Source organism: Paramacrobiotus metropolitanus, unplaced genomic scaffold (assembly GCF_019649055.1).
Source record: "Paramacrobiotus metropolitanus isolate TYO unplaced genomic scaffold, Prichtersi_v1.0 Parri_scaffold0000053, whole genome shotgun sequence".
Lineage (NCBI taxonomy): Eukaryota > Metazoa > Tardigrada > Eutardigrada > Parachela > Macrobiotidae > Paramacrobiotus > Paramacrobiotus metropolitanus.
Genome location: NW_026570273.1, coordinates 895 through 72983, shown reverse-complemented (window position 1 = coordinate 72983; position 72089 = coordinate 895). Strand labels below are relative to the sequence as shown.

Below are 72089 nucleotides of genomic sequence, written 5' to 3'. Positions count from 1 at the left end.
GTTCGATTTGGCAAGGAATCCCTTTACTTGCTGTCGTCACGCACCTGGAGTGTGTTGTTACGGCAATACATACGGTTAAATTAGGCGCGGTAAATAAGCACCATGTTCATCCACAACGTAAACCCAGCAGAAAATATGAAAATAGAGATAAGCTTTGAACATTTCTAACTTCGGGATAACCAAAAAAATTATCAAAGAAATTTATATGAAGAACATCTATACTACATGATCACAAACGAAGAACTTACATTTTTAATGATTTTCGTTTACTTGCAATCCGAGAAATTCGTTTACACGATATTGAGCGGCATTTTATGCAATTACTTCGCGGCATTATCCGCCAGCCATGCACGATATTTGACAAAGTGCCGTAACTGGTCTTGTGTCATCGCAAAAGACAGAGTCACCAACGCACAAGTTTACCGGAAAGAAGACAAAACCTTTGCCGCGCTACTATAGAATTCTAAACTCAACCCATGTTAATGTGAAAACAACAAGTGTCTGCAGTTGCACGATAACAAACATAAAACTGCAAACATCGTACCCACCGATAACTCGTAACTTATAAACTGGTATACGCAGTTTGTTTTTTTTTGTTAACCTTACAGAACTGGAGTTGGCCATGGTGAAAAAGCACGGAGTTGCCCCAGCATAGCAAAAAAATATTAGCTATCGTTTCTTGTTGATAACATACTGCAAGAAGGGCAGTTTGTGTGGAAAGAGACTTGTTTATAAAATACGCGCCATAGGCGGGAATCAGACCCTCGACAGCTGCGTCTGTAGCCGAACGATTAACCACTGCACTCCTGAGGCAGTGCGGCAAGCATCCTTTAGGATACAAATCTCCTCACACTGTAGTGTAAGCGCCTTTCAATACGAGTACACTTGAAATGTTTATGGCTGCACTACATTGCTGCCCTAGAGATCCGAAACCGAAAATGTGGTTACGTAAGCGCAACTGTTTATTTTGTACAGAAAATCCTTATTCAGTCATGACTCATGTGTGGCCATAAAGTGGGTAGTTCTAATAAGTGAACATGGCCGAGTACGGATTGTTTATGTAAAGAATTACGAATCACGGATATTTTTATACTTGATGCGTCTAGTGCTTGTAATAAGAAAATTGAGCAAACCGCAAGCTCAATAGATAGTACCACTAGTTTTAAAACGATATTGTTTTTAGCACAGTAATAAAAAAGTACTCAGTTATTTCAACGCGCTACGAGCTTTAAAATACCGAAACGGGTCGGAAGTGTTCAGAAATTTACAAATGTTATTGTGCAGACACACGTGTCCGCACACGTCCAGTGTCCAGGCAGGTGCCAGGCCGTCCAGTGTCTGTCCTGGCCTGCCGTCCGTCCACCCCGTCCGTCCATGTCCACTTATTAGAACTACCCCATAAAGTTTCATCACGACGTTATTGAGATCCGTGATAAAAGTGTCTAAGTGTGGCTAGCGAGCAGACATCGCTGTCTGCTAGACCGATTCAAACGATCAGAGCTGTTTCATCTTAGGAAGAATGGCAGATGAATGGGTCTGTCCCACTTTTCCCCAACACAAATAAACTGACTATAAAGGCGCATCCCATTTAAGTATATGACATCCTGCTACGGTCATTGCGGCACACTAGAATGGTCAAAACTGTCGCGACGTATTTTCGTGTTCTATTAATCAAATTAAACCATGGTGTTCTTAAACGAAAATTGGTTCACAAGACAGCAAATTACAATAATGGAAATGTTTAACATGCGGACAAGCATCACTAGCATGAAACTCTTTCAATCGGTGTTCAACGTATATCCCGGGCGCGCATTTTTCTTAGCTTCGTGCCATTATGATTAGGTTTTATCTGTAATTCCCCCGACAGTTCGAAACGATTTCAACTTACAAAGTATTATTTTGCACTCAGTAAATACTAAACAGCGCTAACAGCACACGAACAACACTTTCACCTTGCCGGTGCACTGTTCACCATGCGTTTATTCCAGATACCATTTCCAGATACACTGACTAAATGGAATGCGGTGGACGTACAGGATCTGGCCGAAGATGGTCAAATGCAGCTTGCTCACGTTGTCAACATCACGGATAAGGGTTACATTTTGGATTTCGATTGTCCCGGGAAACGAGCACTGTTTATACACCATCATTCCAAATACAATATCTATCATTGTTGCAATCCTGTTAATAGTTGGTCACCTTACTATGAGACAATCAAGATAATGGAACGGTCATCGCCAGCAAGACTGTACGAACAACTCCAGGTCCTAACACGGACGTCGGCAGATCTACCCTGGACTTGGTACCCCGCCAAATTCCTTGCTCCCGGCATGTTCGGCGGAGAGTGGGTTTGTATGGAAGTGCAGTGCGGCTCTGGGATCGTCCAGGACTGGTTTCGCCGTCCGATGGTCCGGATTGTGCCGTCCAAGAAGACTTTAAAGCAGCGCGCCGTTCGACTTTCTTATTTTGTGGTTAAATCATAAACGTTATCGCGGTCGTACACAGATGATGAACCGCTGCCGGATCCGCTATGGAATATCTGGAAATGCCAGTTGGATGCTCTCGAAATTCTTCCAGTTTGCCTCGTCGGCAAGACAGTAAAGTGTTTAGAACTGCGGAGAGGTATCATACTGAGCGGTGATCGTGTGGTGAGTACTCAATGATATGTAAGATTTTCCCTCACGCAGGCGCTGCAGATTACGAAATCAGTAGATAAACACAGGCGCTAGCTTGTGCACATTCCCTTTCTCTTCAGAGTTTTGCCTGCAGTTTTGTCTATAATCTGCAACCACTCGAACATAAACAAACCTGTAAAACTCAAATAGGACAAAATTTTTTACGTAGCCCAGGGCCCCAGACAGAGCTGAAGCATGCACTCACTTATACATAAATCGCAATTCTTTTTCTATCGTTTGGTATGCGTGCAACAAGGTTTCTTATTCCTAAAAAGTGACACATACCATTGTACAGAGAAAACTCAGCGCTTCGTTGTAGTATTTTTACAATGGGGTAATTGTAACCACTTTTTTATGATAACCATGCAAACTGGGTACTGCAAAACGTCCCGTGACGGCGTGATGTGTGCTCCCGTAAATCAGAGATGCCGCCCGTCGACGCATCGGAGAAACTTGAAAGCTATCGCGCCTTCACCGTAGTTACGTCAGCGATTAAAAAAAAATTTAAGTATTTATACTGGTTTTGGATTTACATGGAGTGCTGACGAATTTCTATGATTGTTACGTGTAATTTGAATTGAAAAATTATCAAAGAGTTATTTTGCCGGTTCCTAGAACCAAAAACGAAAACTATGCTGGGAAAAGATACTCGTTGATCAGGAAATACAACTGAAGTTCTAAACATACACCTGCTCGTACTGAATCCGGATATTATGTGCCAAGCTGATAAGCATGCGATGCGGCATGTCCACGATCAGCGTTGGCGAAGGTCGGTTTCTCTGACTCGCGATGGGCGGCCTCCTCGATGTGCGGTCGGACACGTCACGGAACGTTTTGCAATACCAAGTTTGTATCGCTGTTATAAAAAAAATGGTTGCAGTTACCCTAATCTAAAAATACTGCCACGTAGAACTGGTTTTTTTCTATCAATGCCAAAGGTATGTGCCGCGTATTTGTAGAAATATCCTGACGAGGTGTCACTGCTTGTGAGCTTTAAACAGTCCCCAGTCATGCAATGTACTGTACAAACATTTGCTCATTAGAGAAAGTCTTTATTCAAAAATCACGAGAATTGTGTTATGAAATTTTTCTCGTAATATACCCATTCTTTTAACACGCTAAACGGCAAAAGCCAGTGTCTGTTTCCTTGTTTTCCCTGCTCCTTGTCCATAAAAACACCAGAAAGCGGTCTGTATGGTACTGTACTTCTCACATTTATTTTACGCAGTTCCAGTTCGACAAAAGGGTTCTTGTTAGAAAATATTATGTACCGTAAAAGGTGCTGTTAAAATAACTTGATTGTACGAGGTACACAACAGAAACTAAACCCTTGAGCCGAAGCCAACGCACGCGATTGCTGTGACATCGTTCTTCGCTCATTTTTATTTTTGTTCGGGATTGATAGTAATTTGCAGACTGTATGTGTTTAAACTACGTGATGTAAAATATTATTGCACAGGTGACTTTCCAAATATTTTTTTGTATTTCACAATAGGAAAGCCTACTAAAAAAAATCCTGGGGCGCTATGGTGAAGCTCATGGAAGCAGGTTGGACATTTTCCGGATCTCGGTGGGTTTTACCGGCGGAAACACCGAATTCTGAAGTAAAGGTGCAGGAGTCGAGCGATCCATTTGTATGTGTGTTAACACTACCAGTGGAAATAATGAGCGAAGTGTTCCACTTTCTGGACAGCGTTAATATTGCAAACTGTCGCCGCGTCAGCATGCTGTGGAATTGTGTGCTCACTCAGGACCAGTACTCCAAAGAAATTCGAGTGACATTCCCCACAACGCGTGTTCCTATCGTGGTTGCCAGCAGTATATGGAAACGTCTCACCATCACCACCGAACGCATCATAATAAGGAACGCTTTTCAGAAAGATCGTTTCACAGACTTTGTACACTGCCTGCGATTCATCCACGCTGTTAGGAAAGTGCAGGCGCCGGGACGGAGACTGACGGTGATATTTGTCCAATGTGTTTGGACGATGGCCAAATGCTTTAATCAGGAAATACGCATGATCGCCGATACCGGTGCTGATGTTACATCGACAGTTGCTACCGTGATTTGGAAGAACTGTATGGTTTCTCCTATCAGTGGGCATTTTGGGTACACCAGGGCAGAGCGACTTTCTTACGGCTTATGGAATTTGGATTCGTCCGATTTGTGCTCTGATTTGTGGCGGACGCTGGAGGCAGCCTTTCCGACACTGTGTACCGATCCGGCCAGTCTTACTGCATGGATACAGGAAACGGTATTGCAAGAGAATGTACGAGACCGTAACCGTATCCAGAAGGTGAGTTGAAATTTATTCCCCCAGACGGAGATGTCCCTGGGGTCTACGAACTGCTAAGAGTAACAGAAATGCTTTTATGTCATATGTTATTATGACATATGGTCACATGGTCCCGTTGCGCAGGTCCTGCGCGACTTCCAAAATGGCGATGGGCGAGAAGGTATTCGCTACCGCGGAACCAGCTGGACTGCCGATGAATTGCGCTGTCTGGATGTGTCCACGTTGACCAAGCTGACGCAGAACGCGCTGCAGCGCCTTATGTACGAGCGGCATTCCGGGGGTCAAGATTAGAAAGGCTGCCTTTGACGGCATTTAGGGACATGAATCATCAATTCGACTTTTTAAAAAAGGGTGTGGCTATTCCCACCACCCCGCACCATGTTTTGGCTATTCTCACGACCTTTCACCACCTTTTGGCTATTCGCACCGCCTTTTCAGAATGATTTCTGACACCACCTTTTGGCTATTGCCACCACCTTCGCTCCACTTTTGGCAGTTCGCACCTATTTACTGCATTGAGTTTTTTTCACATAAAAGATTTGGTGACACATTTGTACCCTTCTGGCACTCCTTGAAGCTGTCTAATCGGGATTGTTCCATGGATTTTTTTTGCTAGTGTGCTAGGGTAGTACTTATTAATATCGGCAAATGTTACCGGCTTTATCTTCGCCGGCTTCTAAAGTTCCGTCAACAGGAAGCACTAATAGGTTTTCATTATTCTCCACAATTTGAAAAGCGTTTCGTAATGTGTCTGAACGGTTGAGATCAACCTTGAATGGACACTTTCAAACAGACAATCAAGCATGTAACACTCTCTGAGTCTCGTAGTGTTGCCGCTGCATGATGTCATTTTTCATAATAATATTATTCTGCTTGTACAAAAACATGGGTGCGAAATTATGCTTTTTCATGGGGATTCTAAACTGCGATTTGTTTTACTGAACATCATGTATTTACAAACATCAGGGCTTTTTCTACAAGTTTTGTACAGTTTCTGACGAAAATACCATCGTTTTTTTAAAACAACACTTGTTCCTTGCTGTACCGTATTTTTTCCACAAAATTTTCGTTGAATTCCCTAAAAATCAATCATTTTTTCTTTTAATCAGCTTTGAGCAGTACAAATTCTACACCGTGGATGGCATACAGGAAACGAGGTCCCTCTGACCGCCACAACCTTTACAAGTTACAACAGCCAGCTACAAAGGCATAATCAAGCAGCTTGTCTGGAGGCAAGTCCATGGTTCCCCGTGGTACTCTGTATCATACAGGTTCACCCCATTCACGCCAAACGGGGCCGTTCATTTAAAAAAATTCCCGTGAAGGGTTTATTGCTCCTACAGGTACAAGGAATTGCTCCTAATCAAGACCTATAGACAATTCAAGTAAAAACACCAACAATAACGCTGAAAACAATATTAACCGGTACGCAAAAGTACAAGTAAAACATTGTGCATATCAAGCTACGACAAAATCTGTATTAAGTCACGAAAAAAACTCTTTTGAAAAATTATCTCTGATCCATTGAACGTCTTTCCACTGAACTTCGTCGAGGGCTTTCTGAAAGGTCAGCGCAGAGCGATAAGCTGATGCATCCAAGTCCAGTTCGTTCCACAGTTTGGCAGTCCAACTTGCGAACGATTCTTCGCTTGCAGCAACAGTTGCAACAGCAACAGAAGTACTAGTCAATAAATTTAACATATGATTACTCATCTATACGACACTATTTGCAATTGAGGATTCCAAGATTTCAGCAGTCATATTATATTACAAGGAGTTTAAAATTAGAGTAGACCAAAATGCGCTGCAGTCGAGCTGTCGCGGTTTCGTCCCTCCCATTTAAAATTTGTTTTTAATTCCCGTTTACACCAATGGCGCACTTCGAACACGACATTTTTTTACGGCCATCCTTAGACGATGTAGTGCACCTATCCGTTGTAGCCTATGTATTCGCAAATGCTGTTTAACCAATGGCAAAATTTTTCCGCCATGCCCGTAGTTACCTGCATTTTCATTATTTTGTGCGGTTGCCTGTAGTAACTCGTAGTCTCGGTAGTTTGCGTAGTTTTCAGTACTTCGCTTACTGCCTTATATGGGCTCCCCTTATATTACTCTCCCTTATCTGGGCTCCCGGCCAATATGAGCAACCCTCTATATCGGCGGTTACGTTATTACTCACAGTTTTGCAGCTGTTATCAGTGTTATGACTGAATGAAAATTTAGATTTATTTAAAATACTTATTTCGCCAGTACTTTTGTAGCATCGAGTGTATTTTAATTTAATTAAGATATAATTAAAATTATTATATATAGATAATAAGATATAATTAAAATATATATAGATAATTATATAAATATAATTCAGATGTGAAATTTCGGAATTCTTTGGTGTGCCCACTTGTAAACTGGTTGAAAGAAGTAGAAAAGGGTTCTGCTATAAATCCTGATAAATAATTTGATGGGTATTGCTCACTAGCCGGGAGCCCAGATAAGGGAGAGTAGTGCAAGGGGAGCCCATATAAGGCAGTAAGCGAAGTAGTCTCGGTAGTTTGCGTAGTTCTTTCCTGTAGTCTCGGTAGTTTGCGTAGTTTTCTGTAGTTTCCTGTAGTCTCGGTAGTTTGCGTAGTTTTCTGTAGTTTCCTGTAGTTTCGGTAGTTTGCGTAGTTCTTTCCTGTAGTCTCGGTAGTTTGCGTAGTTCTTTCCTGTAGTCTCGGTAGTTTGCGTAGTTCTTCCCTGTAGTCTCGGCAGTTTGCGTAGTTTTCTGTAGTTACCTGCAGTCTCCGTAGTTTGCGTAGTCTTCGGTAGTCCCGGTAGTTTGCGTATTTTGCTGTAGTCTCGGTAGTTTGCGTAGTTTTCTGTAGTTTCCTGTAGTCTCGGTAGTATGCGTAGTTTTCTGTAGTTTCCTGTAGTCTAGGTAGTTTGCGTAGTCTGCTGTAGTCTCGGTAGTTTTGCGCCTACGTATGCTTCAAAGACTATTGACACTACTGGGAGCCACAGAAACTACAAAACTAGAGGCGACTACGCAGGCTGCACGAACTAGGGTTATTACAGGAAACTGCACACGCTTCCCGAGAGTACTGGTGACTATCGAAAACTACACAAACTACCGAGGCTACCGAAAACTACCGAGACTCCAAAAAACTACAGGTTACTACCCCGACTAAGAGTGAGTACTAAGATTTTCGGAAGTCGACAAACAGAATATGAAGTGTACAGGTTACTACGGTGGCTATTGGACTACGACCTGGAAGTGCGGTCATAAAAAATTGTTGTGTTCGAAGTGTGCCATATCTAAGACAACAAGACCAGTTATAACGAGCGCTAGCACTGGAAATGGGACAAGAGCATTGAGATGCTGGCGCGATCATCTATCAGCAAAAGCAGCGATCAGGAAGTTAACATACAACGTGATCAGGACGTCATCTAAAAGGCGCTATGTATACCACTACTTCCAAACAATCAGGAATTTCACTGCTACTCACAAATGATAATCATGATATAGCCAATTGCATATGAATGGATGGTCTCGCACAAATAATCAGGGAGAATAGCCCATAATACTTGCAGTATCTCAGTAACCGGATGTTTCTCGCATAAACGGTTTGCCGGCCAGTACATTCAAATCTGTGGGTATAGGGTCAACAGTGTTGAGTTACTCAGCAAACAGCAGGATAGAGAACAGTACTTATTCAACAGTAAGCAAACGCTAATACAACAGTAATGTTTTGTGGCCTATTAACTGCGTACGATGCCCGGGACAGTGACGACAAAATCGAGAACGTTTCCGTTATCATTACGTATCCATGGAATTAAGGTTTCATAGAGTAAACGCATCATGAACAATCATGATCATTATGAAGAAACGCATCAGGAAGAATCCTTCGGCCTCTGGGAAATTCAGCAAATTGATCGAGTAGGTATTTGTGGAAAAAAATATCCTGAAAGCAGTTGTGGCTTGACTACAGTCAGTGCAGTTCAGCATTTGTACTATGCATAATGGTAATGCGCGTCTAGAATGAAAGTTGAGTGGGAATTCCTTATTTGAACTGAGTTGAATTTTTCAGTTTTGTTTCGTATCCTGAAACCGTTTCAAACGTTTCGTATCGTTTCAGACCAGATGCTGTTGATGGCGAACTAGTTGGGCTACGTTGCCAACATCTTCTATAAATGCTTATTTTTATCACTGCTGAAGTTCAGTATTGGTTAAAGCTATTAAATTTGGAGGGTGCTTAAAATTTATACAATTTATCCGTCAGTACTGCATGTTGTAAATCTATGAGTGAAAAGAGATAAGAAGCAAGAACGCAAAAATTTATTTGAAACAATGTTTTCCAGAAGGACCAGAGATCCGCCCGGGATTTTTCGCACTCAGATTTTCTGTAATCCACACAATCAACCGATTATTCTATGTCGTTTTTGTTACTCATGTTTTGTTACCTGGGTGACATTAATGGCGCTGCTGCCAGCTTCTGTGCTAGTAGCGGCGCGAGCCAATTCCGCGAAAACCAACAAAGTGCTTACTAAAGCGGCGCGAACCTGTAAAAATCAAAGTCGGGATCAGCGGACGTTGTCCCGCTTAAGCGGGGACTTGAGTAACACCAGCCGGTACATGGATTATTTTGCCGTAATACTGTCAGCTGCTAAAATTTATCTTGGTTTTCCCAGTCATATATCGTAGTAAAATGCAGATTGTTGATATACACGAGAGAAACTTCAGTAGTCTTTTCAATTTGCATGTAGGAATAAACTAAATTCGATGACATTTGAACATTGTGACAGTATATGGGAGACCAGTTTGCACCTGCATGACGCTTTCTCGGGTGATTGTCACTCCCGCGACCGTAAAATAACCCCGATCGCATCGTTCGCCCCTGTGGTACATGTAACTCCATTCATCAGTCTGCAACTTCTTTTCTCCAATGCGCAGACAAACCTTGGCTACTTTTGACAGTTTCTGACCCTGTCATAATCATGCTGTTAATGTCGTTAAAATCGGTACTAATGCGAAAAAAAAGTGGCATTGAAATATGTCGTCTTCTTGCGCTTAGCTGCAGCAGTTTGCGGTCCCTACGATCACGTATTCGATATACGGTATATACTATAATAAGCATTCCGACATTTGCTGTTATTCAACTGCCAACGTTGGTGATTATTAAATGCTGCTTCGTAGCTTGCTTGTGGTGCAGTATTTCAATGGCTAGAAATTTTAAAAGGTAGATTACAGAAAAAACAAAATTGTTTAAAAAAGTCACCTGTTCGCATGAATACGCACAGACAATGATCACGGTACAAAACGTGGCAATGCCATTGATCACAGCATTCTGGCTGCACTCGAAGGTGAAGAGAATGGTCATGGCTAAAGCTCCGTAACATTGGAGGCCGACGATCAGCGACAAGCGTTCATCCAAATTGTGGATAACCGACATAATCTGTACAAGCTGGGAATACTCAGCAACAACGACCTCTCTCTTTTTCTCCAATCGAGCATCCAGACTGAACGCTGTGGTACGCACACCATGACTGGTCAGCAAGATGATGGTTATCAGAAAACCCAGCAGAAAATCGCGCCCCACGTAAAATATTCGGTCAAAAACGTAGTATATCCGGTACATCCATTCAACCATGTGATGCGATTGCATGAACGTATAGTGCATCTGAAAATCTTTGATATGCCGCGATAATGAAAGATCAGTCTGTATTGCGTACAGCCAGAAGGAGTGTTTCATCACAACGATCAGTACGAGCAACGCCATAACGGGATAAACGACATTTAACCGGTGTTTTACTGCTAAAACGCAAAAAATTCCATCAAGTACTCTTATTTGCTGCATGATCTGTTGTCCAGACCAGCAAGCTAGAATCATCGACAGTATTTGGTCAAAACTCTCCGTCACGTCCAGCATTTGCATGACTTGAAAAGTGAACCAGTTCGATAAGGCATAGTAACCCGATCGAAGAGCACCAACCATGGATAGCGCCTTAACGGCAATTATTAACGCAAAGTAGATGTTCATTATGTAGCGTAAAAACGTCTTCCAACTCCAAAGTTTCTTCGAGGGAGCAAAAGCGTAGCCGCAAATACGCAGAAGCATCACCCAGATCATGCTCGTTTTCCAGATTATACCATGGGTGTGATACGGTTTCTCATGCGCCACTGAATGTTTAATTGCCGGATGATGCCCCGGATCCATAATGTCCTTGTCTACCACGATTTTGCTTTGTACAGGATAATGCTACGATGATTTTCTCGTGCTATCGAAAGCTGCTTTTATTTTGCTGCGTATGACTGAGATGATTGAAACTTTCCGGACTGCTGCAACGTTTCGAATCGAATGCAGGCTGAGAAAGACTGGATGACAGCCTTGTGCATGTACTTAATGTAGCAATGGAATGGTGAAATGCATCGGAACGGTTTTCAAATTACGGATTATTTAGTCAGTGCCAGCTGCTGCACCACCTCAGTTACCGGTTGGTACGGTTTGACACAAGTGAAACGCCTTCCGTCCGATTGGGCGCTATTGAAAGGGATTATGATGATCGTCGTTAGGAATTGTGGGATAATGCTTGAATGTTTTCCGTTTGCTGGGGTTGGCCGGTGATCTGAATATATACCCCAAGTTGGCGGTGTGCCATTTTAATTTTCTGCCGAATCGTGCAGCGCATGTTTTGCCAATCTTTTAATGCTTATAGTGTAACTTTCTTTTGCGCAATTATTGAGCAAAAACGTAATGGATTTTCGGTTGCGGTGCCGCGAGAAACACCTTCCGAAGAGAAGGCACCGATGGAACAAGTCAGGGCAGTGCAAAAACATTATTCAATTCAGCCAGAAATGCAGGAACGACTTTAAGCGCTTGGAATAGAGGTCAGTTTCAGAACCCTTAAGAGAGTGCTTCGTAAACATCAACTAAAAGTCAGCGGCTAGACCAAACCTGCAAAACGCCTAGGGGAGCAAAATTGTTTTTACGCCAAAGTCAAAGCTCTCGTTGAAAAAAAGGATGGTGTCCACCGAACAGTGTTCCAATGGACGGTCGCGCTACTTTGCTCAGGATGGTAGGGAAAAAGTTAGCGCCCAACTCCTCCCGAATCGTATTTTGTGGTGCACATTCAAGGAGGACTTCCCATGCCTGCATGCTGACCTCACGAAGGAAATCGTCCTACAGTTCGGCCACGCCTATCGGTAATACCAGTGCCATGCCCCAGGAAGTTAATGGTGTGAAGTGCACCCAAAGGTTTTATGGCCAAGTCAACAGATTTAGCGTCCTTGGACTCTACGGCATAAACGGGCACCTATGGCACACTTCCGCCGGTAATGTTGCCGGAAGTGCTCCAATCTAAAATGAATTTCGAGTATTCGAAATTCAAATACACTACCGTTTGAATTCCGAGTAATCGGAATTGCAATTGCAGGCATTCCAATTCCGAGTAATTGCAATTTAAATGGACGCTGTTGTAATTTCGATTATTCGAAATCTAATTTCCGACATTAGAATTCCGAGTATTCGGAATTGCAATGCATATCATATGAATTTTAAATAATTGGTTTTTAAAAAAGTTTTATTTAAAATTTGGATTTTAATTACAATGTACCATCAAACTACAAACTACGGAACTGGTAGTTGTACTGCGATAATTACTTTAAGGAAGTAGGAGCAAAAGGAAATTTCTTAGAGAATTAAGAAAGAGCCTTTGCCTATTTGGCACCCTCCTGGTGTGTTGACTGTTAAACGATGATATACATTTATCAGTTCGGCGCACAATAAACTCTCCATAGCGAAAATTACAACAAAATAGTTTTCCGTTTGAAGCTACCCTGTTCTGGCTTTCACCGTCGCAAATGTAAAGACCAGCGATGTTGACTCAAACCTCAAAGTTAGCGCAGTCAACGGCTGCGTGCGGCAACTACAACGACGACGCATAAAAATTTGGTCAGCTTTTCTTTGGGATTGGGTGAAGACACCAGCACCGGAACACAGGTCATCGGCGCAACCGGCCCCGGCGTCCTTGCTAAAATAACCTGCTCTTCACAAAGAGGGTGATTGGGAGGGAAGGACGACTTGTTACATGTAGTTCACCTTTACCTGATACAGCAGCAACTGAAATGCATTAAATACAAATGCACCACTTCAAGTATCGTTGTTCTACATCCGCATTGCTCCTCCTGTTTGTACATCAGGATGTAAATCCTGTGTATTTTACTTTTACACTAAAAAAGTGTAAAAATAAAAGCAAAACCGGGTTGGAAATACTTGTAATTTATTTTAAAACTGCACCAACTTGACCGCCCAGGGCTGTATATACCCAGACTTCATCAGCAGTGCCGGCCGGTGGTACCAACCGGAAACGAATGGTGGATGATTATAAAGCTTTACATAACTCTAGATGTGGCTATAGACGCCACTTGGTTTTTTGTGCATAATGCGCAGGAGATAACGACTGGTAACGTGTGTCATCACGATCCGAACTTTACGCCCGAATGGTCAAAACAACCATACCGCACGTATTCAAGATACCGCGCTGCACAGCTCCGTTTTTAACATACCCGTTCTTATCTCTATGAATCATAACTTACGCACCATAGTTCGCTGCACTGGCCGTATACCAGCCAACAGAGAAAGATGCCTGACTTTTCGTATTGTTGTTTCCCAAAAAATTCCGGATTTTTTATTTGGTTTTATGAGTGTTTTGGTTAAAATTGTGGGCTGCATGACACGTTGTAACGATAAAAGCCGGTTAACTTTAAATGTAGCTCACATACCGCTCTTTCAGAAACAAAATGATCCAGATCAGCTTTTAATGCGCTAGTCAGAAATATGGCCTCATTTACTATGCTTGCGGAATGCACGAGAATTACTCGTGCGGAGTTTCAGTTATTCCGTGCACTGGCCAAATACGGTTGCTAGAATATGGATGTTCCTTACTGTTAAAAAAGGAGAAACTCTATCCGAAACGGTAACGTTTTTTTCCACCTATGTTCTTAATTTCGCATCACCGCTTTCAGAAGGTTGGCCATTTTTTGTGCTTAACATTGGCTATTATGCTTCATGGTCGTAAGTTCATAACAACTGTGCAATTGATAATAATTATAACAATGACGATGCAGTGCTATGGTTACATAACGCAATATCACAGTATTTTTAAAATGGGTACCTGTAAGTAATAAAGATGGTGTAAAAAGGGGTGCTTATGTAGCTAAAATAATTAACAAACCTGGGCGGGAGGGGTGCATATAACCGTTGCTGTTTCACATCGCCCTCACTCTCAGTATTACATAGTATGTTTATGGTTACGCGCGCGAGCCTCCCGCGCTATGAGTTTCGGCTACGCGCGAGAGCATCTCGCGCTATGAGTATTGACTACGCGCGGGAGTTTTTCCCCGCACAAAAAACTACTAACAAAAGTTTGAATTGTGTATCCAATACGACAGGGCAACTAACAATTACGGCAAGGTCACCTTTAGTGATGTAAAACCAAAATCTGACCTTACCGGCGTTTCACATTTTTTGATAATTTGACTTTTCACAACTCTCAGCCGTTATGGCGTCAGAACTTAAAGTGGGAAACAGTGGAGCAAAGGAGCCAGCGAACACATCAAGTGCATCAAGTCGTTATAAATCCTGGCGGCAATGCCAAAGCATCAACGACGCATCCGCTTCATGACACGTTCCCGGGGAAGGCTTTCTTGTGGATAGTAGTCATACTACCATCCTTACGTTCCCCTACAGCTCAGTGAAGCCGGTGTGAAAGAAAGCAGGCGCTTACCGCCCACACCGGCGGAATTCAATTCCCACAAAGAAAAGCATTACGATAACCCTGAAAAGTTACTGCCAGGCGATGGTGCGTCTTAAGCTTGTGGATGGCGTGATGGATGTCACCAGGGCAGCCGAACATTCCCGAAGCCGCAGCAGAAGCCGATTTGCCAGAGCCAGAGCATCCTACTGTAAGCAACGTTTTCGCCCCTGATTTTACGACGTTCAGAGTCAGACCTCGTGGAACCATTAAGCCCCGCTGTCGGCCGTCGAAAGAAAGGCGCCATGAACGGTTCAATCAGACAGCCCAAACGTCATCGCAACCAGTCCAAGCCATGCCCCAGCCTGCCGACACACCGGTTCCCGCTTACTCAAACAGTCCCTCCGCAGAAAGGAACGATATGAGCATGGCGAAAACAAGCGGCTCGGATTTGCAGCTAAGACTCCTTAACGCATGGATCTATCTGCTGCTCAATCTAATTTCCTCAGAAAGGCGGCCTAGAACTTCCTGCAGAGTTGGATCTGTACCAAAATAACGACCTGTGCTTCCCAAGGCCACGTTTCCACATGCGGATGCATGGAGAAAACCTTGTGCAGTCCACGTTTAACGGTTTAACGGATTGTTTAACGCACCACTATGTTTGCGCGTTGTACAGCTGTGACATCCCCGGTCTTGTCCGGATCTACTATTCAACGGGTCAAATGCCCAGACTTGCTGAAACTACAGTGGCATTTCCTGTTTGCCCATCTGGCATCTGGAGAGCAAGGGTCAGATCAGCATCGAGTACGACCCAGTTTACGGGCAATCACCTGGAGGAAATAAGTGCCTAATATGACTGTATGCTCGTTTTGCCTATGACCTGTTATTGGGAAAGCAGATTCAAAACGCCAACTACGCCCGGGAGGACGAACTGCGCCAATGGTTTTAACCATGATCGAAACCGGCACATTGGCGCCTCCTCCCAGATCGCGGGTCGTAATCCGTGAATGTAAACCACGCTGAGAGGTCATAACTGCACAGCAAAAGCAGCACATACGGTGGAAGTACGCCGGCGGTTGCATCTGCCCAGCGGATACAGATCAGTTTCGCTGTGAATATTGCTCTGTAACTAAACGATACAATAACTGTCGGTTCTGTTTCTTAAATTCACCATCTCAAGAAATGATGAATTCGACGTACGTAGACGTATGTTCGAGACATGAACTGAAAAACCGTACAATTTCCAGTTTTGCCATAACTAGTGGTCGAAAGTATTCTGCAAGATATTCTCGCGCAGTCTACTGTAAGATAATCATGACTCCAGTCTATTCTGTTAGTATTAATTAAATTTCAAAGAAATCGAAATCCAGAAAAGTCACGTTTAAATTCCGAATATTCGGATTTTATTTTACCGCAGTTTAAATTTCGAATACTGAATTATATTGCCCCATTTTGAATTTCGAGTAATCGGAATTCAAATTGCGGCCTTTTAAATTTCAAATATTGTATTTGAAAATCTAAAAAAATATTTTTAGATTACTTGGAATTGCAAATACTTGAATTTGAATTCCGAGTACTCGGAATTGGTATCGGAATTCTTTCGCATGCAATTTCGAGCACTTGCGGCAACAAGTGTCACTTCGAACACGACATTTTTTTACGGCCATCCTTAGACGATGTAGTGCACCTTTCCGTTGTAGCCTATGTATTCGCAAAGGCTGTTTATACAATAATGACAAAATTTTTCCGTCATGCCCGTAGTTATCAGCATTTTCATTATTTTGTGCGGTGGCCTGTAGTAACTCGTAGTCCCGGTAGTTTGTGTCGTTTTCGGTAGTCTCGGTAGTTTGGGTAGATTTCAGTAGTCTCGGTAGTTTGCGTAGTTTTCTGTGGTTTTCTGTAGTCTCAGTAGTTTGCGTAGTTTTCTGTAGTTTTCTGTAGTCTCGGTAGTTTGCGTAGTCTTCGGTAGTCCCAGTAGTTTGTGTAGTTTCCTGTAGTCTCGGTAGTTTGTGCAGTCTGCGGAAGTCTCGGTAGTTTGCGTAGTTTTCGGTAGTCACCAGTAGTCTCGGAAGCCTGTGCAGTTTCCTGTAATAGCCCTAGTTCGTGTAGCCTGCGTAGTCGCCTGTAGTTTTGTAGTTTTTGTGGCTCCCAGTAGTGTCGGTAGTCTTTGTAGTATACGTAGGCGCAAAACTACTGAGACTACAGCAAACTCCAGAAAAACTACGCAAACAACCTAGACAACAGGAAACTACAGCAAACTATGTAAACTACCTGGACTACAGGAAGCTACAGCAAACTACCGAGACTACAGGAAACTACAGAAAACTACGCAAACTACCGAGACTACAATAAACTACAGAAAACTACGCAAACTACCGAGACTACAGGAAACTACAGCAAACTACGTAAACTACCGGGACTACAGGAAACATTTACCGGGACTACAGGAAACTACAGAAAGCTACACAAACTACCAAGACTATTGAGACTACAGAAAACTACGCAAACTACCGAGACTACAAAAAACTACAGGTTACTACCCAGACTAAGAGTGACTACTAAGATTTTCGGAAGTCGACACACAGAATATGAAGTGTACAGGTTACTACGGTGGCTACTGGACTACGACGTGGAAGTGCGGTCATAAAAAATTGTTGTGTTCGAAGTGTGCCATATCTAAAGGAATATGATCGTAACAATGCTGATTTTAAAGTATGCCGCACTTACTTGTTCTCACTTACCTCACTTAATATTGGCATCTCTACCTTATATAGTCTTCGTTATCCCAAATTTGAAGTCTCATTTAAAGAACAGTTTTGAAAACAATACTTCAAGCAACTGCATCGATTATTTGGCTTGAAAATAACGTGAAATACTTGCTCAAAATGTATTAAGAGTTATCAAATTTGAGATTGCTCAGATTTGTTTCACCTGTTAATTCTTCTCCTAGTGCAGTTTCAACGTTTTCGGGTGGGGAGAGTTACTTCGCTGACTGCTGCTGAACTTTTGAAACCACCCTGACAAGACTCAATTTTAAATCTGACGTTGTATAACATTGCTTTGAATACAACCGCTTCTCAAAGCAACGGAAAAAGATTCAGTTTGTAGTCCGAGCAGCGGTTTTTCTTTATGGGCCTGACAAGTGGCAAATACCACACCAGCAACGCACTGCAGTTCTGAACGAAACGCTTCATGTGACTTTGTTTTCGGTCAGGTACTGTTCTACGAATACAGTGTGAACTAATAATATTGCAACTATAAGCTGAAAATCGCAACATTATTAATTTATTATTTAAGGTTTACTTGCACAATCAAGAAAGGGGTACGTTGCTAGTCTATTTTTATTTCTTGTGAAACATTTCTTACACATCCGCAACTACTTGTATGTAGAAGTATGGTTATAGGCTGATTTAGAACTACTAGTTTTTAGCCTTTTCCCATAATTATGGAAACGGGAAATCTGTGGGCATTCAAAATATACATGTGAGGTATAAGCGTCACTATTAAATAAAGGATAAAGGAAATTTTCTTTTATGATCGTATTGATTACGGATTTATAATCGTATTGATTACGGAAGCTGGACGTATGATTATAGGGGTTGTTGTTAAAAATTTGTTGTAATGCAGCTGTTAGCCTGCAGATGTCCCGGGCATTTGCAGGCTAACAACTGTATACCAACTGTATACGATTATTGCCGTACCAACGAGCAACAGAAATAGTCGATTACAGATACTTGTTACCCAATGCTCTATAGCGTAGGAACAAATCCGGTTTACACGAAAAACCGTAATTGCGGATGTAAAAACATGGATTTGAACTGGTGAATTGCGGGCATAACGCTTCTCTTTAGATCAACACCGACCACAGACGTACATTAACGGCACTCGATCGAAGCGCGGACCTTGAAATTTATATAGTATTTTCTGACTGGGAAAACCACAACCCAAACAACATTTTCGGTTTGCGTTAGTCAAGATTATTCTGCAAAGCTTCCGGAGTGGACAGCTGGAATGCGGTGGATGTGCTAGCTGACAATGGTCAGCTGCAGCATGCACACGTCGTAAATATCGCGGATAATGGCTACATTCTGGATTTCGATGTTCCCGGACAACATGAACAGTTCATGGGTCACCCAGTGTACGAACAGCCGGCAGAGGTCTTCCATTGTGTCCTGTCTACTAACGCACATACCAGTACCGGAATTCATGCGCTGGAAAGGGTGTTGCGTGATGGTTCCGGCGAGCCAATCCAGGTCCTAGCGTGAACATCACCGGATCAACCGTGGACATGGTACCCCGCCAGGTTCCTCGTTCCCGAAATGTTTGGCAAAGCATGCGTGCTCGTCGAGGTGCATTGCGGCTCTGTTGTTCTCCAGGACTGCGTTCCAGTCCAGGCAGTCCGCGTTGTGCCGTCCAAGAATGCCTTGAAGCGGCGTGCCGTTCATCCGTCGCATTTTATAATGACATCGTATGCCATTGATGGATCGATGTCGGCTGCGCTGTGGAGTGTTTGGACGGAGAAATTGGCAGAATGCAAAGTTCACCCAGTGACATTGTCCCATGGCAGAAACGTAGTGGTGTGTGTGCAGATAAAAAAGGGTAGCTGGATGTATAGCCCCGATCATGGTGTAAGTTGTGAGCCTATTGAGCCGAATACCTACCTGCATGTGATTCAAATGAAACGGAATCAATCAACGGTTGTCTGCCTTAAATTTAATTATAGTTAACGATAAGAAGTACATATTTTAAACTCAGAGCACGCCGCAGCACTGCCCAGCAGTTCGATGGTTATCCATTTAGTCTGGCTGTTATTTGTATTCGAAACAGGCAGAAATAATTTTGCTGTTCGGGTGGCGTTGAGAATGTTCTAGTGCCCGCTTATTCCAACAGGAAATCCTGTTGCGACTACAAGATGCCCGACGCGATTTGGGTAAGCGCGAGAAAGCCGGGTGGACATTTTTCGATTCTGATTGGATTCCACCCAAGAATGAGCGTAAGGAGGAGCCGATTAATCCAGCCGCGTGTCTATCAACGCTGCCGGTGGAAATGCTCGACGAAGTGCTCCGGTTTCTGGATAGTGTCGACCAAGCGCGATGTCGTCACGTATGCATGCTGTGGAATTGCGTGCTTACTCGGGAGCACTACTCCAAACAAATTGGGGTGTCATTCCAGCGTATATCTACAGCATCGAACCAGTACACCACGCGCGGGTCGCTCATGGTGGCCAGAAGTTTGTGGAAAGGTATCACCGCGACGAATGATAGGATCATCATCACACACGCTATCCAGAGAGCCGACAATACCGACATAGCGGACTGCCTGCGATTCATCCATGCTCTCCAGATTATACTGCAGCCGACAGCAGGGCGGAAGCTGCTGTTGATATTCGACCGGTGTGTCTGGAGAATGGTTGGTCCTTTCAAAAAGGAAATACGTCGTGTGGCCGACGCTTGCGCCGCCGCTGCTTCGACGGTGGGCGCTGTATTGTGGAAGAACTGCAAGTTCTCTACAGGAGGTTGTGTGTGGTATCCGTAGGAGGAGACTATTTCTTATGGCCTGCACACTGTCACGCTTCGATTTTTGCATGATCGTGGCGTGCTTACCGACATTGTGTACGATCCAGCGAATGTAACAGCCTTAACTGTACAATTCCAAGAAAAATTGTGGGCGGTATTCGCTTCTGGCTGACGAAACCTCTTATAATCTTGTGTACTGGTAAAAAGTTTCTTCATTATTCTTACTGAGCTCGGTATTCACTGCATCTTCGCGTCGTTAAATTTGTACTAGTTTACCTGTAGGTGAGCAGTGTCCGCACTTTCTATGGCAGTTTATTATGAATTTATGACTAATAAATTGTTATTCTTCAATTTTTTCTTTAGGACATTTCCAATGTGTGGTTGTACTCGTATAAAAAGAAAAGCCTGCGACACACATTAGGTTAAACTTTATGGTACCGTACCTTGCGCTGCCCAGCTTTAACTTTACGTATCTAACAATCCCAAATTTTCTACAAGAGTAAGACATCTATCTTCTGCTTTATTAAAGCATGATTCTCCGTTAGTGACCCGACCGACTCTAAACTGCTCTGACTGGGCAGAACGGCCCTCCGTCGCTTATTTTTTGTTGTACTGTATCTGCTTCCAGAACTTGGTGATAAAGCGAGAGGTTGCTCGTCCGAATCTGTAAACAGTGTTGAGCTGTAGTTTTTGACAGGGCAGCTTCCATGAATAGTAATCCTGTTTTACGGTTCAGGATTGTACGAAACACTGAAAAATGAAATCACAATTGGGAAGATGGTATTTCTGTTCGAGCTCAGCTTCAGGAAATTAAACTACTTTAGCAACGAACAACCGCCGAAAATGTAATCACTTGACAGACACTTGAGTATGCAAAGCCAGCAAAGGACAGTCTAGAGGTACTAAGTTGATTCCGTTGACAACAAAAACAATTCTGAATGGAAGCTGGCCACTGATGGTCACGGTGCAGAGGCAACAACGCTTTGACTTTCGATTGCTCTCCAGATGAAAAATTAAGTTATCATGAAAATTGCTTGACAACAGAAATCTGGTATCAAAGCTGGCGCACCAGGAATATAGCTAGATTTCAGATATATCTGTACAAAGTACATGCAACATCCTCGGCTTTTGCCAACGGATGCTGAACGCATGTTTTCCACGGCAGTTGTTGGCCTGCAAAGAGTGGCGTATGATCGGCAATTTTCAATGCTCTGTCCATCATACGTGTGGTGAGTAGAGAAGCGGCTCACGTAAAGCGACAAGATCTTTCAAAGGATTTTAACGTATTGCGCCGTGGTTCAGTGGTACTGCCTACGCGAATCGAACGACGTAGCCAGGGTTCGATTCCCCCATCGGCGCCTTTGTCAGCCGTTTCTCGGTTTCCTTCGGATTCCCTTGTCAATAAACATGCGGTGAGTTACGCTGTTGCATTTGACCGCAAGGGACGAACTAGCGATTTCAGTCGAAGCCAAATGAATAAATGTGTTAAGCCTGTCAAGCTTATCCACGCCCGTACCGTTGCCGGTATGTGGTGGAAAAAAACTTCGTACTAAGTTTTCTAAGTATCTATACATACCTAGAGGCTAGAGCGTAAAATGATCAGAACGCTCGTTCGCCACCTTTATAAAATTGACCTATCATAGCAGCAGAACTTGCACTAAGGATGACCTGCAGTCTTTACGTCGCATTGATACGGCGATACTACCGCGGTCTCTACTACTGACAGCATCATTCCGGACTTCACCTATCGCTTTTCTTTTATAACGTTCTGGTCGAACGTTTTCTGGTCAGTTGTACGTGAATTACTTTGTGGGTGTGTCATCGTCAAATTGGATTTGCAGAACAGTGAACAGTGTTCTGCTACAAAGTTTCGGATTCAAGATCTCGTACATGAACGCGAACTTCATCCCGCTGGCCATCAACTTCAAAACCCAGTCTGGTACACACAATGTTCATGGCACCGGCTGTTAAAGGTTTCAGTTCCTTTTTGCTTTTCATCAGTTTTTACGAATATGGAGAAATTAGAAATTAACAGTTTTGTATTGGCGATTAGAAACCAAAGCTGCATGACCTTCAGTCCTTTAATATGGTATGTACAGTGACCAACAGCACGGACACCTGCATCAAGGAAATCGTGAACCGCAACGCCACCAGCATCCTCTTCGACTTTATCCTGTAGGACGGCAGCCAGCTGGACCTCGACAGCTTCGAGGTGAAGTACGCGCTGGCAAGATCAGCCCATCGAGCACGCCGCCACCTGCTTCCTGAACCGCTACGCGCCCTACATCATCGCCGGTCTGCAGCCCAGCCAACGCTACCGTTTCCGCGTTAACACCCGCGTCACCGGCCGCAGCGGTTCCGGGCAGACCTGTGCCACGAGTTCATCACCGAAATAACTAACATGGTGGGCCGCTGCCGCCCAAGGCCGCGCTATCCAGTCCGGTGTCCTTCCAGCTTGAGTGGCAGCCGCCATAGGAAGCGGAGGCTGTCAATCATTAAAGCCTTCAGTACTGATGGTAACCGGCATTGGCCAGCGCATTTGAAGGTCAACAGCGGCTGGTAGTAGGTTGTCCAATAATAAGAACATTTTATAAGCTCGCTGTATATTTAACGGAATCTGTATAAAACCTTCGTTCATATTACATTTTATTTTTATCAGTTTTACAACTAATGTTTCGACAGTCAGTTATTAGCAGTTGCCCGAATACAGAATGCCATCTAATAACAACTGACAGCTATAATTATTAATTTATTTTTTAAAATTATATTTCTTTTTCGAGTACTAAATGTAGTTTACTTATGAATAATGCGCGAAAATTTAAACCAAATTCTTTAATAAGACTTTTAGTTAGCGCTTAGGCTTGTAAATAAAAAATGATTTATTCTGCCTTCAAGCCATGGTGAAATTTAATTTTAAAAAAATATATATGGAAAATGGAATTAACTGTGCGCCAATTTAAAACATGTTTATTAAAGTGTATGGTGCAGTTCTCGTACCCAGAATCCCCGTTCCGGTGAAGTGCCGGTGCACCATTATGAGATGGTGGAAAGCTCCAAAACTCCCACACCCTGATGTCACTGCAGCCCTGCCAAAGGTACCAAGTGGAGATCCCGCCGCGCCGCAAACATATGCGACGCAACAACGACTGTCCGTGCAACAACGGCACCGGTGCTAACGCCACAAAAAACGCTCCAGCAGCCCGCACCGCCGACGTCATGAAGCAGTTCACTACGAGCTGCAGTATATCGTAATTGATCGCTCGTGTGTAAAGGACCTAAAGGTCACAAACTCCGTATGCCAATATTATGCACAGGCCGTGCAGCCATGCAGCACGGCTTATTGCAGCTATAGTCAGCGGAAGCGCAGACAATCCCGGATTACCTTGTGATCACATGGCGACACGCCTCATGTAAATTGCCTTGATATATTGTACGTCGGTCTTATATACAGCTTAGGACGAAATGGTCGCATAACCCCATACCCAGCATTCTGTACGCATGCGGTGTAGTGCACTTGTACGAACCGGATATTTTGAACTCGGTCGTACAGTGCACTGCGCTGCATGCGTACTGAATGTGGATATGTTGGGTATGCGACCATTTTGTCCTAACAATAAGCTGTACTTCGACCGCTGCCTTATATGGGCGACCCTTACCTTGCTTTCCCCTTATCTGGGCTCCCTCTAGTTAAAGCATCTGCAAAACTGCAAGTATTAATGTAACCGCGCACAAGGTCGGTTGCCCATACTGTCAATGCTGCCGGAAGTGCACTTCCCTGTGGAACAAGGTCTCTCTCTCCCCTTTGGCTCGTACAAATCTCTACGAACTTTTCGTAAATCGTTGAAACACGTAAAATGGGAAGAACTAGACTGGTATAAAAAATTTCTGCACCTAAAGATTATTTTTACCTTGTCACTCAATCACTCTCATTCTGCTAAACTGTGGATTTTTGTTTTAATTACCGCGCTACTTTTTTTTAGCTGTGTTTTCTGTATGTCAGGTCCCACATCGTTAACTTGTACATCATTACGACCATTCCACCATGCCTAACATTCTTTTAAATTCTGTGCAATGTCCACTGCTGTTACGGGTACGGCCCTGTTGCACGAAGACAATAGATTCACCATTATTATTATTATTATTAAATTAAAGAATGCAATAAACTACGAATAATTAAGAATAATTCCGAATAATTTGGAAAAAAAATCTACCACGAATAACCGGGAATAAATCACCAAGATGCAGTGTGATTTTAGTCGTTGCATTCAGTCAATGAACGGACACAGTCGCGTGCTCACTGAGGACTGGCGTGAAATTCAATAATTAATTACCTTCAAAATAAATGTGGGAAAAAAAGAAATGTAGAGAAACACGAAAAGTTAGAACAGTTCAGTTCAGTTAGAAAAGTGAAAGCACATATCTTGTCACTGTTTTCGAGCTGCTTTCTCAAACGGTCCAATTAAATCGAATCAATATAGGCGTCCAGATCGAAGTCGTGCTCGGATCCTTGGTCTTCGAGGAGGCTGGTGTCGAAGTGCGGCGGCTCAACCTTGCAGCGCACCATGCCGCCGATCCCACCGAATTCCCGAACGAACTGCGACCCTTCAGGTGACTTGTCGGTGACCATCTCCAGCGTGGCGCCAAAGTTCTTGTACTCATTGGCCAGCCACTTCAGCAGCGCCATCTTCTCCTCCTCCTCCAGCTCTGCTCCAGTCTGCAACACGCACCCCAAACCACTCAATCATACACAACAACAACCAGTCAATTACGCATCAAATCCAAACAGGTTTAAACCCATTTTCCAGCTAAACTGGTAATAAAATATAGTTTTACAAAAAAGAAACTAAAAATCATCTGCGAAAACTATTTCCTATGTGTTCTGCTATAAAAAAGGAATTACATAAATATTTTACGTATATTGTTATTTTTTCAACATTTATTCCACCATAATTTATTGAATGGACTTTTAATTCGATCAAGTCCAGCACTTACAATTATTTACAGAATAATTTGGAAAAAAAATTTGTTTAATACCGTTTAAAATGCTTGAACTCGAGTCTGACTTGGAAAAAGTTAATTTAAAGCTGAATATGCCAAACGTTCAAAATGGTGAACTGAAGAGGAAGTCTGCCAACTTACGTCTTTGTCAGTGAGGTTGCTCTTGTCGTTGGTCTGATTGGGCGGCAAATACGCAATCTGCTTCTCGCCGGTGCTGGTGTTGCGCAGGACGTAACGCATAATGTCCAGGTTCTCCCAACAGATGAGCGTCTCTACCGTACCCGACTCCAGACGCTGGACCGTCTCGTCCACACCAAAGCACACCTTGCCCGTTTTCTGCGACACCTCGTCGAAAAACTTACCTGCAAATACCAATCGACATTAACAACTGAATTCGGCATTTTATTTCAACACTATATCAATGAAAAAATCAGCTGCATACTAAATCAACTCAAATTGCACTATTTTATTGCTTCCAGACTTCCAGTGTAATCTGGGTTAGTTTATTCTTGATTCTGCAGCGCAGAAAAATAGATAAACACATACGAAAACTTTCACCGTAATCCACATAAATCTTCGATAATTATTTAATGAATTAATTTGTCAATTAATTAATCCACATGAATTTTCGATTAGTAATTTTACTAATTTTCTTTCCAAGTTTATTTGTGATCTGTTCGTTGGATAATTCATTGTGATATCATCGAGTAAGTATAAACTATGACACAATGTTGTGATGTCATCGAGAATGATATGACCCACAAGCGTGGATGACATCAGAACAAGATTGAAAAGAAAATCAATGGTACGAGTATGAAATCATAATATGTATTATGTGGAAACGCAACTGGAGAGCAGCAACCGTTGGCAGACACAGTATGGCTCAATACGCACCGATGAGCTTCTTCTCCAGGACGAACTTGGCGCGTGCCAGACAGTCGGCCGACAGCTCGATGGCCTGGTTGAAGCCCTGCTCGTCGCCGTAAGAGATGTTCACCGTATTCACGATCTTGGCTTCCAGACGCTGCAAAGACAGAAATCCGGCTTCAGTTAGACAAGGCTTACAATTCCGATTTCCGGCAATTTTGCAAATGAAATGTCCATCTAACAAACGACTGGGAAGAATATTTACAGCTACTACTACGGTACTACCCACGATTTTGTTATTTCTACCAATTATTTTTATTATTTCGCTCCCCAAAAGGATGTGTATAATAACTTAAAAAACTTTAGAATTATTTACACATTATTGCAAAATAAGGAGTGCAGTAACTGACCTGTGCGAGAAATCCGGACTGCGCCAGCTCCGTATAGAAGTCGGCACTCCCCGCCAGCACCAAGCCGGCCACGCTGACTTGCTCATTGGTGATGAAGCAGGTGACGGCTGTCTCGGCCACCTTGCGCAGGTAGTCGTGTCGCTTCTTCACGAGATGAGGCGCGAAAAGCAGCGTCAACTGCCCGCCGCGCCCTGCAAGACACGACCGGGACACATACGTTTATCTATGTTAAAAGTGATGCACTAATCGGACCAGACGCATTTACGCACCGTGATTCTTGGGCAAGTCGACGGTAAACTGCACAAGGATGCAGCGCGTGTTGCCCTGCAATGTCCCGAACAGCGCCCCGTTACCGTCCACCACGATGATCCCGAACTTGGTGTCGTCAGCCACCAGTAACTGCTCAATTAATAACGAATATGTTTTAATATTCGCATCCATATTTCAGTAAAATATACCTTTTAATAATTGATACTCTCACTAATAACAAAACACAATATTATTACAAAATAAAACAGCAAAATGAAATGTAACATGTAACAGCTGTAGAACTGAGCAGCATTTAATATTAATTGCCCATAGCCTGGTGTTAGTACCTCTGAGTCGGTCTGACTGTAAGAGTGTATGTCTTCGATTCCGAGTAGGTGGGCAACTTTTATCTTTGATCTCATAAAATGTTCGAAATCTAACAGAAATTTTTCCAATATCCTAAATTCCCAAAGGTTTTCAGGTACGGGTAAAAAGTCTCCTGACGGAGTTTGGCATTATGGATTTCATTATCAGGAACCGGTCTAACCAAAAAACTCGGGAAAACCAGTATACCGCTGAAAAGGAATGATCTAATTTTTTGAAAAAATATTTTGAGAGATACATAATTTTTATTGAAACGTTTTCGTTAGAATAATGCATGCTGGACTGCTGCACACTTAATTTTATGCGGAGATATTAAAAGCGACAATAGTCGTGTGACGGTTACCGGAATTAATCAGATTCGAACTTTTACTATTTCTGTTGTACGAGTACATGTACCGCTGTCCTAATAAATATTCCCAAGAGTGGTAATATTTATGTAAATGAAAGGCAGATGTTTTAAAGACCAACACTGGCAAAGTTGAGGTGTGGGAGATTAATATACTGATTAATCCCACGTTCCCACGCTGCGTAATTCAGCGTTCCCACGCTATCTAGTTCAACGTGGGAACGCTGCTTCCGTTCTGGGAACGGTGTTCTAAACAGCTTGAAGAATTATTCTACTTGTTTTAATATGGTTTCTCAAGTTCAAGTGTAAACGGCGTTAAGCTTGTACAATTTGATAATAAGGAAAAATATACTGATTTATACGCGGAATTGATGAAAATAATGAGAATGTACCTGTACACTGGACTTCGGGGCGCACAGGTGCGCCATCTCAGCGCGCACAGCCGCCAATTCCTGCTGCAGCATGCGGATGGAAGCGTCGTGCTCGGCAATGACGGCGGCTTGGGTGCTGACAGTGGCGCTCAACTGGGCAATGACAGCGCCCTGCTCGCTGATCCTCGCGCTGCGAGCGGCCAGTATTGCTTGGGCGGTCCCCCAAGCGCCCATGAGCTGCACATTCACCTCTTGCAGTGCTGCATTCAGCTCCTGCAGCGCTGCATGGTCGACCTGCAACTGCTGCAGCTGCTGGACGGCGTCGTTGGCGTTGGGCGCCTGCCCTGCAAATACCGGATGGAGATTACAAATTTACAAAATCATAATATCTTCCATAATAAACTAAGATAAAAAACTGTAATAGTTAGTTGGATAAACTGTGTTTAATCTTTTACAAAACATTTCATGCAAGATAATTAGGCCTGCATGGCTTTAAGACGATCAAAAACTACTTAGCAAACACGAAACCACAACCGAACATTAAACAGTTGCGATTAGGTTCTGATAAATACGAGTAAGTACAGTTACGAAGACACACGTGCTAATTTAGGACGGTAGAAACCAATTCTTGTCTATCACAAATATTATTTTTCATGCGATTTTCTTGTTGTTGTGACATGTTTAATAAATAAATATTTACACATTGAAAAATGTCCGAAAATTTTGTTCATCGGAAACTCAAAACCACTACAGTAAAGATTACAGGTTTCAATTACAGTAAGCATAACGCAGATCGACTACGAGTAGATTCTTAGTTTTAAATGGGCTAAATTCTTAGTTCAAGGGCTAGTTTCCAGATATCGACTTTACCGTATCGGCATTTCTGAAACATCGTTAGTAATGCAGCTGCTAAAACGTTGCACTCGATTTCCGATAAAATTGTTGGAGTCAGGCAGAGTGATGCAGTAAGCAGTTATGCTCACGATGATATTGGCAAGTTTGTGTCGAAGGGGATACTGAAAGCAGTATTTTTCTTTCGCTTCACGCAAGCAGTCACACTCGGCGCAACAAGACGATCAAGGAGGATTAAAAAATGGCGAGATCAATGTCCAGTAATAACTAAGCAAAGAAACACATGTGAACGATCCAGTAAATTCAGAAATAATATTTCGACAACTAACATGCAAATGAAACGCACAAGCACATATAATTTTTCGAATCCGGACACACATAATTTCATAGCGGTGCATACATACTCTGTATATATGTAAATTAGTAAATATGACATTTGATGAACATGGAACTTCTTTCTAATGATTTTCAAACCGACTACTCGGCATGTAAATCACAGGTTGCATCGGTGTGTACTACGTACTGAAGTGATTTACTGCGTTTCTGTTTCACCAATTTAGGTAGAGTGAAGATTCGATTAAAATCACATGCAGAATTACCAAACTTTAGCACGATTATATTGCTGTTTGGTACCCAAAAATCGTGGTAAAAATGTTTTGCACATAACTGAAAATGCACATAATGTATAATCCCGGAATAACACTATCATTTGACTTTATCACGAGCACAGCTGGAAGTGAAAGGGTGTGGTGTTGCGACGCTAGTAACATGAAACGATCAGGCCATTAAACTTTTATCGGACCCTTTAGCAAGAAGCATCACACGAGATTTTTAAATAACATCTATTTCTAAATAACATCTATTTCTCTTTCCGGATATTGATGGCAGCAGCCGGTGCCAGTTCGGTTCAAGTCTCCATGCCGGGCACCGAAAAATTATGTTGAACGGCAGAATGTTACACATACTTGTCCCGTAGTTTCTGCGGCATTAAGACGCCACAAAAATACGAAAATTCGAAACCCGGAAATGCCAGAAGATATAGGATGAACCGATCATCCGGGGCACGGTGGAAGTCTTGCTAGCGGCACTCAGTCTAATATGTCAAGTGAAGCCAGCCTCCGAGGTGAAGCACTCAAGACAACGGCACATGGTTGGATCAGCGCTACCAGCAGTATCCCTAGAGAATTTTCTCAACGACACCACCCTCAGAATGCAATCGGCCTGCGTCTCGGCGTACCAATCACCATTCCCCACCATTGCAATTGTGGTGCATGGGCCGGTGCGCGAGGATACCACGGCCTAAACTGCAAAATGAGCCGGGACGAAAGCCCAGACACAGCTGTATTAACGTCACTTTAAAGCCCGTTTTCGCTTCAGCCGTTATTGAAAAGAAACTTGAACCACCTGGTATTTCCCGGACCGATGGCAAGCGCCCCGACAGAGTGTCATTGGTCCCGTGGGAAGATGAAAAATGCTGATGAGAAATGCCACATGTGAGTACGGTAGCTTTATCGTACATCGCGGCAACAGTAAAACAAGCAGCGGCAGCCGCGGCGCGCGCAGAGCTAAATAAAGTGGCAAATACTCAAGCGTCGCAATAGTAGGTGTCGGAATACTCAAGCCACTTGGACCGGACGCCTCTCCTTTATTGACCGAAGTCGGGACGACAGGAAGCAGGCGAGGTACGGGTGACGGAGTATCTGGGCCAGCGGGTCATCATTGAATTTCAACGCGGGAACGCGGCTTAATTCTGTCATGGGAACAGCACCAGTGTCGGCTGATTTAGACGAAATGTTCTGTGTGACTAGGCCGCCTATTCACGCAGTCTGAGATTGTGTAATCATCTAACCTGTTACATTTCTAAAAAACTTGGGACTGTATTATATCGCCATAATGCCCCCAAGGTGGGGTATTATTATGATGATATTATACGAGCATGAGCATGAAGACTGTATTAACTCGACTGGACTGGACTTAAGTACGAGCATGAGGACTGTATTAACTCTAAATTCTGTGATTAATTAGGCACACAAAATGTTAATTCTGAATAATACATATCAGAACTAAACAACTGTCTGGATCCTGATAACAGATAAATTAAAATACAAATTCAGGGGATACGCATCACGCATACTGCGGCACCCCGGGTCACACTACATATTTAGACCCATTTGGCATGGCTACTGCATGCCAAATCTGAATTATAAACTATCCATATAAAATGTTAGCTTTTCGCCCTTTCTTAAACCTTCGAGAGGAGGGAACTTGTCATTATGTGGCGTACTCGTAGTGTAGTGGCTAATGATCATATCACCACTTCGCGTTAAGTAAGTAACAGCCTAATAGGTAACTTTGTGATGGAAATAAATTACTATGCAGGGACAAGCTGTTACCTGAGAACTTCATTTTTCTTATGTTTATAAAAACATCGTTTTCATAAAATGGTTACCCGCAGGTTACCCGTTACAAGGGCTCAGCATGTCACAGCGCAAAGTTCCTTATCACGGCTGCTTTGGTTGCACCTGCTATATCGCACACCGGTCGCCGGTATCGTCTGCAGTGTATTCGACGGAGCGCGACATGCTAGCAAGACTACAACGTTAAGGTCGAAAACCATCAGTGAGTACAAAATTTCGCTTACTCCGGAAATGAGCTTATTTTTATTGGGTTACACAAATGAACATTGGCTAAACGCTAAATCACGCAATACATTATTTCAGCACATAGTACACTTCATCCAGCCTCCTCCCGATGCAGAAGGTTTCCTGAACGCAAGCAATACCTCGTATTAAAGCAATACTGATTCTCTGCTTCAGAAACTGAGTGGACCGCTTTTCCTGGGTCCTCTAAAAAAGCATCTTACCGAGTGTAGACATTTTACATTTCGATTCTTTGCCCCACACACCTGTTGTTTCAAAAACCAAAGCAGAGAACTTGAAATTATCCCGCAAAAATTCGTGCTTCTGGCTTTTCTTTGTCTCTGCCATGGTGGCGGCCGCGCCGGCCTCCTGGGACGTCTTGGCAAGGTAGGAAGTGGCCATGGTGTCCGGGCAGGTGACATCCCAGACCCACGATTTTCCATGACAGAAAGGGACTGAAGTCATGCCGTCCGGTCGTTTCAGAGTGTCGCGGTATAGGCCCGGAGGTTCCAGAGCTGAAGGGATGCTGGCCGTACCACACGCACGATGGATAAAAACCTCGCTGTGCCGGGAAATCTTCGTTTAAGACGCTTGCATCCCAGCCCGTGATATCCCCAAACATCAACCGTACTGCCGCATTTGCATCGATATTCGACACATACTGGGGCGCCGATGCGCAGCCCAATGGATATCCTTACTTCGGTATTTGACAGCAAAGTGCCGACGCTTGCCACTGGTAAGGCGTTAAGCCACAGTCCGGATTCAGGCTGGGACACTGCTAGCAGCCGGGCCTTTTGGTTAATAGACTTGTTTTGGCTTAACACTGCTTCTTTCTGGATGAGAACGACAGGTATGTCCCATGCGCGCTGTGAAGAACGCAATTCTCGGCAGGGAGTTCCGCGGGCCCCATTGACTTCCATGCTTGTTCCGGAAATGTATCAATTGGGTACGTATTAAAAAATGGTACAGCACTAGTACAGTATATCAGAAATAGAATCAGGTACAGCAATAAGGTACAATATGTATTAGCAAATGCCAATTGGTACAGCAGTAGTATAGCAGTCAGCAAATATATCAGCAGCAATTTGAAACAGATCATCCCATTAGCAATCCAACGCTTCTGTAATGGGTACCGTTGCGAATGTTGTTCTATTCAACTGTAATTAGATCTTGATATTGTTATTGCCCTACTGAATTAAAATACACAAAAAAATTGGGTATTCACCACGTACTCGACCGATGGCATCAGAGCGATGCGGTGTTGCTGTGCAGATCTGGAACAAGATTCAGCTTCCGCTTCCCGGACATGATAAAAGTAAAAGAAAACACCATGCACTACAATTTACGAAAACCGGCAAAAAAAGACGACGCTGCACGGGCAAGGAGAGTCGACTAGAGAGTGGCCGTTAAAGAGTCTTCTTGAAAAAATCATTACTGTTAAACCCAAAATTCTTAATGCGAGCTCTGTACCTGCCTTCAAATTCCTACTAAAATCTGTTGATCTGTCTTAAGCATCCACATTAGCGCTTGTTTTTGTTCGACCAGACATAAAGTCCCTTTGGGGTTGTCTGCTCTTGTGCCGTAATAACAATAATCATATCAATTTCGCAATCCAAATGAAATCCATCGTGATTTTTATTAAAAGTAAGTAAAAACATGCGAACCATTCTTAAAAGCAAATGTAATCACGCTAGCGAAAGCCAAAGCACTACATTTCACAGCAAAGCGCCATTTTGGCTACAATTCCTATAAATATTTCCATAAATAATTTAAGAAATGTGATACATATCACTTCCGTTTGGTACATAGTTTGCACTTGTGTCATGATGCTTATCAAAGAATACTTATCGGGTGAAAACCTTAACCGAACCAAATGAACTTACCTGCACCATCACCTTGGGCATCATCTTCAATGTCCTCTCCAGGCGGCGCGGGGTGACCGTTGGGGGGCATTCTGCAAAAAAACCATTTGATGCACATTAACCAATGTCCAGCAACCATCAGGTAAAAACGGAAGTGTATATAAACAAACCAATCAAGTCCACACGAATCCGCACTGAATTAATTACCACTGATTTTAAAGGCTAAGGTTGACTCGCACATGTGATCTGTTGACTTCAAGATATTGAAGCTACAGGTAACAAGCTTCACATATACAGGTTTGTGTACTTGGTATTTTTCAAGTCTGGAAAACTAGATGATTCTTAATCATCCCAGTTTCACTTCTAAATCGTTTAAATACGTTTTCCAGCACTGGCTTATTGTCATGTGAACTGGCCACTGCCGAAATATACTCCAACTAGTGGACCCCGCGCAAATTGCGCGGAATAAATCTGCTAGAAATCATTTGCGTAATTCGGAGGCGTATTAGGATTAACAGAAAACTTTCAAATAAGCTCAAAGAAAATTTTAAAACTAATTATGTGCTGTAGTGTTCAACTGTTCATACGATTACACAGTACTGTCGCCTGCTTTCCACAAATCCTGGCTGAAGTAAACCATGCCCCAGCCGCCGTACCGGAAACAGTGCAAATTCCTGTTTTTTTTTTTTTAAACGTACTCCTGTTCATTAATTGTAAAATATGTGCTGTACGGTATCATAGGTGCTTGCGTTCAGCGGTACGCCGGTACTTATTTAAAAAAAACCATTTCTGCTCTGATACTGGGTTATTTATTACGCATGTAAATTTTCTTATGTTACGCATAACATAATGTTATCACAGGGTTTTGACTCGGAATATCGCGGTATTTATATTTGATAAAGAAACAGTTTTCGACGGTATATTTACTGCCGCTTTGCACCACCTTGTGGCGCAGTTGAAATACTTAAGTGATACTTTACTAAATTTCCGGTGTCCAACATGAAGTTAAACATTCGAGCGAAGCTAACTTTCCTTCCAAATTTACATTGGGAAGTGTTTGTACTTCTACTGCAGAAATTAAAATTTAATTACAGTGTCTCTCTCATGGTGTTGTGTTAAATACTTATCACTGATAACTTTATGCGCAAATCGCGCTAATGTGCGCAAATAGACAGCAGGAAGATCAGAAACGATAGCGCGGTATTTTCCATAATTGTGTCGCAGACTGAAGTTGGAAAAGTTATTTAATTCGAACCGCACTCCAAATGGACCCACACGCAGTTACCAAAGAACGTACATTATGTTTACTGGTTTAATAATTTTTCCTGCTGTTTATTAAGAAATTATGTACTTAATAAATGTTAAGTAATTAATTTAATTAATTAGTGGTATCCGTTCATATTTTCAGTTCTCTCCAGATCGTATTTTTAAACTCTGTTTTGCGACTTCAAAAATAATACACTACCCTTTGGTTAATTTGTGAACCACGTCGCACACTGGAAACTGATGTTCGTAAAAACGGGATGTCTCGCTTGCTGCTCCGCGAGCTCCGCTCGCGCCGCAGCCCGGCGTCGGCTGCGGCTCCGCCTTCGGTTAATGATACAAAAAATACGGTATACCCGACAGTACTGTTCAGTTTTTATCTGCTATTAAAATTGTCAAACAATTTATAATTGCTAACAATACGCAGCTGGTAAACGTAAAACTTCGTTCATTGCAACTTCACGCACACAGAATTCAGCGATTTCGCATGTACAGCAGTGCCAATCACTGTCCAGTGTCCACGGCGCCACGCCAAAGGCGGCTTAGTACTGTACGTAAAAGGTAATCATACGGCTTCAGGCGGCAGTCACTTCTTAGCCACCAGCACTGGCTCTGAGTTTTTGCTGGTTTTCTGATTGGTTGTTGCAATGTTCCCTAGACTTTGTATAGTAAGGTTTTCTAGAGTTTTCTTAAAAGCTTATTTGTTTTCTCAAACCAAACTGATTTTGTAAAAACCTACCGAGTTTGGGCTATCGAATAATATGTAGATCTTAAAGATTGACCACGTGTATCATTCGGGATGGATGCGCAAACACGATGACCACACCTCCTCTTAAACTTTTATTATGAAGGATAAACAAGAATGAAGCAATTCATCGTTGTACAAGACAACTGTCGCCACAGGCGGAAACGACTAATTAATGCAACTTATTACAACAAATCTTCCCTTATGCGCAAATTTGTAATCAATACTTTACAAAACATATTTTAGGCTTTTGTACCTGCCACGTAAAAGAAACTCTTAAGTGGCCGCAGCCACCAAGATCAGAATGAATGCAAGCGCCGGTAGGCTACCCGATAATTAAAATTTAAACAAAAAAAAATAATCGAAATCTCTTTTCCTGAGGTTAACCAGGTAAAGAGATAGTCGAAAAATTCAGAAAAATCTCATGTTTCATTGTTTAGTAGAAAAGTAGTATACTATCGCACTCATCGTAGCATACTTAGAAAATGAATTACGAAGGTCAACAGGACGTGACCAAACAAGAATTCATCAGCGATAAAATTAGAAAATTACTTGCTACTACTACGTACAGATATTTATTATGATACTGCAGCATCCTTTTCTTCAGAATACATACAGTAGTATTGATTTTCCTAGCACTGCACAATGGATGACAATTTCAACTGTCCAGCACCAACGTGTGAGGCACGCGCGGGCGGCGGCCCATGGCCCCATGTTGTTGGCTGCGGATCACAAAGACAAACATAGATAGCTGCAGCGTTCTGCGGCAAGGTCGGTCGTCTGACGGAGGACAGAGCAATAAAGTACCGAACGGATTATGATCCTAGGGATCCTAGGGAGGGATTAGGGTGTCCACATGCATTGAATGAATGCACGTTTTTTCATTCAAATTTATCATTCAGCAGCAACTATGTGTAGAAATCATCATGCATCGAATGAATTCAAAGTATGTATGTAGGAAACGAAAATCTGGATGACGATCACGTGAATTCATCCAAAAAATCAGTGAATGAAGAGGGAGGGGAAATCCTTCCTTTTCATTCATGAATGAAACTTCCTGGCCAATCGCTATCGCTGCCTACCGCTACCGTGGGCGGGTGGATTGCCGATACACCGGGCGGGTGCCGTGCTAGATGTTTCATGGCATTTATGTAGTCGATGTATATGTAGTCGACTTAGTCACTATCGCCATTCAAACCGCCAAAACGAAAAATTCATCGACACGTTTCACTTCAGTTTTAAATCATAACATTTTGCTCTACTTCATGTGATTTGCATCAAACTTGCATTACGCCAATGCATGTGGACACCTTTATTATCGTAAAATTACTACCATACGGCGGCCGTCCATGCTCCAGACCGCGGTGGGCAAGGCCGAAAATGGCAGTTCCCACGAGCAGATAGCGGCGGTGCTCGGCCGGCTTCGGCCATTTTTGCAAGACCAGACAAAGACGGTTGACCCAACCAACTGCGACTGTGCGACGGTGCGTGCAGCCGCGCACCGTCTAGTTGGCCATTAACATAATAATTAAACTGGAAAATCACTGGAAAACTAATTTTCACGTATATTCCATTAACTGCAAAAGATAAATTTTCAGATTGGAATCAAGAATATTGTCGGCACGCGTATCTCGAACAATAGTATGGTTATTTTCTTTCAGGCTGTTCTATATTCCAGCGAAAATCTCTTTCCCATGTAATTTTGTCATAATAGTTACAAGTATAACGAAGATCGCAAAGCTGACCAATGAACCTTTCAAACAACTGAATTTTATGAACTTCCGGGGCCTGACGCACATGGAGCCGCCCAGTGTAGCACTGCAATTAATTTTACTTTAACCGAATCTGTAAGAATTTCCCATGCAACACTCTGGCTAAAAAATGAAGGCTTATTTACAGAAATAATCTAAAGTTTCATACTTTATTGGTCAAATCAAGGCCACAATACACAAATTTGAAGAAGAAAAACACGCTAAACTATAACAGAAAAATTTCGTTCAGCCTGTCCAGTCCTTCCATCGTGCCCAGCACTGACGCCGCATTTCCCCGTTGAATTTCTATGGACAAACGCTGCCGCAGAAATTCATGCGAGCGTGCTTCTCCGGTGTGCAGCTGCAGTCTTTTTCCAAGTTCTTTGATGATGGCGATCGCCGACGGTCCCCACGGGCCCAGTGTTTCAAAAGCGATAGGAACGAATAGGTAGCGGCCGACCAGATAGGAATATAGTCCTGATTTCCTTAACTCTGCCTGCATGGCGGCCGCTCCAGCTGTGGTAGCAGTGGCCTTGACATGCGAAAGCGCAACTGTGTCTACACATGTCACGTCCCAAGCGAGGCATAATCCGCGTTTCCATGCAAAAGTTGTGCAGCCATCAGGGCGGCGTTCATTGGTGTGAGATGTGCCGCGCGGCTCCAGTTTCGCTGGCACACCGGCGGATACCAAGGCTATACAGAAGATACTGTTTAATCCGCCGTGGCGCGGATGTCGACCGGCGGAAAAGGCACACGACAGTCCATGGTGCCCGTAACCACCAACAGGTTTGTGGCATTTGACGCAGTCGTGTGGTTCACAGATCGTGGCACCGAGACGGAGGCCGATGCTGATCTTCAGTTCGTCGTCGCCCAGTAGATTACCAATGTGAGCGGACGGCAAGGCGTTCAACCAGATGCCGGCCTCTGGTCTAGACTGGGCAAGCAGGCGCGCTGTGTTGACTTCGTCTCCTTGAAATACCTCCAGCAGGGCCGCAAGGGACACGTTGCATAATGGCAAGTCCCAGGCCTTCTGGGACTTCTGAAATGTAGCTTCCGGGAGTACGGGTTGACGGGCTTTTAATTTCCATGACTCCGAGGCACCAGTGATGTCAACAGCGGCGTGGTTAGGCAGTAGTGCGGAGAGCAAACCGGATACGGAATGAATCGAAGCCAAGTAGGCTGGGAGAGATAATTCTTCCGACCGGCGGATGCCGATTCCACCTCTACTAACCGGTAACGTTGCTTGACGCCAAGGCGGGTAGTCGTTGTGATTGGTCCGTACATTTGACAGGTTCTGGAAGCAGGAGCGCATTGCTTCGTCCAACTGGTATAATAATGCGGGGTATTTCCATGCATTACAGCACCGCAACATGTATAAAATTTTCGGGGCGCCGAGACAATTTTTTAGGAGAAACAACGCTTGATGGCTAGGTAGAAGCTGAAGTCGTTCACACATCAACTTCAAGGTGCTAGCCTTTTCGTTCAGTATAGGCCCAATTGCTTCATCCAGTACGGGTGCACCGAGCAGAGACATGGTGGATCCCGTCAGAATGCGTAGTCGTGGGTAACTCTCGAGGAATTCCGCTGTAACGTCACGCTGCGACTCAGATGACCCACCAAAAACCAGCAGTTCGCATTTAGCCTCGTTAACTTGCAAACCGATTGTAAAGTTGTAAATAAGTAGCTTCAGCTAGTCCGCCAATCAATTCCGTCTGTACGGCACAAAGTTCTACATAAAACTACCATGTAAGCCCTGCGCGAGCGCTAGCATTGGTGTACGTTGATCAAAAATCATAATAGTCAAATTATTTATTAAGTACTTGTAAATCTGAAATTGTATATTTAATTGTGTATTGTCTATTATTATAGTACTTGTAAATTTGATTAAGTAATACTCGTATGTATACTGAAGTATTGTATTATACTGATTGGTGCTCGTTGTTGTACATAGTGAAAAATAAAAACGCACAACTTGTAAATTATTTATAATACGAGGAGGAGCTACCTTGGCCCGATCAAAGGCGCACACGACCATAATCCGATCACTGTGCCCGCGTGTGTGCACCATGCCCAACCACCCTAGCTGGCAGCGACGTTAACCACTTGCACGCGCATACAACATGGCTGTCATCCTAACGCGGCAGCCCAATTATTAATAAATTTTAGCGGCCGTGAATTGTTTAACAAATTACGGCCACCCATCGTTACGACCTTTCACTGTTTTCGAATGTTAATTTGTTTTGAAAGATCGAAATTTTGTAATTATGGACGAAAATGATTTTGTCATATTACCTGAGGATAACTATCCGTCTTCCGTTTTGTCCGACATGGAGAATTTCGGTGAAGACCTTCAGTTACCTGCCAGTCTGTTTTGTGTCAGTGCGAGTAACAGAAATAGTTCGGGCCTGCCATCAGATGTGGAGAAATTAGCAGAACCCGTCCCTGTACCAGCAAGCTATGGTAAAGGCATGTCAGCAGCACTTCGGGCCGTGGAATCCGGAAACCTGTCTCTGCGATCAGCAGCAAAAACGTATCACGTTCCATATGCTACGCTCTGGGAGAAGTTAAACGGCGTGCGAAGAGGAAAAAAGGAGCTCATAAACGGAAATTTACTGATGAAGAAGAAAACTATATTGAGAAGCTGCTGTTGAAATGTGCTGAAAACGGCATACCACTGGACAAGAGCGCACTGCGACGAATTGTGCCACTCTTGGCAAAATCTAAAGGTCGGCAGTGCAAATTTATGTCAAAAACTATTTTAGTAATACAGTAATTCAGTAATACATTTATACAGTGATTCGCAATTTGTAATAAATCGCCAGCACTTATTTGAGTTATTTTTGCGTATAATTTGTGTACTCAATACTTTAAGTTTTACAGTTACGCCTGAGAAATCAAAATTATTCACAGCGAAGTGGCATAAGAAATTCCTTGAGCGGCACCCTAATATATCTCGGCGCATTTCACATGGCGTTTCAAGAAAAAAAACGAAGGAATGGACAGTAGAAAATAGGGACGGATGGATACAGCGACTGTTTGCGCTGAACAACTTGGGACTGCTCAGTGATCCACGCGGCATCTGGAATTTTGACGAGTCAGCCTTTCAGGTTGCGGAAAAAGTGACAACGGTATACGCCAGGCGGTGTGAAAGATGTACTGTCATATTATGATGGCAATGACCGTGAGTTAATAACCGTTCTTGCGGGAGGCAATGCAGCCGGTGAAATTTTGCGGCCGCTAATTCTTTTCGACGGGAAAGTCGTTTTGGCTTCGCATTTCAACGAGACGAACGATATGTGTCATATCGGTTTCAATTCGTCTGGAATAATGGATAATGCGACCTTCGCTTCGTACGTCAGGGAAGAGGTGATCCTCGGATGACAGCAGAAAAGGTGCGTAATAAAAGCTCCCCGATTCATTCACATTGTAGATTAAGCGAAATGTTAGCTTAATCTTATCGTTGTTTTACTCACGTATTAGTGAATTTTTATTTAACCATTTTAGGTAAATTATAATTTAATAATATGGTTAACCATAATTTCTTTTTACAGAACGTGATTTTTCTCGATGGACACAGTTCGCACATGTTTAATCTCGAATTTCTATCCGAATGTGTTAAATCGGAAAAAGATATTACTGTCGTAATATTTCCTTGTGGTCAGACTGGAAAATTGCAACCTATGGATGTAGCAGTGTACGGACCTGTCAAGAAATACTGGCGGGATTACCTGCGGCATATGACTTTGTCCCCCGAGGAAGAGGTGCATTATGTTACTTGAAAGTTGTTTGCTATTTTTACTTGTTTTCGATAGTTTCAATATCTTATTGTCATGACTGGCACAGGTTATTAAATTTCGTCATTCAGCTTTACATCAGTAACATATACTTTCGTCTTAGGTGAACAAACGGAACTTCGCCAGTCACATTGTGAAAAAGTGGAACGACTTTAATATGTCGAAAAACATAGTTTCGGGATTTGGTTCTGCTGGAATATTTCCTTTCAACCCGGATGCCGTTTGTCAAGCTTATGTGGAACCAGTTTCAGCGACATCACCTTTGGACGTGCCCGTTTCGGTAGCAAATGACTACGTGTCAGAACTGGAAATTGTGCGTCGTTCGCTTCGAAAAATTCCGCTTTTAACCGAAGGCAAAATAGAGCGCATTATAGCATATGCCGTTGCTGAAGCAGAAGGTTTTAGTGCTCCTGTAGCGCCCGAGAAAGTTGCTGCGGACTGGCATCTTTCTTTGATGAAAGCACATGCCCCTAAGCAAAGGAAACTAAAGAAGTCGCGCTTGCGCGCGGATGCAGGGCTCATTGCGACGGATAGTCAGGTTATTGAGGCCCTCGAAAAGCGAGAAGAAGCAAAACTGCAGGCCAAGAGTAAGCGCAGCAAGAAGACCAAGAGCGGCCTCAGTGATATTACGAACACGCCAACCAAGAAAACGTTTAGAATGGATAAAAAGTGAACATTATTTTGGCGCAGATTTATTGCTTTGAACGGTTGTGCTCGTGCAGGATTTCAGGAAATAATTATGCACTTTCGTTTAGTTTAGCACCAGTGGTCTCACGCAGACTTTTTGTGCGTTAAAAATGGCGGCCATAGCGATGTTATAAAGTTGTTGCCCTCGTGAGGTGGCTGGCCATCTTGCGTATGTGCAAGCACAGTGATTAAATTTACTGCCAACCTGGGTGTTTGGACGCGGTGCACACACGCGGGCACAGTGATCGGATTATGGTCGTGTGTGCGCCTTTGATCGGGCCAAGGTAGCTCCTCCTCGTAGTTTATTTGGCAATTACTTCGCACCTCCCTGGCGTGGCAGTTTTCGGAAGAACTATACGCCCTCGATCAACCTTATGCTCCCTTCCTACATCGTCACATATAACCATGACAGCGCCGCTGCAGCGGCAGCATCGCAGCGGAAATGGGCGGCACTTATGCTGGCTGCTGCCAGGAGCAACAACCTGCGGCACAGCGCAGGACCGGAAGCATCAGCCCTGGTACGCGAAAGCAAACATTGCGTACGTACGTTACGCTATACTGCCAGTAGAATTAAACACAACACATCTGCTTAGACAAAGTAAGACCGGTAGCGAGCAGCAGTAGAGTACGCACTCAATTCACAATCACATCAGTCAATCAACTTCATCCATAGTACGCATGTATGCAGCAGCGCAACATTTTCCCATCGCGTTTTCTTCGCAGAATCCCTCAACCGGCACTAACTTATCCTTAAATCCTTAAACAAGAAAGTCCAAACCAAACTGTTGTATCACTATAGTCTATCGCGCTGACATTTTGCAGATACTTCCGGAAAACAATTACGTATTCATTTCTCAAATCATTCAATTCTAAATTGCTGAGCACAAGTAGCATACCGACTAGTTTTTTTGAAGTGGATGATGTGAACTTACAGCTTATGACTAACTAGTGGTGGTTGATAACCACATCATTGCACCGAGCGGGAGTGATACTCACCGACAAATGTTTACACTGAAAGTTGAATAGGTGAATTGTAAACAGCAGATATGTTTTTCGAACTTTTTATTCAGATATATAATAATAGATATATACTTAATTTTATTCCGCTGTCATTTTATGAACAAATCCGTCATAAACTAAACACAGATTTCTCAGAGTGATCTGTGTCAAAATTCCACATAGTAGGTATGCGGAAAAATTAAAAACGAAAGTACGATATTACATGTACGTACTGAAATTCAGAGAGCTACAGAGACGGCTACCAACTTCTTTGCACCAGCCAACTGTTTGGTTGGAGCATTTTGTTAAAGATAAAGATAATTAACAATTCTTCTCTGGTTAACTTCGCCAATGCCACTGGAAAATGGTATTGGATTGTGAAATTGGAAAAGTGTTACGTACGCTTTTTTTGGTTTTTGGCTCTGCTGTGGAAATGTATGCTCTGCTATGGAGCGTGCATCACTTGACGATCAGTTAATTGCAGCACCTCGCGCTTCGCGCTCGGTGCAAAAAAAGACGCATAACCCCATACCCAGATATCCGTACGCATGTGGCAAGTGCAATTGTACGATAACCGGACATTTTAGCCAAGTCGTACAGCGCACTGCGCCGCATGCGATCGGAGTGCTGTGGGTGGGGGTTATGCGTCTTGTTTGTCCTAAGCTTTAACTACAAAATCAGGATGAAATTAATTATACACTTAGTTCTTGAAGTAGATCACACGGAATACCTTCTAAGCGTTTCATTACAGACTGACAAAAAGAAAAAAATTTAAAGTTGCATTCAATAGTGCACGAAGATATACGACAATAACAAGTGTACGATAATAATAAAATATAAAAAAGGTGGAAATGCTCCAAAATAGAAGCTGCTGTTTACTGGGAGCGTTGTTTTTATGTAAATAAAGGAAAATAACAATCCCAAAAAATTAATCTGGAGCTCACGGCGTCACGAAGAGTTACATCATAATGAAAAAATAAAATCCCCTTCATATGAAGTAACATACACGCATTCGGCGATGTAAATGCGTGGGCAAGCGATTCGATGACCAATATTGCGATCATTTATCAACGCCATAAAAACCACCGGAAGTGGAACATGAAAATCCACTTCGCTCGTCCAATCAAGATGGCCAGGCACCAACCACTACTCTACGAGACTACGGCTACACCACACACAAATATGCACAATCAAGCGCGCTCGTTGCTACACTGTTCAACAACGCCTATGCTGCAATAAAAAAAGGCAGCATTTACGCATTCCTCATCTTACGATCGGCAATTATGACAGTAATTCCCAAGAAGAAAAATCTGCATGACAATGCGCGTTTGGCCGCGGGACGCGTGCAGCAGGCAACCGACAGGTGCAGCGCATAACCAGCGTTTTATTAGTGAACACGGGACAACTTGAAAAGTGTACAACTGCCCAGTGCCCATGCACTACATGCAGAAAAACACTCCATTATTACTGCATTATATAGTGCATATAATTATGAAAGACAGAGAGCGGCGTCATCATCGTCGAGAGAATAACAAGTGGGTGTTTTCACTGTTTTCCTGCTTCTCGAGTCTCGACAAGAACGTGTTAAATACTAACGGCTAACGGCTAACCAAGCAAATAAACTGCTGATCGCATTTTACAGTATAAGGAAAGCTGTACAAACCCGAAAGCACTTTCCCTATCACCACCGTCCATCACTGGTACCTGCTCCCATGATTACATCCTTAAAATTACGCCCTTACATCCTTCGTGTTAATGTGTTGTCGTAATAATATTATTGTAGTAAATACAAAAGCTACACGGTAAAGGAAAATTCACGGGTAAAAGGGGGAAAGAAACGATGCCAGCGACAACAAACGAAATCTTGCTCAACATTCAAATTCTCAGTACATACAACATAGCTCACTCCGGTGGCGAACAGGTCTTTAATCACAACCACTCCATTGAAAAAAATCATTCAACAAATTACCTACAAATTCACACCTTACCCCAAGGATTCTGCGTATTTCTTCTTGCGCGGCTCCTCAATAAAGTAGCGATAGCTCAGACACGCTGTAATGGCCACCGCGAAGCAGATGATGGAGTGTTTCTTGGTGGCCGTGGCCAGGGTATTGCGCAGTTGTGGTTTGGGGAGACGCTGCTGTTGGCTCTTGGATGACACTCCGCACTCCTCAGCCGTGTTATCCACCGCTTGCGCCGCGTAATGACGGGAAAACGGACGCTCAGACACGTCCTAACGGCCACCGCGAAGCAGGTGGTGGCGTGTTTCTTGGTGGCCGTGGCCAAGGTATTTGCGCAGTTGTGGTTTGGGGAGACGCTGCTGTTGGCTCTTGGATGGCACTCCGCACTCCTTGGCCGTGTTGTCCTCCGCTTGCGCCGCGTAATGACGGGAAAACAGACGCTGAATCTTCTATAAGATGCTACTATCACAGCTGATTCAACACATACAAAACAGCCTTTCCCAGTTGGGAAATTATGAGAGAAAACATCAAAATTTTGACTTTATTCAAAGGCAATTTTTACACAAATTCAGCAGATACGAGGCGTCACGTTGCGAGCTTTGCGATCGCGCTGCAAAAGCTACCCGGAAGTGGTTGTGTTGATGTTTACGTATTTACCTTTATTCTTCCTGCATTATGCTCGAAAACATGCAGAATAAATATAGCTTATCAGTGATGAAATATTCCATTCATTTACGAGTTTATATCTGTTGGTCCTGTTCTTTACCAGACCTGATAAAAAAAGTCAGCAAAAACAAACGCGACACCTTGAGCTCATTACCGCCAAGCAGGAATACTCCCTTGCGATTGCTGATCACTTGCGATTGCTTCCTTGAGGTGGCTGGTCAAGTTTGCTTGTAAATGTCCATCTTTCAAGCGGAAGTGTAATTCAGCTGGTGCTTTCCTTGTGAAAGCTGCCGCATTCCATCACCAAACTGCGGAACCTTTATTTTGTCACCAACGACAACATCGGACCATCATGTATCATATCAACTCAACGTCGAATCCTCAAATCCGGCAAGAAGAACGACTGAAGCAGTATGTGCATAACGTGGTATATGGTACTGTTAATGTTGACTTGAATACTATAATTTCTTCTAATATTTCTCGCATGAAAATCCTCCCTCCAAAGTGGTGTAGATTACATCAGTCCGCAACGGTACGTTTTCATTCTTTCCTTGGTGATTTCTGCAGTCAGCTTACTACGGCTTGTGATCTTAGTATAAGGCTCCACACGAGTGTCTTGAATTATTTTCATGGGGCGTAGCTGAATATGCGTTATCTGTTTTACAGTGTCAGCAGTCGCAGGGTAAATTTTTCAGTAAAAATTTTAAATTTGCAGTGCCGTCAGCGTTGTTAAGGGAAAGAGAGGCAGTTTGTACCGAAATAAATAAACTTAAATGGATTAAGCGCAGGATGAAAGTTTTGAACAGGGAGTTTTTGCTGTCGTATGCGGAGCGACTAAAATACCTTAAAGCAATCAGGAAAACTCTTTCTGAAAAAATTTCACAGCTTCGCTCGAACGCAGAACATGCTGAAAAGGATTCGTGGTTTACCAAGCGGCAGTGGAATTTTATAGATGCAAAGTTAAAATCGTCTGCTTCTGCCATTTCAAATATTTGTGATCCGAAAAATCTTTCTCCTCTTGACTTTTCCTGGATTAATCAACTAAAAAATAATTCTTTCAATATTGCGTTCGATAATTCGCCTATTTTGCCTTCCCATATTAAGAATATTTTGTCACGGAAGGATGCGTCTGCAGGATCCGGGTTAGATGGCATTAATTATTCGTTTCTGAAACCGTATCCGGCTGTCCACATGTTTCTAGCCAACATGTTCAATAGGCTATTGTCAACCGGTACCGCATGCTCTTCGTGAAAAGTGGGCAAAACTGTACTTTTATATAAAAAAGGCGACGTCTCTATGCCGGCTAATTATCGTCCAATTACTTTGACAAGCTGCATTGCAAAAGTATTTCATTCTGTTATTTCAAAACTGTTAATGTCGTACTGCATTAAAAATAATATAATTAATACCGATGTACAGTAGGGATTTATTGAAGCGACTAATGGTTGTGGGGAACATTCGCTGAAGCTGCTGAAATTAAAAGATCAACAGCGGGACAAAAGACGTGCGATGCATATAACCTGGCTGTGTTGCTAATGCGCATGGGTCTGTCAGGAAGGAAGTGATTCTGCCTGCACTGCGTCGCTATGATCTTCCTCAGTATTTAATATCTTATATTGATAATTACTATACGGGACTTCCTATAAAAATTTATCATAATAATGGATTTTCTAAACCTATCCCGTTTAACGTAGGCTTATTTCAGGGTGACACCATGAGTTATGCGTTGTTTCTTATTATTTTTAACTGTATCCTTGAGTATCTCGAAGAAAACTGAAAATTCGGAATAGCTTTTGACGCACTCCCACAGGGGAAAATTGTCGATATGGCTTTTGCAGACGATTTAACGCTTATCTGCAACAATAAAGCCAGCATGGGCCGATTAATCCGTGAAGTGAATGGGTGTATGAATTCTATTGGCTTTTTTCTGAATGCCGACAAGTGCCGTTGTTTTTCTCTTTCGAGAGGTATTTCATGAGAAAAGCGGCGTTTGAAATTAATGGCGTAAAAATTCCGGATATATCGAGTGAGCCGAAGAAATTTCTTGGTGTACACGTATTTAATAAAAATCAGTCTGTTAACAGTGGAAATTTAGTATATACGAGTCTGGAATCTTTAATGCAGCGAGTAGGTCATCTGAAATTACGTGCCGTGTATAAAACGAAAATTTATGATGAATACTTTGTAGCTCGTATGAGATTTGTGTTAACAATGCATGACTTGTCTCCAGCAGTCGTTAACTCACTTGAAGCGCTTGTTAATAAATACATAAAAAAATGGCTAAATATTAATGTATCCGCTAACTGTGATTTCTTGTATGTACCGGGTGGGATGAATATTAAGTCTCTGAAATCAGTGTACGCGCAATCACTCGCTGCCTTTGCAACGGACGCGTTGTGCTCTAATGATGCTGTTGTGGCACAGATTGCGAGTGATAACTTAACCCTTAATGGCCTGACATCATCAAACTGATTCATCGCGATTGAAAACAAAACGCACACGCCATCCGAACTGAAATTTTGTATTTTTCTTCCCTGGTATGCTATGTAGGTATGCGTAGCATACTACTGATAATTTTTGCAAAATTTAATCAACAAAGGTTTCAGAGAAAAACGCATGAACCAGAATGATTCAAGTTTTGCCGGAAGTAAGACAAACTTTCACTACAAAGAACTCGCTCAGCATTTGTAGAACAGATAAATCCTGGCTGTTGTACAAACTATCGACGCTTCTTATGGGCAAGTTTTAAAAGTGCTATGTTTGCAAACAACCGTGAAAAAAATTCTCATCCGCGACGGTGTCGCTTAGCCGGATGAAGATGTAGGCCGGCATCAGAAAATGAAATTCCTTTTGTCGTACAGAAAGGTAAGCGCAAGAGAGAGCATTTAAGCTCTAAACAGATACAGGCTGCATAGGTAGGTTAGTGTAATGCAATGTGTGCTGAATGCGAAGTTGTCCAGTTCTCTCTCTGTGCCCCTTCTGGATCTATTCTCACTTACATTAGCCAGTTATTCCAAACAGACCAATGGCTAACACTTGAATCAGTTTGATGCAGTCAGGCGTTAACGGTTAAAATATGTCAGGCCATTAAGAGTTAATGTCGGCGTAATAATGATGTTATTGTGGACATTGTGCAAACTTCTATCGAAAGCGGCAGGCAAGGCAAACCGGTCAGCAATTAGAAAGCTTGTTAATAGAAAAGTAAAGCAGCATGTTTCGGCGTCGAGAGAAAATCGGATCGAGGGCTTGATACAGCAGGGAGCGTGGCAAGAGATTGTTAAAGCCAAGATTGTAGATGAGCCATGGAAGTCAGTGCTGTATGATCTGTCTGAGAATGTGGTGACATTTATGATCGAATCGGCTCTCAATATCTCTCCTTCTTTTACCAATTTACTAAAATGGGGAAAAATTGTCTCGGCTAACTGTGATTTGTGTGGGGCCGATAAAGGATCCCTCTGTCACATCCTTAATAGTTGTTCGGTGTCTCTTAACAGCTACCGGCACACCTGGCGCCATAATAGCATTGTTCAAGCTACCTTTTGTTTCTTGACCGGTGTGGTCTGATAAAAATAAATGGAAATTTTGTCTGACCTAAATTCTGAGAATTACGAAAGTCACAATAACACTATAACTCTTGATGTGCTTCCTACCTCTCTGTGCCCTGATCTATGCTGTGTTAACCGCGGAGAGAAGCGTATTATTTTAGCGGAGGTTACCATTCCCTTTGAAACCGTGCACGGATTTGCCAATGCGGAGTCCAGAAAACGGTGCCGTTACGCCCCTCTGATAGAACAGCTAACTAGTGCCGGATGGCAGACCGACTACTACCACCTAGCCATCGGTTCAAGGGGAATGGTTGCCCGTACTGCTGTGACAGGCATCGACAGAATTGCCACCACTATCGGGCAAACTGCGAAAGTGTACCAGATGAAGCAGCCAATAAATAATTTGAAAGTGATTTCTTTAACCTGTTCTTATGTTATTTTCCTGAATAAATCAAATAAAGAGTGGAGTGTACCGCGCCCGAACAACTTGTTCACTGTTAATGCACGTTAGTCGTTCCTGCTTGTCGGTCGATCTCAGCACGATCGTCAATGATGCTGTTAATTGTCCTCGATTTCGTGTCTCCGATGATGGTTGTTGTGGCAGAATGTTCCGTTGCAATGTACCTTATTGTGATGTAGAGATTAAGATATGTACAGTCGCAAAAAGAACAGGACAAATTTTTTTTAGTTTAGTCTCTCCATGCTTTCTCTTTTACTCCATTTCTTTCTTTTGAAAAAATTTCTGAAAAATTTTAAATTAACTTGAATTTAAATTAAATTAGGCATCGGAGGTTTTGGGTTTTAATGCCGGTAGGCTAAACGCTGTAAGTAAAGAAGTAAAAAAAAAGTATATGCAATGGGACCATGAGTATAAGACAAAATGTACTGTCCAGTCCTTTTGTGTGACTATAGGATATTCGGGATGTAAGTAACGGTCAGGTATGCACGCCTAGACAGGGAAGAAATCGCAATAAAGGTTGTATTTTTGCGACAAATCATTTTTACGGTGTACGGAATAGACATGCTGCTCAATATTGCGCGACGCCTCATTTCTCGGTAGCTTCCATATGTCCGTTGCTTCCTGCTTGTGTATCTTTCCTGCTGTTCGCCATTGTCCTGGCCAATGTCAAAAGGAGTAAGGAAATTTTTTAGGAAGGAAAGTTTCACCGAATATGATAAAATTTAAAAAATTAATCTTTTAAGGCATTACTTTGGCGTTCGTACCAGTATGTCATAATGCATAGCGCCAGTTAACTATTTCGTACAAAACATGCAACAGTAAAATTTTTAGCGAATGAAATTTTAATAACTGGACTTCCGGTAGCGCTTCAGAACATGTGAAACCGCGACACATGAAACAGGAAATAGCAAAAACTGCAAAACAACAATTAATTCGAAAACACGAATCAACAAAATTTGCGAGAAAATTTGAGCCCAAATTATGGAACCTACATATACTAAACCAAAAACGAATACTACATTAATGATAACAAAAAAATCGGAACCATGAGCATGTTTCCCACATACGAAGCCGTTGCCACCAGTCGAGAGTCAGCGTAAGTCAAAAAACCAAAAGCATTTTCAGTTTTCGGCAGTCTGTTTTTTACTTTGAGATTATAGATTTCTGCCTAGCACTTACGATTTTCCGCACTTTATTTCTGTTTTTTGTGTTTTTTTGACATTTTAAATTCATTCTGATCATTATGCTTGACGAAGTGTAATTTATTGTTGTATTGTATTGGTTTAAAGAAACCGTAAAGATCACGGCGTGGATTGTCCCCACTAGCGATTTTATCGGAACTATGAAGTCTTTCTTGGGCCTTTCTTCGTCCGAATTCTCGGAATACTACAATATAGCCGGCTACAACGCTCTGGCCATGTTCGATATACTCGGCACGCATCATCCCTTTGGTCACGCGCTGTATCCTCAAGCACCTTTCGGGCCATGACGCCGGCATGCTGGGATGTCAATGTGGTGTTGAATTTTTGTGGGGCGGCGTTTAGTTATCCATGCCACTCAGGATATTCCCAACTATGTCACGAATGTGCGCCGACCGCCGATACAGTCTTGGAGTCGGTCGAGAAACCTGCTGTACTCTGTATGTGTAGATCGGCATGACAGACCTACAGTGTGGTCTCAGGCCACTCTGCATAAGTGCTAGAGACGTCTTACAATCAGCTTTGTGTTTATCAAAGTATCACGTCCATGATAATATTATGATGAGTACGGAAATGCATTTGGAATTTCGGATCGCCGATAAAGACTTAGCAATCGAAATTATGGCGGGCGACTGCCATGTAACAATGTTAAAAATTCCTCTGAGTTAAAGTTCGCAGTCGGTACAATTTGAATTGTCCTGGTACGGTACTGGTTAGTGGTCACTCGTCTTGCCCCCAGATGAAATGGTGTCAGCCCAAAATGATTCCACTCCGTGTACATGTGCCGGGACTTTAGTGTTAGACGCGGCTTTGCGCTTTTCCTGCCTGTTTAGCAGGCTGCGACGGCCGGGTATTCGCCAAACGCCATCAATAAATGGCTATAATATAATATAATATAATATAATATAATATAATATAATATAATATAATATAATATAATATAATATAATATAATATAATATAATATAATATAATATAATATAATATATATAATATAATATAATATAATATAATATAATATAATATAATATAATATAATATAATATAATATAATATAATATAATATAATATAATATAATATAATATAATATAATATAATATAATATAATATAATATAATATAATATAATATAATATAGTAAACATCTTTGCATGATAATGGTAGGTGTAACAGATTTCATAAAGTTTTACATTCCAGGCGTTCTTGTGTCATCTTGATATTATGGTATGTTAACTTTAGAGTCAGTTTTAATTCTTTTCGAAATTTTAGCACTCTTAACTGTTTCAGTTGTACCAAATCGATCAAGAAATCAAACGAGAGCTATCGTCGGGTAATATATATAGAAATTTAGGTTTATGTTTAAATTTCCTGTAACTTTTGCAGTCATGCAATTTTCGGTTTACTTTGAAACCAAAAATTTTCATTAGAACCATTCCCGTGCTGCAAGGGTATGAAGCATCTTAATCCGTGGCAAAAAGGAAATGGTTGTTTTCGCATCACCAAAGACAAAGCTATTCATCATAACTCCAAATGTCCTGGTTGTGAGAAAAGATTTACTGAGAATCCACCGGCACCAGAGATCATCGTAGTCCGCGAAGAATTCGAATACATTAGTGGGAGGAATCGCAAATCAGTTACCGACAGGGCGAAGCCTAGGAAGTATTGTTTGCCTGCGGCATGCATTAAGCGACGGCATCCACATTTTGCCACATATTTTGGTAATCTCGATGACTCAGTACAGTTTAGCAGGGAAGAACTGCGTCTCATCGCGAAATTCCGCACGGAAATCTAGGGAATGTTCTGTTCGTTTTGTTCGCTCGCAGTATCTTATCGCCTTCCATTTCATGCTTGCCAGTTTTTTATGTTTGCATTTATTTGATGTTGCTAACTTTGCACTGAACATAACGAGCATTATATTTATTATATTATATATGTTATATTATATTATATTGTATTATATTATATTATATTATCTTATATATATATATATATATAGTATATTATATATATTTATATTATATATATTATATATATTATATATTATATATATATATATATGTTATATATATATTATTACATATATTATATATATATACATATATATATATATATATATATATTATATATATATATATATATATATGTTATATATATATATATATATATATATATATATATATATATATATATATATATATATACATATATATATTATATATACAAATGTGTATGTTTTCGAACGTAAGCGTCTTGCGTTAATGCAGCTTTTCACTGCTTGTATTGTTTTAACGAACAGGCTTACCCCTTGAAACATAAATGTGTTTAAATACGCACAACTTCTACTTCTTTTAAGTATGCATACTTGTTAAAGCATGATTATTTGCATAAACACTGTATTGTGAAGCGCTTGTTTGTTTGGCTACTTTTGCCTTGGACAAAATGTCTCTTTTAGTTGTCATGCTTTACTGAAGAACGGCACACCATTAAGCTATGTACGCAGCCATTATTGATGAATATATTTTATTTAATCGGTTCTTTACATAAGTATACAGTGGTGAAACAGAAAATTACGCAGTAAATCACTTCAGTACGTAATACACTTCGTCCAACCTCTTACCGATACAGAACGTTTCCTGTACACAAAAAGCACTGCCTGGCATTAAAGCAACACTGATTCTCTGCTTCAGAAACTGAGTGGACCGTTTCTCACGTGTCCGCTCAAAAGCATCTTAGCGAGTGTAGACATTTCACATTTCGATTCTTTGCCCCACACGCCCATGGTTTCAAAAACCAAGGCAGAGAAATTGAATTTATCGCGTAAAAATCCATGCTTCTGGTTTTTCTTTGCCTCTGCCATGCTGGCGGCTGAGCCTGCTTCTTCGGACGTCTTCGCGATATAGTCGATAGCCATGGTATCTGGGCAGGTGACATCCCAAACCCAAGACTTTCCGTGACTGAAGGGAACCGATGGCATGCCGTCCGGTCTTTTATTGACATCGCGATACAGACCGGGTGGTTCCAGAACTGATGGGATACAGGCTGAACCGCAGGCTCGGTGAATTACATCTATGATTTCGTTGTGCCGGGAGATTTTCGCTCTGAGACGCTTGCACCCCAACCCGTGATATCCCCAAACATCCACCATGCTACCACATTTTCACCTGTGTTCGATACATACGGGAGCGCCGATACGTTGCGCAATGGATATGCGCAACTCATTGTTCGATAGCATTGTACCGAGGCTTGACACTGGAACCGCGTTGAGCCACAGTCCGGACTCGGGCTGGCTTACTGCTAGCAACCTGGCTTTCTGGTTGACGGAATGGGCTTGATGAATTGATTTAATTCGCATTACAAACTGTTTAAATTCTTGACCATATTTCAAGTCTTTTTATCGCTGAACACACGCTTCTGATTTCTGACTTTGAGAATTTGTATTGCAGGCTTGAGTTATGTACGAGAACCAAAGCAATTAGAAGAAGAAGCAATATCATCTTCACACCGGCAAAATTCCAAACTGACAAAACGCAGTCAACTTATCAATCATTAAGCGATTTTAAAGCGATTTTAAAACATGAAGCGATTTTAAAACAAAGGCGCCTTAGCCAAATTTGCGGTTTACTCGTAAACGCTGTACATATGCTTTCTGTTTTTCGGATACTGATATACTTTAAAAAATGATATTGACCGGTATCGGTGGTGACTCATTAATTGATACTGACTAAATAATCCGTTAAATTCTAAAGCCGTTTGGATGTAATTCAACTCAACCGCACCCGGACAGTTGGGAGTGTGACATTTCGCCGCACTCAAACTCGACGCGCTACTTTTCGCCGCGAAGACATTTCGTCGCCGGACATTCAGACGCTGGGACACTTCGGTTTGGGACTTTATGTTTTGAGACATTTTAACTTTGCGACATTTCGACGCAAGACGTCTGGCCGCGAACGATTCGTCTTGGGACTTTCGAACGATGCGACTAATCACCGCAAAAAAATTAGCCGCGCTTAATTTCACTACTTTTTTAGGCTTGTTCGTAGTTTTTCTTTGGTTTCTTAGTCCTTCTTAAACTTTCTTGCAATTGTTGAGGTCGTCTTAGTTTTTCCAAGGATTTCTTAGGTTTTTTTGGTTTCTTACGTTTCTTAGGTTCTTAGGTTTCTCAGGTTCCTCAGGTTTCTTAGGTTTCTTAGGTTTCTTAGATTTTCTTAGATTTTCTTAGGTTTCTGAGGTTTCTCAGGTTTCTTAGGTTTCTTAGGTTTCTTAGGTTTCTCAGGTTTCTTAGGTTTGTTTTCTTAGGTTGTTCGTTTGGTTTTGTTTTCCAGTTTTAAATTTTCTGACTCTTTTGGTTAGCTTAGTAAGTTATTTATCGGAAATCGGGAATGTCGCTTCGTCGAGATGTCCTTGCGTCAAAACGTCTGTGCGACGGAATGTCTCGCGGCGTACATTCCTGCCGACGAAATGTCCTTGGACGAAACGTCGTGCGGCGAGATGGCCTTGCGGTGAAATGTCTGCGACCAAAACTCCTGCGACTAGTTGTCCGCGGGAAATGTCGCGGTGCCAATTCAACACCACTACATTACATGCACAAAAACAAGGCTGTCATCCACTAATCGCTCTTCGCTCATACTCGGCGCGTTCTCACGAACGGTTCGATCATCCCAGTTATACGCAGAAATACAAAAGCAGTTCTAGATCAGACGAGAAATTACTCGGAACATTATCTGGTACAAAGCGGAATCGTTTTATACTGCACAAGTACATCATGAATCCGGCAGTCAGAAATTCGATAGTGTCTGAGAAATCGTTTCACAGGCATGGTGTAATATGGAAGACGAGCATGGTTTGGGTGACGCTGCTACGTTTTTGTGGCTACGCTATCGCCCCATCGAAGAAACTTTGGAGAAGGACGGTGTTTTTACGCTACATAATGAACATTTACTCTTTGTTTTGATAATTGGCGTTAAGGCACTGTCCGCGGTTGTTGCTTTCCGGTCGAGTTACCAAGGGTTGTCGAACTGGTTCACTTTTCAAGTCATCCAAGTGCTGGATGTGACGGAAAGTTTTGCCGAAGCGTTGTCAATGGTCTTAACGTGCTGGTTTAGTCAACAAATCTTGCAGCTAATAAACAGAATGGATAGAATTATTTGCGTTTTTGCAGTGAAAAAACCGTTAAATATTTTTGTCTCCGCTGTAGCATTGTTCGTACTGATCGTCGTAATGAAACAGAGTTACCGGTTGTACGCATTACAGACTGACCTTTCCTTATCACAGCGCATCAAATATTTTCAGAAGCACTATCTATTTGTGCAATCGCATGACATTGTTGAATGGATGTACCGCGCGTATTTCGTGTTTGACCGAATATTTTACATGAGACGCGACTTTCTGGTGGGTTTCATGATAACCAGTCATGGTTATCATGAAATGATAACCAGTCATGGTTATCATGAAATGATAACCAGTCATGGTTATCACTTTCTGGCCAGTCATGGTGTGCGTGCCATAACTTCCAGCATCGACGCTCGATTACTTAAAGAGGGAGAGATAGCTATTGCTGAGTATTCCCAGCTGGTGCAGATTATGGCAGGTGTTCGCGATCTGGATGAGTATTTGTCGCTAATCGTGGGCCTCCGTTGTTACGGAGCTTTAGCCATGACCATTCTCTTCACTTTCATGTGCAGCCAGAATGCTGTCAACCAGCAGCCTTCGGTGGACGCTGTCATCGCACTGATCAACGGTTTTGTCTCGTTCTGTACTGTGCTCGTTGTCTGCGCGTATTCATACGAACAGGTAAAATGTTTTAACCGTTTTCTTATTTTATGTAATAAACTTTTCAAAATTTCTCGCAGGCCAGCGAATCGAAATACACAAGCGAGTTACGTAGCAGCATCTTACTATCTAACAACGTTGGCGGTTGAATAACCGAGCAAATTCTTCAATGCTACTGATATGAGTATTTATAGAACAATCATACGAACTTCGAAATCAATGCATTTAAGCGCGCACTGTCACTTTTCGGTTCTAATTAGCACTAACTGATCATTTAGCTACACTAATAGAAATGTTTATGATAGGGCCAGAGACTGTCAAAAGTTGCCACAATTTGTCTGCGCAATGGAGAAAACAAGTGGCAGACTGATGAATGGAATGACATGTACCACCGCGGCGAGCGATGCGAACGAGCTTATTTTACGATTGCGGGAGTGACAGTCACCCGAGAAAGCGTCATGCAGGTGCAAACGGACTCTGATATCCCATCATAACATTTGAATGTCTTCGAATTTAGTTTATTCTGCACACAGCTATAACAGCTGACAGTTTTACGGCAAAATAATTCATGTACCTGCTGCCGTTGCTCACGTCCCTGCGGAAGTGGGGCATCATCGATCCATCCGCTTATCAAGATTTTAATTTTTACAGATCTGCGCCGCTTTGGTAAGCACTTTGTTGGTTTTTGCGGAATTGGCTCGCGGCCCTACTAACGCAGAAGCTGGCAGCAGCGCCATTAACGTCACTGAGGTCATCCTGTATACAACTGCAAGTGCCAAAACTGACGTAGAATAATCTGTTAACTCTGTGGGTGACAGAAAATCTAGGCGCGGGAAATGCCGAACGGAATTCGGGTCCTTCTGGAACTCATTGTTTCAACCAAATTTATACGTTCTCGGTTCTAATTTTTGTTGACATTCGTAAATTTACAACAGGCTGCGGTAATGAATAAATCATGACGTTGTAATAATTTTAAACACCCTCAAAATTTAGTAGCATTGACCAATATCAAGTAGCAGCCGGCAGCAGGCAGCAACAGTAACAACAAGCATTTAGCAACGATGTTGCAAACCTTGCACAGCTGGTTTACCCTTTATTTTGTAAGAGCATCGCGTTTGCTGGATAACAAACAAAAACTCTCATTATGCATTACTTTGACTAAGTGATGAAACATCCGTACTATAGCGTAAGATGCAAATTACTTAGAACCAAATCACAACAGCTTCCAAATGATAAGATATTTTTGATTAAACACGTAGCTACTTTGTACTTGAACAGTTTGCAGAATTTTCCAATGGCCGAAAGATTCTGCATGATGCGCTTAATCTGTAAAACCTGAGTAGTCGTTAATGCCACGGACAAAAACAGTTTATGGAAGCGTTCTCCATGTTGACTGTCGTGTTGATTGACCGGGGCCACGTGCGCGGTCAACAGGCCATCAAACGCTACTCGTACGTTACAGCTTAGGTAATAAGTACAGCTCTCTGTGCTGTTTATTGAGTAATGCAACACTGTGAATTGTACATCCACATATGTACATATCTTGGCCGGCAATCCGCTTATGAGTGCAACATCCAGTTCCTGAGAGACTACGAATACCGGGCTATTTTTTCTCATTATGTGTTCACGAAACAAGTACGTTCACATGTTGTTGGCTATATTTTAATGATCATTTTTGAGTAGCAGTGAATTTCCCATTTTTTTCCTAGTGGTACCCAAAAAGTCTTTGATTTCCTCAACGTTCATCCTGATCGCTGCTGTTGTGGATCGATGGTCGCGCCCGCTTTCCAATGCTCCTGTTCGGTTTTCGGTGCTGATTGGGCAAATAGTATATTCCACAAAGTGCCGTAATCAGACCTCCTGTCTAGACAGAGCCGTCAAGGCATGAATTCACCGGAAAGAATAAATATCCCCGCCGTTACAGTACTAGTCAATACGTACTCAGTCCAATAATATGACAAAAGGAAGTACGAGCACGACTGCAAACACACGATGCACGAAGGACAGCGAGAAGTTCGAACCAGGGCTGATTAAAAGGATCACAATGTTTTGGATAATCTTTTTGCAGTTATGCGGCTACTTTTTCTATCCATTTGACAGACGCTTTGCACGGGGCAAAATACTGCATAGTGTGATGTCCATATACACCGCCGTAAACATTGCTACGAATGCGTTTACCACCTTTGATGAAATCAGATACTATGCTCCACCCTTGTCCAATTGGTTTACACTGCTGGTGTACCACGTGATTGATTCGTCGGATCTTATTTTGAAGGTGCTCTGTATACTTTTTATGTGGTCAGTCAGCCAGAAAATTGTACAGCTTACCGGAGATCTGGACCGGCGTTACAGCAAACTGATTACCCGTGAAGAGGGTCGTCTAATTACGTTTTTCGCGGTCGCTTACGTGGTCGTCATGGCGCTGCGTAATGGATACCGGTTCTACATGGAGCAATTTACTAATTTTCCAACACATTTGGCTTCCTTCCAAACGGACTACTTTCCATATTTATCAATAAACCACGCATTGTTTTTGGAATGGATCTTGCGAATGCTTAAAACGGTGATTTTTTTTACCAGTTTTGGCCGCGAAAATCTGTTTGGTTTCATAACGGTCATTACCCTGTCGTCCAGCGTTATTGTCCGTCGGATGGTACTAGACACTCGACGGCAACTAGCAGCCTGTGAGGGCGTCACGGTGGAAAACTACTCAGCACAGATGCATCTAATCCGTAAGTAGTAAAAGGCGTCCCGCAAAGGGATTTTGATCTCTACTTCCCTACTGGACTTCCTGACTGCAGTTTGTGACGTCACAATAAGTAATCAAATTCCACAAAAAGTTGAAACTAAAACTATACTTTGTATTAATAATTTACAAAATATTACCATAGTTACTGATTAAATCGTTAGTTGTTGACTGTATTTAAATATTTGCTCTTAGTTTTCTATAGTGTATAAGGAATCCCTTGACCATTTACTGTACTGTATTATTATTTGATTTATGTGCGGGGATAGTATAAAGTAGATGAAAGCATTAAAAAACTAAAGCGGATAAGACGCATAAAAAAATTACGTTATTCAGAATTTTTATATAGTTTTTAAGCACAACAGCGAAATGAAAACCGGTAAGTAATAGCTTGTTATTCATCGTCCGAGGTGCTCATCTCCGATTCGCTTTCTCCTATGTCATCCACGCGCGGGTCATCACGGACTTCCGGATGGTCACCTGACAAAATGAAATAAAACCATAATATTATAGGAAAATGAATACACATAGACAAGCTGATCATACCATACAGCGCGTTCTTAGCCAGGTTTATGGCAACATCCAGTTTGTTCAAAGCAGCGCTGACATCACGTCCGTTCTCAGACTGGGTCAGGTATCGGTCAGCAATGAGAGTGCTAACAGTGGACATTTCTTGGACAATGGGAAGAAACGCTTCCTGGGCTGCAAGAAACTGTGAAATAAAACTTAATACAAGTCAGAGAAACTACACTTACCAATGGTCATCTTCTCAATGTTTAGCTTTGATTTGAGATGTTCAAAGCCATTTATCAGGGAGAGGCAGTGTTCCTTAATTTTGTCGTTATACATTGATACAGAGTTTGACAGCTCAGTCAGTTGTTTCCACAAGGATTTGTACGCCTTGGTTCTGGCCTTGAGCTCACTCTCCGACAGCTGATTGGTAGGCACAAGTTCACTGGTCGTTCCAATGTGAGTTCGCGAATTTTTCTCCAGCAATTTCGTTTCGTCTTGTTTCTTTTTGTTGTCAGCGATGATGCGCGTGATTTTTTGTGAGTAGTGCGATGGGTAGTTTGATATTTCATCGATCCAGTAGCCGTCATCAGACGATGGCATACTGTCTGGCGGACAGGCAGCCAAAAGAGTTGCAATGCTTTCCATGTGATACTTTTCCATTGCTTGTGCAACGTCCAACAGCTTCTTCAGTATCACAATAATAGCAGTGAACATTGCTTTCTGATGGTGGTGAATGTACGCAAGGTCAAGAGCGCTCTTCTGGAACTTGCGCACCAGTTTACCCTGTAAATAAATGCAACTGATAATTAGGTTACTGCATAAAAACATTTCTTACCGTCTTGGTGCGCCATTCGTCGGACTGGATGTTTAAGTACTTGGTGGTGTCCACAGCCAGCCGGTTTCTATATTTGATGTCGTAGACATTGCTATGGCTGGCAAAATCCTTAAAATATTGTGGCAGTTTCGTTGCGGGTTTTTTGGAATCCCTAAAAAGGCAGTAAACGTCAATACATACTGCCATTTCTTTTCAACTTTTACTTAGGACTTAAAACTGACAACTACAACAGTGGGTGAAACTTACAGAATTATTATGATTAAATAACGAATACATAATCGCTGCGCTTGCCAATTGCTTACGTTAGTGTACATGTTCATTTAAACAGAATTACCCATAATTGTGCAACACTTCGTTTTGTTTTTTTTTATTTTAAGGGTATCATTTGGAGCATTTATCGTTTACGTGCGTTTGTTGTTTACCACGTAAACGACAACTGCTCCAAAAAATTTAACCCTTGTTTTTTGGTTAATTAGCGGGTTGATTTGAAGCAGAGAGTAGTTTAAAGTTAAATTTAGCAGTCCAAGTTTCGTTTAATTTAAAGAGTATTTTTGGGAACATCTATCCTTTGCACGCATTTGTTGTCAGCGCGCAAACGACAGCTGCTCCATAAAATACAGTCCTTTTTTACCGGGTAATTAGTGTATCTGGAATCGGCAAATAGAAAAGTAATCACAAGTAAAAATTAACCGTCACAGCATTATCTATTCCGTTGCCTAGAAAACAAACGTCTTTCTACGACAAACGGAGAAGAAACAGCAGTGAAGGTAATCACATAGCAAAAGTCACACTGACATTAATGACTTGACTTGGTTAATTTCACAAGTGTTTATATAAGCGCTCTCACACGCAAAATAGTTTACCGAGAAAGATAATGCTGTGAAACAAATTGCTGTGCAGCAAAATGCGTGCACAGTATTTTGTTGATATAAACAGTTGTAATAAAATGCGTTCACGCAGTTCAACAAAATACGTGCAAACATTGTAACCAAGCTCCTGGATTTATTGTAATGCTCAATCATGAACAGCCGGACGCTTCCAACGACTCCGGTAAGTGAGAAAAATGTGAATTAAGTAACACTGCAAGTCAACCGCACCTTTAATTATAGGATACGATACGGATTCGGACAGTTCCTTCAGCTCCTATGAAACAGAAGAAGAAATTGGTAACTTTGTAAAAATCCTGGAAAAAACAATATTCCATATATGTATCATTTTCAGACGATTGCGATTGTACCGAGGAGCAACGCGGTGTCAATGGAGAGTGTCGAATCACCAGCTGAGGAAAATGGAAAAGAAATCCAAAAAGGAACTCGATCAAAATCTATTTGAGAAGTTGACAAAGTTCCTGATAAACTTCCTCGATGTGTTCGAATTTTTTTAAACCAAGTATATTACATTTTCCACTATTAAAGACTACGCATGTGGCTTTTTTCATCTTTATTGTCATGCCGGGAAAAATCTCTGGCTCGTAATATTTGTCACCAGTCGAATGGCCAATATTTTCAAGATTTTGTCGTCGCAGCTGACATGAAGCAATAATATTAACAACCTTATAATTTGTTATTCGCGCTCCTTTGTAACCCGTAGCAATAAGCTTTCGCAAAAAGTATTCTGCACACTTTCGTGACTCGCGTAGTGTGCGTCCACCATTAACCGTAATTTTTCCGTTGCGATATAATTGGCAGTGGAATTTTTTCGGATATATTACGCACCACAAAAGACAAGAGAATTTTTAGGATCGTATTCTGTGATAAGGTCTCTGTTCAAATTAAGCTGGTGCAAGTCGATTTCCACATTCAAGTGCGCAGTTGCGACGATATTAGTTATTTGCGCCATGTATCCAGAAGTTGGTTATGATCTCAGGTTCCAATGGCCTTTCGGAGCAATAATATGTGGACCAACAATGAGTGGTAAAACACAATATGTTCTTAAAATGCTGAAAGGAAATGCAATGGACGTCGTCCCAACCAGAATAGTGGTAGCATACAGTCAATGGCAAAACTCGTACGAAGAAATTAAAAAGATTTTTCCACCGACAGAATTCGTTAAAGGGTTAAAGGACGATTTACTAGATTCGGAGTTTTTTTCTAAAGCAGAAACTAATTTGCTGATTATAGATGATCTAGCGGGCGAAATGGCAAGCAGTGAGTTAGCCACAAAGCTATTTACGCAAGGAATACATCACAGAAATTTGTCAGCAATTTATATCACACAGAATTTATTCAAGCAAGGTAAAGCAAGTCGGGATATTGCCTTAAATACTCAATATATTGTGTTGTTTAAAAATGTTCGCGACAACAACCAACTGGATTATTTATCACGGCAAACAGGATTTAAGCATCTAAAAAAAGCGTATAAAAAGATTACTGCTACTCCGTTTGAACCTTTGATTTTGGATTTAAAACCAAATTGTCCCGATTATTTGCGTGTCAGATCTCATGTTGTGCAAGAAAACAAAACGGACTTGCAAACAGCAAGAATTTACACCGACCCGAATTTTTGTGCAGTGCCGTCAGCATGACGAAACATTTGAAAGAATTTGCTTCTTTTTTACTGTTTCTCTCGTCGCTCAACCCCAAAGATCGCAGAGCTGTCGCGAATCATTGCAACAAAAAAGCATATTAAAGGACTGGAAGAGTGCTGCTTGAATATCGTAAAAAATACCGTAAATTTATCACCAGAAAGTACGCGAATTTGCAGACGCTGGAAAAAGCCGATACGATTATTAGCTCTTCGACGGTATCCCACAAAAGCTAAAAAAGCGCTATTAACACAAAAAGGTGGTTTTCTGGGTGCAGTGCTGCCAGTTTTAGCAAGCGTTCTGGCCGGAGCGCTAAATTCCTAATTTAAGGTCATGGAGGTACATTATATTGTGCCTGAGCGGGATATCAAGAAGCGAGCCGCCGAGCTGACAGTTTTACAGGCTCCACCTGAAGCGAACAACATTTTATCGCTTGGCGATTTGACATCAAAAATCCTTTCAAGTCAAAATTTAAGTGAATGGCAGAAAGCACAATTACTTAGTAAAAATTTAGAACGGTTCATGGCATTAAAGCCCAGAGCACTTCAAGAAGGTAATCCCTTGGATAGTCTGTCTGTAAGTGTAAACGACGCCACAACTCCGACTCCATCAATCTTAACCACACCGTTAACTGAACCCAAGAAAGCGAAAAAGAAAAGAGTTCGCGCCACAACAGCATCGTCAAAATCACGCAGAAAAATCAAGAAAAAAAACCCTGACTGATATTGATTCGGATGATTCGGATGAATATGATCTCCCAGTGTTTTCATTACCGTCAAATGAAAAAGGGAGACGTGGTAAACGCGTACTGGAACAAACGCTAAACGAAACAAAAGTATCACCCGATACCAAATTCCAAGCTGTAAGCGCAGAAGAAGTGCCGCGCCGGCGTGGCGAGCGGGTACGAGAGCAGACAAAGTTTTTTATAAAAGGGCAAGGTATTAAAGGCCGCTGGCTAAAGGTTCTTTAAAATGTCGGGTTGTGTGCCGGTAAATCTAAATTTTGGACAAGGGATGAAATTGAATTGTGTTTCTTCTTGCTGTTCTGATGACAGTGACGAAAATAAAATAGAAGATCTGTCTAAAGCTGGTGATAAAGCCAACGAGGTACCTAAAATTACTCAGCCTGTTTCCGATGGACCAGCACTATCTCAATCCTAGTGCACTGAGCAGCCTAGGGGCTCGAGCGGTTTCGCAAAACCTTCCAGAAAATGTTTCCAAGGAAAAGCCAAAAATATTCTTGAAGGGATCGATGCCTACACTTTACATAAGCCTGTCAACAGAAAATTCCGCAGGAATCCGGTGGTCGTCCTAAATAAAAATAGCCAGCTCCAGGTAGATTTGATGGATATGCAAAAGTTCAAAAAGTGGAACAAAAATTATGGCTACGTGTTAGTTGCTATTGATTGTTTTTCTGAAAAAATAGAATGCGAGCTAATTAAGTGTAAAGATGGTTTATCAACGGCAAAAGCATTGGAAAAAATACTAGAACGCCTGGGTCCATTCGACAAAATACAGGCTGATAAAGGCCGTGAATTTTTCAATAAAAATGTGAGGGATTTACTCAAACGGAAAGAAATTATGCTATTCAGTTCGGAAAACGATGACATAAAATGTTCGATGGCGGAGCGCGTTATTCGAACGCTGCGTGAGCGCATATGGCGCTTATTTACTAGTCGAAAATCTCCAAAATATTACGATCAGCTACAAAATATTGTAAAGACATATAATCACACTCCTCACACTTCACATGGCTTTTGTCCTGCGGATGTAACCGAAGAAAATTCCCTGCTTGTGTTTAATCGATTATACGAGAAAACAGACCATAAAAAAAAGAAACCAGTATTTAAGGTGAAAGATGCCGTCAGAATTGCAAAGAAAAAGCAGGACTTTGAAAAGGGTTTTGAAACAAACTTTCAGGAGGAGCTTTTTCGAATAGCAAAGGTAATACCACATACACCGGAGCCAGTGTATCAAATCGAGGATGAAAAAGAGGAACCAATAGTAGGAAAATTTTATGCAAGGGAGCTAACGCGGATTAGAAAATGAATAGCTTGCAATATCAACAGCCATTTTACATCACATTGCCGAGTGATGCTTGCACAGATATTTACTCGAATAACACTGCATCCAGTTGGAAAACCAAATTATGCAAAACAATTTCACTGTCTGGAAAATGGGAAGTTGCAATTGTCGAACTCTATTACCCAAATTCCATGTACAATCTCCCTACAGACCAGACCATGGATTGTTTGCAGGTTTACGATATTGTATCAAATTCAGATGCTAAAACAGGGTTGGAAAAGTTTCTATTTGAGAAAAAGCGCATTACTTTACACGCCGGTAATTATACCAACGAACAAATCATTGCAACAATTGCTTCGCAAATTCCGAAGCTCCTCTTGGCAAAAGGACAAGAATCCAAAAAGAGGAGAGCCTTTTCTATTGAATTACTAGCTAACAATCAAAAAGTACAAATTGCAATTAATGCCAATACCGTTATTCTGGCTATTAACAATGAACTGCTGAAACGCATATTGGGGTGTCAGCATCGACAACTGTTTGCGTATTCTGATCCTGCAAATATTGTTGACCTTGCGCAAAATTTTGACGGTTTAAATCAGCTGGAGGAATTTTTCAAGGAAAAGAAAGCTCGACAACAAACAGTTGCGAAAGCAAATACAGTTTCGCCGCCCCAACCGCCACCGCCGCCTGCGCAGACACCAGCGCCAAAGCCAGCTGCGCCAGCAGCCACAGCTTCTATATCTGCGAAAAAAACAGAATTACCGTCATCAAAAAATACCGAAGGAACCGGTTCAAAACAAAATACGTCCGTTTCAGAAAGCGTTAAACAACCGGAACGAAAAAAAGTCAAAGCCGGCACCGATAATTATCCAAAACTTTTTGTTTACTGCCCAGGAAGCTATAAACGCCATGATTGGCAATCAATCTTTATATATTTATTGCGATGTTGCAGATTTTACTTTGCTTGGTGACACGTATGCGCAAGTTTTAAGAGCAGTGCCTATTAAGGCAACGGAGGCTTTCAAAATTATCACGGAACGGTTTGAAATGCCTCATTATGTTCCACTTTTTACGACCCATTTTCGACAATATCGAAGTAACAATTGCCACTGATCTCGGAGACAACGCTAAATTCGCAACAGGAAAATCGATGGTGAAGCTCCATTTCCGACCGGCAAGATACTGAAAATGGGATATAAAGCTTTTGCGCCTGATCCGGGATTATTTGATGATTTACTAGGTCATACACAGCTGGGGAGCGGATTTGTTCGATATCGTGGAAGCTATCAAAACGGTGGAGGTTTTGGTAGTTTTCTGCGTGCAGTATTTTCCAAGGTTGCTCGTTTTGTTGCACCAGTTGTAAGGGCGGCAGCGCCGCAGGCACAAGCCGCTTTAGCAGCTGCTACGCCTCATTTAAAAGAAGCAGCTAGTACAGCGGTACATGAAGCTGCAAAATCTGTGGGCAACAAAATCGCCCAAGTTCTCGCACCAACTCAACAAACATCTAGCGGCGGTAAAAAAGGAAGAAAAGGGGTATTAAAGAAGCCAACGAAGCGGAAACGCACTACCAAAATTCGCCGGGTCCCACCATTTGATCTTCCTGACTATATTTAGAAATGGCTTCCATAATCGAAGGGTCAGAACCTGCCATTGCTGCAGAATCGCACATTTTTGCCATACCGCCTTCGTTTGCGGACCGATTCCGGACAGAAGAAGAAAGAATCGGCCCCACAGCCGCCATTCCGGAAAATATTCCGGCGGGTGGTGACATTAACTTTTATATAGCTCCTTCATCAAACGCCATGGTTTCTTTACCGGACTTAAGCACGGAATTAGAAGTAGAATTGAAAAAAGGAAAAGCTGATGGTAGTTGGGAGCGAATCAAAGCGACGGATACCTGTGCCCTGTAAATAATTTGATTTATTCAATGTTTCAATCAGTTCAAGTGTCGGTTGCTCACCGATTGGTAAGCGACTGCGCAATCTGTTATCCATACAGAGCAATGTTTGAGTGCTTGCTAAATTACACAAAGGAGGCGATGAATACACAGCTAACATCCCGTAAATTTTACTTCGATGTCGCTGGAAGTTTTGAAAATTTTGTTAACAACACAGCCGAACAGTCTCGACTCAGGCTTTTCGCAAAACATGAATACATTCCTTTAAGCGGGAAATTGTTTTCGGATATTTTCATGCAAGACAAGCCTTTGATAACTGGAGTTCCGTTACAAATACGCTTTGTTTTACATAAACCCGAATTCTATCTTCGTGATTTTGCGAATCCGGCGCAGGACGAATTTAAATTGTTCATACGCAATCCAAGAATTTTTGTTCGCCGTTATGTTGGTAAGCAGTAGAAAAAATTTGAAAATTTTTGCATAAAAAATCTAATGTATTGGTATTACAGGGGTTCCAGAATACATGAATGCTATAAGCAAGCGGTTATTAACCACAACAGCAAAATATCCTATAGAACGTGTTCTGATGCGCCCGATCGAATTACCTGCGAACATACAAAGCACTGTTTTTAATAACATACACATTGGTCAAGTCCCCAAGGTGCTTTTTGTGGCTTTTGTCGCAGCGGATGCATTTAACGGCACGAAAAAGACAAATCCATTCAATTTTCAACACTTTAATTTGTCTCAAATCAGCGTCGAAGTTGATGGACAGTCTTTTCCTAATCGGCCGTACGAGCCGGATTATGCAAACGGTAATTACTTGGAGTGCTACGATGGTCTGCTAGACACTTTAGGACGGCGTAACAGTCCTTTTGGCGCACTGCCTTTTAATCGCGACGAGTATGCAAACGGATTCTGTATTTACGGCTTTGATTTGACGCCAGGGGGGACCGGACTCGGCCCTCTAAGTCTAATCCGTCAGGGTAATTTAGGCATCCGAGTAGTCTTCAACCAACCGCTCAAGCAGCCCACGATCATGGTCACGTTTCTTACGTTTGACGCGGTAATAGAAATTAACAACTTCCGTCAGCTAATTTGTGACTTTACCAATTAACTAAAATGGATAATCGAACAATAACAAAGCTACTTTGCCAAAATCCAAAAACGGAGAGGATATTTCGAGGAGTTTATGCCCGGGATACACTGCCCGAACGCTCCAATGTTTTACCTGCCGCCTACATCGTCAACACGGATAAATCCAGTGGTTCTGGTGAACACTGGCTAGCATTCTATCAAAGCGAGCCGTCGTCCATCGAGTTTTTTGACTCGTACGGACGATCTGTGGAGTATTTTGACGAGATTAGAGAATGGCTAACTGATTTACATGTTGTTTATCAAATGGAACGTATACAACAAACGTTTTCGACAGTCTGCGGTCAATTTTGCATTTTTTTTATTTATAAGCGCGCCAGCGGAGAATCGTATAAAGACATTATTCATTACTTCACAAAAAATTACGCAAACAATGATGCAATGGTTTGTCAATGGGTAAACAATCACTTTAACATGAACACAGCAATGTATGCAGAACTTGAATAAAATAAAAAAGCAGCAGATTTTTTTGGGGTTTTACATTTCACATTTTATGTCCCTGAGGTAGAAGTGAAGCAATCAGCACTGTTTTTTTTCGCGTTTACATTGAAATTTTTATGGTAACACAGTCATGCTTTACCGTAACACAAAGCGCAAACGTTTCCGTCGTCTTAGACACCACCGTCTTCACCACCGTTGCCGCTGTTCCCTTCCTGGGCCTGGTTGACTTCGATAGGTAGTTTCATCTTCCCGTCTCCAATCTCCGAAATCTTCAGCTTCTCCATGGCAATACGTTTGACAGACTCCCACAGGGTATCCTTGTGCTGGTCCAAAAACTGTTTGGCGTTAAAACCCAAAATGTCGTCAAATCCGGTAAGTTGGCCCCAAGGACGCAGTAACAACATCATGCCAATAAGACGTTTGCCATTTCCAAGCTCGGTAATGATGTCGTTCATCATTTCTTCCGTTAGATTCAGTGTGCCCAATCCCCATTCACAGGCATGACTGGCTTCACGAACAGTCGGTTGTGTAAATAACGTTACCATTTCCCCGCAACGTGCACAGTTCTCGTGCAGACGGTCAAGCCACATACCATACATGGTGAACGGCAGGCCAGCCAGCAGGCTTGAGAAATCCGCTGCCGTTGGTTCGTTGTGAATCACCAGCGAGCCACGTGCTTTCAGCAAAGCATTGATGTCCTTGAACATTGACAGGTCTTGGATGGTGGTACGAAGTGATTCAAACGACTTTATCCCAAAAGAAACACCATTCTTGGTGGCCTGCATGTCGCCGTTGCCTCTCTTGCAGAACTGGCGGATATTGGCCAGCGCTACACTGTCATAGCTTGACCACACAAAGTAGACGTCGTTTCCGAGGTGAAACAGGGTGGACAGGTTACCGCTGGTTAGCTGTGGGTCCCGGATTAAAGTCGTAATGTTGTTGTAGATGAGTCCAACGAGGCGCATGAACTGGTCATTGGTGAGAAAAATGTGTTTCTCTCCCAGCGTCCATTTCGCAGCTGGTCCAGGAGGATTGGCAGTCGTAAAGTCGCCAATAATGAACTCCAAGGCCTGGGTGTCACTGTTGATGCGGGTGCAGATGAACTTGTCGTACCCGAACTTCATGGTGGGGAATCCTTCATAGTGGAAAGCGATCTTTCCGCTCGCAAACTTGCGCTTTGCTTCCCCAACAAGATCAGTTTTATCGGGTACGAAACCGCGTTTGGCAGGAGGTAGACCAGTCATGGTATATCAGCAGAAAAGGTAGACTAACTAAAAGTGTCAGGAGGAATAATGAAAACGAGTTGGAATTAAAAGCCTGTATTTATATTAATCAAATACTCTAAACACCCTGTCCACAAAATCCGGTTCAGCAAATTGTCGCTCAGCATTTTGCTGCTCACACTGAGCTTTATAAAACCGTAGAGTATAGAACACACAGCGTTCTACGCACGATCTATGCTTACCGAAAATGGAGATTTTGAGTCCATAGATTTGCACGCACGTACGCACGGCTACACGCTAACAGAAAATGGACGGTTTTGCAAGTGCTTTGGCCCTCGGGATCCGCGCTATCCAGCCGAGAGTGTTGAGAATCGCATTGAAACATTTCGTGGTTGTGGGGAAAAATTACCCTGGAAGTGGCGAAAGAGTACGCCGAACTGGGCTGGTATTGCACGGGGATCCAGCACCAGATCCGTTGCGTTTACTGCTGTGAGATTGAGGAACATGTCTAACGGCATCTATCGCACACCGTGCAAGAATCCATGCTTTGGCAAAGCGGTTAAAGATAACTTCCCACAGATGTGGGTGGAATGCAACGGGTGCGGATGGATTACGATCAGGACAACATTGAGTACAACCATTCACCACCAAACAATCCTGACTGCGCAAAATATAACACCATGTATGCGCGGGCGTTTTCCTTTGACGATAGACCGTGGCCCGAAGAAAAAACACTTGGTGTACAAGCTGGCCGAAGCTGGATTCTACAACTGCGGTGAGCTTTACAACAAAGCATTTTTTTGGCTATCAGATCGACAAAAAAAACAACGGTTACGATTACTGGTCGAACAGTTAAACCAGGCGAAGGGGTGGGGGCCTGTTGTTGCTGCCGACACATTTGGCTAATGTGTCGGAAGTAACAACGTCGACCGGAGCGCTTCGCGCTTCCGGTCGCCTGTTGTTTACAGGACAATGGGTTTTTTTATTATGCAGGTCTTGCTGTGCCGGGTGTTTCGGTATGCCCGGATGCTGTACGCTGTTTTACTGCTATGTTTTCATTTCTGGATTGCCGCTGGATCTGGAACCATGGATTGAACATGCCCGCCAATCACCAGCCTGTGCATATCTGATGAACGAAAGGCAAACGGTTCATCAACGATGTTATACGAGCTTGCAAGTCCCCTGTTACCGACATTGGAATACAAGGTGTGTTTGATCTGTTTGTCACTTTTACTTTTGTGTATTTTTTTTAATAATAATATTATGTAGGTATGACTGTTTTGGAAAACAAAGCACGGCTCGTTGGCTTCAGTCAAGACCAAATTGATGCCGCAAAGCCAAAAAGAAGGGTCGTTTCTATTTTTGGGAGGAATTGGAAGAAGCGGTGGAGTTCCATAACGCCGATTTCCTGGAACAAAAGGAGTTTTTGCACTATGCCACCGAAGTACCCGCCGGAGACGATGCCCGCACCGTTTAGCAGTTGAAATGTAAAATCTGTCTGTCGCGGTATGCCAACACGCTGATCAGTCCGTGTAAACATCTGGTCATGTGCGGACAGTGCGCCAAAGCGACCCTAGACCGTGGAAGCCTCTGCCCGTACTGCCGTCAGCCTGTTGAAGCCGTCACGTCACTTTATTTTACTTGATGCATTTTGCTGTTCTGGAAAATTGTGTGACAAATGTTGCACTGCAAATGTTGCAGTTGCATTCTGCTGATACTATATAACCGCAATACGTTTATTCTGCTTCCTTTTTCTCTACTTGCTTTCATTTGTTGTGGATTCTTTAAACGTAATGGATAATGGATGACCTTAATGCTTTGATGGCGAGGCTCTTTGGGATAAAGTTTTAGTGACTTGGAAATTCAGCTGCAGGACTATAATGTTCTTACGACTCCGGCAACAAGTACTTTGGGTATAATTAAACGCAAAAATTTTTGTACAGTTGTTGAAATATAAATTTGTTTTAGTAACGCAACAACAACAACAACAACAGCAACAGCCAGAACTACACTTTCAATCAAGCCCGTGGTCTCCACCACCCATTCAGCCGATTTTAAATTTAGGTTTTATCATCTCGTTCACTGAATTTTAAAGCTGAGCATTTCTTTAATTTTATAGATGAAGCAACTGGTGCGGAAATCCGCCACCACGGTATCTACACAATTTTATTTCTCTGCCAGCAGCAGCAACAACATACGCCTCAAGTTTCTTTTATTTGCAGTGGGTGACCAGATATTCCGTTTAACACCATTATATGGCCGCCTGGAAGACTTGAAAAGCAAGTCTTATGCTTTGTTTGTTTTGCAACTTATTTTCAAAATATAGTGATGTTGCAGGCATTGATCCAGTGCAAGGATATATAGCGTTACGAATACTACAAGCAGCGCCATCTCTACATTATTCTGTCGCCACATAACACTCTGCAGCAACCTACAGCTCTCCTGGTGATCAACAACTTCCCGATCCATTACCTATCACAGATCAGTTGCCTTCGTTTCATCAGCACCGTCGTTCCGTTCTCTGTTACTACATCTCCAACTGCTGAAGTTGCTGAACCAGTTCCTCTGCACTTCCATCATCGTCAAAAGTAAGTTTCTTATCCTGATCCTTAACCTTTTTTGAATATATTTACATTGTTTATTCTGTAGATACTGCTACCGCAGCGCCAGCGGATTCTGGGGACCAGCATCTCGTGCCAC

At 42.3% G+C, this 72089-nt stretch overlaps 2 protein-coding genes across 9 annotated transcripts; one reads left to right on the top strand and one right to left on the bottom strand.

Moving 5' to 3' along the window:
• Positions 1–24333: 24333 nt before the first annotated feature.
• LOC129592493 (eukaryotic peptide chain release factor subunit 1-like) lies at positions 24334–44948 on the bottom strand. Of its 5 annotated transcripts, none has more exons than XM_055488541.1 (11): positions 44420–44948; positions 33214–33284; positions 32563–32626; positions 31597–32487; positions 28710–28958; positions 27861–28183; positions 26759–26888; positions 26490–26680; positions 26107–26236; positions 25354–25574; positions 24334–24928 (listed from the first exon to the last, which is right to left on the bottom strand). In XM_055488541.1, the coding sequence occupies exons 5-11, from the start codon at positions 28729–28731 to the stop codon at positions 24674–24676; spliced, it is 1272 nt and encodes a 423-aa protein (XP_055344516.1). In that variant the 5' UTR covers positions 28732–28958; positions 31597–32487; positions 32563–32626; positions 33214–33284; positions 44420–44948; the 3' UTR covers positions 24334–24673. The 5 variants fall into 5 exon arrangements, with proteins under 5 accessions (XP_055344516.1, XP_055344518.1, XP_055344515.1 ...); XM_055488543.1 differs by having other exon boundaries at positions 32563–32604; XM_055488540.1 differs by having other exon boundaries at positions 31597–32450; positions 32563–33284.
• A 10836-nt stretch (positions 44949–55784) lies between these two features.
• On the top strand, positions 55785–71375 carry LOC129592513 (uncharacterized). 4 transcript variants are annotated; one of them, XM_055488571.1, is made up of 4 exons: positions 55785–56052; positions 56337–56495; positions 56683–56697; positions 71358–71375. In XM_055488571.1, exons 1-4 carry the CDS (start codon positions 55843–55845, stop codon positions 71358–71360), a joined length of 387 nt encoding a protein of 128 aa, XP_055344546.1. In that variant the 5' UTR covers positions 55785–55842; the 3' UTR covers positions 71361–71375. The 4 variants fall into 4 exon arrangements, with proteins under 4 accessions (XP_055344546.1, XP_055344545.1, XP_055344544.1 ...); XM_055488570.1 differs by lacking the exon at positions 71358–71375 and adding an exon at positions 56850–57187; XM_055488569.1 differs by lacking the exon at positions 71358–71375 and adding an exon at positions 56850–57184 and having other exon boundaries at positions 56683–56781.
• The last annotated feature ends 714 nt before the right edge of the window (positions 71376–72089 follow it).

Bases quoted from the DNA above. Each gene is read 5' to 3' on its own strand.
- LOC129592493 (XM_055488540.1), bottom strand. From the start codon at position 28,731: ATGTTTCAGAAATGCCGATACG. The intron at 26,237-26,489 runs GTCAGTTACTGC...CTGTCTTTGCAG, and splicing joins AGTCCGGATTTCTCGCACAG to CGTCTGGAAGCCAAGATCGT. The intron at 25,575-26,106 runs GTGCGTATTGAG...TGGTATTTGCAG, and splicing joins CCTGGAGAAGAAGCTCATCG to GTAAGTTTTTCGACGAGGTG.
- LOC129592513 (XM_055488568.1), top strand. From the start codon at position 55,843: ATGGCAGGTGTTCGCGATCTGGATGAGTATTTGTCGCTAATCGTGGGC. The intron at 56,053-56,336 runs GTAAAATGTTTT...TGTTTATGATAG, and splicing joins GCGCGTATTCATACGAACAG to GGCCAGAGACTGTCAAAAGT. The intron at 56,496-56,682 runs GTGCAAACGGAC...TAATTTTTACAG, and splicing joins CCCGAGAAAGCGTCATGCAG to ATCTGCGCCGCTTTGGTAAG.